The sequence below is a fragment of the Papilio machaon genome, chromosome 24 (assembly GCF_912999745.1).
Source record: "Papilio machaon chromosome 24, ilPapMach1.1, whole genome shotgun sequence".
Lineage (NCBI taxonomy): Eukaryota > Metazoa > Arthropoda > Insecta > Lepidoptera > Papilionidae > Papilio > Papilio machaon.
Genome location: NC_060009.1, coordinates 4,806,426 through 4,866,975, shown reverse-complemented (window position 1 = coordinate 4,866,975; position 60,550 = coordinate 4,806,426). Strand labels below are relative to the sequence as shown.

The following is a 60,550-nucleotide window of genomic DNA, read 5'->3' as shown; positions in this document are numbered from 1 at the left end:
TTAAATTTCAACACGTTAAAAATAAAATTGAGTTGGACAAGAATATGGTAACATTATTGTTACCAAATTTTTATTTTTAAAGGACATTCGTTCCAACATTTAACTCTGTGATTTTTACACCATTGAAAATATTATATTCTTTAAATACACATACACAAGTTCAATGGCTTACATAGGAATAACCTACGTATGCAACAATTAAAAATGTCAATTTAACGTTTTAACGAACAATTTTGGTCGTTTCTAAATGTAGTCAAAATTAATTAAACAATTATAAATGTAGAGAAATTGCATCCTAATATAATTATGATAACCTAATTCTAACAATGAGAGCTATAGATGGATATATATAACCTATGGATGGAGTGTTGAATACAAGTTTCACGTCTAATCGAGAGTCTGTTTTCGAACTGCCAATTTGTATTGCATATGACAACACTAAGGTAATTTACCACAGCAAAAGGTCTCAGGATGCCTTTTTATTTGCCTCACTTTTGTGCTCCGAATTAGCTATCTATAGGTTATAAATCTATGGTTATATTGTAATTTTAACTATGAATCCTAAACCTAATAGAATGTTAAAACGTAGTAAAAATACACAATGCAAAATATACGACATTCAATATTGTAAATATTAGAGGACCATTATAAAATATTAATTAAAAAAATATTGTAATCAAGTAATACGCATCAACATATTTGTAAAATGTTAAAAACTTTATCTTGTCGTGTCTGTTGTTAAATGGAAATTTAAATTTAATTGTGTTATTAAATCTGAATAATAGTTGTAATATCCTATTTGAAATGTAATAAAACATCGTACAGTGTCGTCGTAACTACGTAACAATAACCTAAAAAATCATGCATAGACAATTTAATTTTTTAATTATTCGGCCAGTTGTAACTCGTAACCCTAAGCGTAACTGCTATATAGCGCTGCTGAAAAATAACTCATTTAGTAACCGTTATAATTATAAGCTTGCGGCAACATTAAATCGTCTTTAAATAATTATTTATTCGCTTCAATTTGTGGAATATAAATTAATGTTAAACTATAAAATAATTTAAGAGAATTATTTTTATCAGTATTAAAAAGTTGTTATTTACAAAGTTAACGTTTATATGGTTTCGAGTGCCGTGACAATTGTATTGACATATATTATTGTCTCTGTTTTTTCAAAGAGAATGTAAGGGATGACTATATGTATTAATGTCAGTGCATGTTTTCCAGGGTTATGTTTTTAGTCGCAAGCTATCTTAGTCCTGTCACTGTAGGATTGAATTTGTCTTTAAAGTTACAAAGGCTAGATATTTTTAATCTTATGACATCTATCACTTGTTAATTATCTTTTACATTAACCTAGCCTTAGTGTAAACTGTGCTACCAATGTTTATGATCTCAAAGCTATTAGATGTTTGTAGAACAATATCTGATTATATTATTGTTCCAAATACACTTTGAACGTTAATTGACAATTGAAACTACATAAATGCTAAAGTGGACTTACGTCTGTAAACTTAAATTCTGTTTTTACTGTCTCAAATCTCTTCAACGTGTCACTTACAAAATGACTATCTATTGTGCTGGAATAACTTCAGTCGTAGTGTACTACATATTTTTTTATAAATAATTGTTTATATACTGCGACAAGCTTTTCTGACCAGGTGAGAAACGCTGCTGTCACGGCTAGTGCTGTAAGAAATTATGTGAAAAATACATAGGCAAAGCAAGAGAAAATAACAATAAAACTACAGTACCAAAAAGATTTAGACATTGCCAGAAGGCGCCACTGAGCCATCACAATTTAATAAGACTCATCCCGGGTCAGATTATTTTGTCGCTCAACACAAGTCCTTCATCTATTAAAAATGTAGATTATAGACTTTTTTGTGACACTTTGAAAAACTATAACCAATTATAGCGTTTAGTCTATGGTTATGGAGTTAATTAACGTTTGAAATTCTCCAAGTTTTTCATCTGTAACCCCAATTAGTGTTAGATGTTCACTCTCATTGCCCGTGGGGCTGATTCCATGAAATAATTGTTAATTACTGTAAGTTATATTACAATGATGTTGAATAAAGATATAAAAAATTGTGAGCATTTTATTTACGTTAATAAAGCAGACATATTTTATATAAAAACAAATTTTAGAGTTTTACATCCATGAAATTATGCAACAAAATTTTAACAATGCGTTGCTTTTGATTTTTACGATTTGTGGTGCGTGTTTGTTTTATTACATGCCTGACCTAATGAGGTATGTAAAAATTTTAAATAACCCCACGATAATAACTATCAAAATAAAACAAATATTTTAAATTGAATATTTATTACATACAATTATAAATGCCTTGCCATCATGTAATTCTGACCAAACATTTATCAGATTTTAACCTCAAAATTTGAGTCCATTTATTATACCATTCCGTATATCTTTAATAATTAATACATGAAATACCATTATCATATAAATTACTACATATTCGAAACAGATAAAATTAAAATTAATAGACAATATATTGGCACAGTCCTTTACGAAGTATCTTACTTATGGGTTGCCAGTGACGAAAAACTTTTAAAATAAAATAATCTTAATCTTGTCATTCTTTTCTAAATAAACAGAGAGAAAGATATATTTGTACAGGTGTTATAAAATTGAATACGCACGGATAATCATACAATTGAGAAACTATTTTAGTTGAAGATTTTTACAAAACATACGCAAAATAAATTATAAGTAGTGCTTATGGTTGAGCCGAGTAGCCTAGCCATTGTGAATTAAACATTGTGAAAAAATCACATTGGATCGATTGATTCTATGCATTCGATCGGCCTAATGGGATCTTTTATAAAATAGACTTAAAATACAATCTCATAGCAATATTTACCAAAATAGATTTATGTTAATTATGTAATTTTCACAAAAATTATGAATGTAGTATGTAAAGTAAAACTTCAATTAGAAAATAACAATAATTAAGATTATTAAATCAAAGATTAATTGTGCTGTTTATTCGTTTCTTAATATAAAGTAAACTTTTTAAATGTATATAATAAAATGTTTATTTATTAATCAGTGTAATTAATTAAGTTACATTAAACTGATTACTTAAATTATTTTTTTTAGTAGCTGGCAATTTTGGATGGATATAAATCTTTTGCCGCTTTTTCTGGTAAAATTGAATCATGACAATCCGAAAACTTGCTTGAAAGATTTTTAAAAAACTTGATGATATTTCTTCTTTTTCTTTCCAATTATTTAATTTGTCATTTTATTATCGTATATATAAGTAACTGGCCAATTAAATGACAATTTTTTTTAATTCCTTTTTCGCTTATTACTTTTTGATGGCAAGATCGGCGTTGGCACTACCATGCCGTGGAGATCGCGGTAGATCTTGATGCGAGCCCATACTCCGGTTTCATAATCCAATTGGATATGTTTTTCGACGACTAGATCCTTAGTTTTCCCTCCATCCATTTTTATTTCCTCCACGCTCTCTGATAGTTTTACTTTTATAACGGAGCCACGTTCGGGATACGGATTGGCTGAAAAATTACATTTTTATGTTTAACAACAACGTCGAGAACATAATGAAGTTGAAGAAATTAACAAAGAAAGCGGACTCTACCACATTACAAGCACTGATCTCTAAATGGACAGGTCTTTGCTTAGAAATGACAGCATTTGCTTCGCTTTAAATGCGCCTGTTGATGTTACTGACTGTTTTACTATTATTTGTTCGAATCCTTACCACTGCTGCCAACTGTGTAAAAATGGCGATAATCAAATACGCACAAAATACAACAGCTTAACCAATCCATGTATAGAGGTCAGTGAATATACGTTAGCAGATATTAGAAATGGTTTATTAAAGTCGCAATTCATTAGATTAGGCAAATTAATAATGGGAATTATTACTCATAAATTAAATTAAAGGTATTCGAATTGATAACTAGCTGGCGCTAAAAATAATTGAAAAAAAAATTACTTCTGCATCCGCGCATGAAGTTCCTAAGAATAATCCTGTCCCTGTGATTCTTAGGCAGAATTCGACTCTCGTTTGGCTGAAAAAGAACATATAATTTAATATTTAACATATTTTTAAATTATTTATTTAAAATATTGATAGTAATTCTCGCTGTTAGTTTAGGTATCGGAGTGGTATTTACGTTAGAAAATTACAATTGCTTGCAATTCAAAACATGATTTTATTTGAGGAAAAGGCATACGTATCCGTCTTTATTGGCAAGAGCTGATTAAACACAAACGACGTGCCGATGTTCCGCGATCAGTCGTTGTCCCACTCTATGTGGGGCGCATCAAATTTACGTCATCCAGATCAATCTATCATTCCCATCTTCATCATTAACTTACTTACCACATCATAATAATGATCAACAAGTGGTTCAGGTTTCACACTTTGCAACTTGGGCATGATGTACTCTTCTCCGAGCGGTGCTGTCGTCAGCTCGCCGGTTGTCTCGTCAATACGTCTTCCAGACATCACGGCCTCTATATCCTTCATCAGTTGCTGATCGATTAAATGCTCTATATCATCCTCATCAAGGTTCAAACTCGACTGTGGGTCTTCCATCTGAAATTAGACATTCATAAATGTAAAACAAATGAACTGAGACAACGTAATAGGAAGTAGGCTTTCATTATGGAACAGATATAAGCATTTCGTTGGTTGGTAGGGTATAAATAGTCCTTTTAAAGTCACTTACCCTTCCTATATCCTAGCACTGCTGGTATTTCTGCACTCACTGAATTTCTCAAAGTCAACTCTTTGTCCGACCTGTTGGAAAAATATTAATTATTATTGACTTAAATTGAATCAAATAAAATTTAAATATTATGTGGTTTACAAATCGTAATATTAAAAGTTTAAACGTTTAAGCAATGCATAAATAAATAAATAAAGATATAACATGCGTATACAAAATAAAGGGTTAAATTAAAATTATTCACGGAATTTTTGATTATTAAAAATAATTAATGTTGTATAAAAAAATTCAATCATAACATTGAAACAAAAACAACGCGATAATTAAAAAAAAACACTAACAAATAACATTCTAACACGACACAAGTGTAATCGGAAAAAAACAAAGCAACAGGAGAAACAAGGGATGGGGCGTAGCTATGTTTAAAAATAAATCTTAAAAACTTTTTCACAGCACTGTACTATTCTATTCCATCACATAACTCAAAGAAATCAATAAATAGCACTATAAGTAATTCAATAGAAAATTAAAATATTAAAGGGAATATAAAAAAGGACATTTTTAAAGGTATCACAACACCAAACAATATCTTAACGAACACGACCACACTCAACGGGGGCTAGAAGACAAATAACTTACCCAAAATTCAAACCGTGACAAGAATCATACTCAATCGATTCAGCTCGTCCCGGTTAAATACGCATGCGTAGCCTGGAGTTCTAGATTAGGCGAGCGCCATTTTGTTTACCTGCAAATTCCCACAAAATAACCTAAAAACTTTTTATTTTTAAGATTAAGAAAAATATTCATTTTCATAATATCAATTATTTAGTACACTTATTATTTGATAGTGTCATTTATTATAATAGTTTATTACCCTTTGAATTCGATGATAAAGAAACAAAGGCCTTTGTTTCAGAAGGGACGCTATAATATGTATAGGTCTACATGTCGACCTGCGCAATCTAGACTTGTATTATCGATTATTTTAAAAGTCCAGCTCACCTCTTGCATTCCCCTGACCTAATAATTTGTATGTTGCCATTAAAATAATTGTGATTTTTTAAGTCAAATCACGTAACCCATAGTTAGTTATTGTAATTTACTGAAAATAGCAACACTGCAGGTTTATTTTAGCTAAATTATGATATTTGAATTTTATACACTAACAACATGTTGGCAACAAAAAGCCGAAAGAGTGGAGAAGATAAAACCTCATGCTAAATTTATTTAATGATATAGGTGTGTGTATAATGACCTGGTCCTTTCTGACTCTTTGTCTTTTTCCTTTATCTGTCTGTTACTCTGTTTTTCATTTAACAAAACATGGGCAACGACTTGTTGAAATACCACGAGCTCAAAATTTTTAGTTTAGTTTAGTTTTAGTTTTTATAAGGAAAGGCAGGAGAAAGAGGTTTCCTTTTTCCTGTCATCTTCTCAGTCTATAAGTAGACAACACTGCACCTCAATACTCACACACCTATAGAAGGTGTTCATTTAACATCAAGTGAACCATTTACTCTATTTGCTACCTTCCATGATCTATAAACAGTATATTAGAGGAAGTAGGAACAGTGATGGAAAAATTGAAAAGCAGAAGGTTGGTACGGTATCAGCATTATATGAGGATAGAAAGATCGCATGGCAGAGGGCCAACTGTATATATGATTTTGGAGGGGTACACCGGTAGAGGTAGCCCTTTTTTCATTGGGAAATGCTTTATGTATTCTCTGCACTCTGCACCCACTGAGCATACCCACTGAATTTCACTGTTCCTCCAACCCACGGTGGCGAGGCCACGGGTACGGTTATGCTTTCATCTGCGACTCTACCTCGGTAGAGGTAGTCCTAGGAAGACAATGGATTATGTGAGAGGTGACAGGATTAATAACAGGAGTGATAATCGTAAGATTTCTCTTGAGAAAGCGAACCTCTTCTACTGAGCTGAATGCGATAAAGGTAGGAAGATGATATCAGCTAAACATAATGTTCCCATACCATCGTCACCCATGTTTACTTGTGTATATAGAATGGGAAATAAAATAAAATATCTTGTTCATTTGTGGATAACATAGTTCATTTTAATAGCCATTTTAGCTATCACAACAATTGAAAATGTCAGGCCAAAAAGTTATACAAAGCAAATAGATATTGACTCGACACAATTATCCTTTTGTATAATAAAAAGAAACTAGTAATTCATTAAAACTTGAACATCTTTTACACAAGGAGAGTTTCGTACGTTTGAGAAGAATAAAACTCGTATGCGAGAATTTTCCAGGAATTTCTCGCCCGTGGTTGTTTAGTTAATCGTATCGTGCAGACAATAGTCATGTACGATTTTCCATGATTTCTCTCTTGAACGAGTTTTCACTGGGCGATAATCGAATATGAAACTCTTCACGCGTTAACGCTGTTTCGACAAATCGCTCCGAAGCGTTTCATGCAAGACTCGCAATTCTAAATTTAAATTTTCGACCATTGTCTTTATGCCATTGAAAATCGTACGACCTGTGTACATACGCACTCTCGTAAGAGTTTATTGGGAGATTATTGCTTTCAAGATACGAAATTTATACTGTTTGATTAAAATGATGCGAGAAATTATAACCTAGGCGAGAAATTACCTAGTTCTTTTTCGAAACTTCCCTTGTGTAAATGAGATTTTACTCGTAAAAGTTAAAACAAACAATGTTTGAACAATTAAGTATGTTGACCACCACTTACTTTTACATAAAGCACTTATCAACAACTTCACTCATCAATCATTCTTCATTATCAACTTAATTCATCATCATCACACACATCAGTTCACTATGCGTCCCCACTGAGGGTCTCGGAGCCTACCAAGTTAGGGGTGACAAGTCGGATAAATGTACATATGTAAAATCGAGAATCAAAAAAACACATTGGTACATGGCGGGATTCGAACCCAGTACCTGTGGATTGCAAGTCAAGTGCTTAACCCCTGAGCCACAACTTAATTCCACAACTTAAAATTATTACAACTACAAATTACAGCTATCCAAAACAAATCTTTTTCCTTGAGTTTTTTAAAATAACATGGTAAATAAATTTGTTAAGAATATTACAATTGACGGTTAAATTAATTAATTATGAGGTTATATCATATTTTTCTGAAAAATAACAGCCGATTATAATTTTTTCAACCGTCTTTAGACATCAGTATAACTATTTAACAGTATCCGTATTACGCTTACGAAAAAATCCTTAAGCGCATTACACATTGAGCCCGCCGGGCCGCCGACAAAGCCCGGCGACACAACCCGGCTGCCTGTATGAAAATAATCATGTCGGCAACATGCGCCCGCGCGTGTTACCCGCCGATATGTTGGCGGCTCGGGTACGCCTGCGCTCAATTGCCCGGCACGCTCGACCTTTATATACCTTTATCGACACGCGGCAATCACTAACTGCTTCAATTTCTCATGTCAAGCCGCCGACATGCCGCCGACCAAATTTTCCGACTTCTAATAAGTGAAGCCGCCGACAAAAAGTTGCCGACGTATGGCAGCCCGGCGGGCTAAATGTGTATTGCGCCTTAAGTCAATGGGACTTGATCTTTAAGTCAATGGGCTGCCGATGTTACTTCGTTGCACTTCTTCTGAATGTGTATAATTCTTCATATCCACGTAGATTTTGATGAAAATTCAATTCGAGGAATTTCGACATCTTTAGATAAATGATGAGAAATTGTTGGGTTGAATTTTTGAACTGGCAGGATTTATGATGTCATAGGCTTGATAAACACCTATTTTTATATTTCTTTGTGACTTCAGTAGCTTGGATTCAGATTTCGATAACATTTTTTTGGTTTATCCAAATTTTATGGCGCATTTTTTACTGGTGTAAAGTGAACATGTGAAATTCTTCCAGGTTCGATGCAAATTCGGCCATAATCTTCGGGTTTAATTTGAAATATAGACGTCAGTTCAACTTATGTTTAAAAATATCTCATAAAAGCCAAAACAGTTGGAGAGTCTGATTAGATAAGAATGCCCTATATAGTTCCAAGAAGTATAACTGTTTTGTCATAGGCTGCATTATTGATAGGGTGTGTGCCTTAAACTGCAGGCATTAGAGTTCGACAATCAGAGTCTATTTTGATTGGCAGTCGATTTACTGTATCCTCTTTTATCAACAGTGGTTTCAGGCAACTGGATCATAGCATTACGGTATATAGGACGAGAGAGTGGGTTTTTGCAAGTGCAACTATTTATTCTTGGCCAAATCTCATCATTATAATCACGTAGTATCTAGTAGAAACCGTCTGTCCTTCTATTTCTGACTTCTATACACGGACATCTCAAATTTTATAATCTTCATGCAGTAATCCGCCTCACGATTGTCACATGATCATCACCCTGTCCTTGTCCCACTTACTTAGGGTTGACGCACCGGGTTTCCGTCCTCTGTTCTCCTTCCATTGTTTCTGTCTACCGTCATCTCAGTTGTCTCTTCCTTCTTTATCATGTCATCTTTCACGTAATCCACCCATCTTTTTCTAGGTCTATCTCCCACCCTTAGGGGTTGTACCCCTCCACACTCATACTTAAAGTTTTCCTGATCACATGAGATTCTTCCAAAAAAGTCAGTAAGTATCTCTGTAACCAAAATATATGGTCAAATTCTGACTTATTCAATAATATATTATATAGAAAAAATAAAATGTATTTATACTAACCCGTTTACGTGTAATCACGCGCTAAAATCAGGGTTTCTGTCTTCTGACCTTCATCCGCTTCCATATCTTCTTTAACGCCCGAGCTGGTCTCTTGCTTTCCATCTAAAATTAATAGAATGTTTCAAAGAATATATAAGTAATAAAGCGAATAACTAAACAAGTGATAGGCAAAGATTATTAACTTCTTTGGCATAAGCGTAAGCTCACGAGAATCAATAATGAAAACTAAAAACAACTTTAGTCCTAAAACTCACCGTGATCTCATCTAAGGCATGGCAAGAATTTCGCCAGGCGTCGAGTTCATGAACTATCCAAGCCAACGTTCTTGTTTGCACCACCTGTTGTTGAAATAAAATGTTAGAGTCAAATAATTATGTTAGAGCTTTGTCAATGTTGTTAATTAAATTATTTCGGTGTTATTGCTGTTGAAAACTTTTAAAAGGCTTTAAAGCTGGCGGTTTATTTTGTTATTTCACGTAATTTTCCTACGATACTATTGAAATGAACTTTGCTTGTGGATTTAAATGTAATATATACATAAATACATAAATACGTATATTATATAAGCATAAAATAAATAACCTTCGGGTAAAATAATCACTAAAAACAAAATTAAATGAATATGTAGTGTTTTGAGAGTAAACACTACTTATATTTTGGTGTTTGAGTCCGAGTACCAAAGATTCAATCACCAAATAAGATCAAAAAACAACGCGATTAATTTGAGGGTAGACGAAAAACCACAGATTTGTCTGTGCGCGATACAAAAGGTATAAAATGGAGAAATGGATGAAGGAATAGGAAGAAAAGGGAAAGGAGGTGTGGCCAAATAGCCAACGGGCCATTAAAAAGTGGCCTATTCAAAATGTTGGTGCTGATTCTCCCCGTTAATTGTCAAGATTCTTTGTAACGTAGATAACGTCGAGTCACGATTTTTTGTTTCGAAATTCCAAGTCAAATTTGTTTTTTTAAACCCCCAATTTCTTTCTTTTTCTTTCAAGACTGACTGTCGTATGATTTTCGTCGATGGATTTCGACTGCAAACAAATATTGGCATTCCTTACATTCTTTTTGAAAAAAACAGAAACAACAATATGTATCAATGTTAATGTCACTGCAGTTCAAATCCACAGTAACACATAGAAAAGAACATGTTCGCCATCTCAGTTTTTTACAAAGAGAATGAACGGGATGGCAATATCGTTGCAATACTGTGATCGACTGTCTTTCGATTCTTGTTCTTATACACATATTATTTTCTTCTATATTCTTATTCTTTCATATCTTCTTTTACACCCAAACTGGTGTTCATCTGCAAGAAAAAAATAGTTCTTTCAAGAAAACGCCAATATCATAGAGAGGTTGGCAGATATCACAGACTTCTGAACCACCTCTCTCATACTAGGTTATTGGAACTAGTACATTGGAACAACTTTGAGTGACTTTATGAATTTATTTAAAATAAATCATACTCTAGAACAAAATCTTACCGTTTTCACTTTTTAGGCACGGCAAGAATTTCGCCAGGCGTCGAGTTCATGAATTATCCAAGTCAACGTTCTTGTTTGCACCACCTGTTGTTGAAATAAAATGTTAGAGTCAAATAATTATTTTAGAGCTTTGTCAATGTTGTTAGTAAAATTATTTCGGTGTTATTGCTGTTGAAAACTTTGAAAAGGCTTTAAAACTGGCGGTTTATTTTGTTAATTTGACGTAAATTTCCTACAATACTATTCAAATATACTTTGTTTGTGTATTTAAATATAATATATACATAAATACATATATAAGCATAAAATAAATAACCTTCGTGAAAAATATTCACGTAAAACAAAATTAAATGAACGAAATGAAAAATGTAGTGTTTTGAGAGTAAACACTACTTTATATTTTGGTGTTTGAGTCCGAGTACCAAAGATTCAATCACCAAATAAGATCAAAAAACAACGCGATTAATTTGAGGGTAGACGAAAAACCACAGATTTGTCTGTGCGCGATACAAAAGGTATAAAATGGAGAAATGTATGAAGGAATAGGAAGAAAAGGGAAAGGAGGTGTGGCCAAATAGCCAACGGGCCATTAAAAAGTGGCCTATTCAAAATGTTGGTGCTGATTCTCCCCGTTAATTGTCAGGGTTCTTTGTAGCGTAGATAACGTCGAATCGCGATTTTTGAATCAAAATAACAAGTCAAATGTATTTTTTAAACTCAATTTCTTTTTTTTTAAACTGTTGTATGATTTTCGTCGATAGATTTCGACTGCAGACAAATATTGACATTCCTTACATTCTTTTTAAAAAAAACAGAAACAACAATATGTATCAATGTTAATGTCACTGCAGTTCAAATCCACAGTAACACATAGAAAAGAACATTTTTGCCATTTCAGTTTTTTACAAAAAGAATGTACGGGACGGCAATATCGTTGCAATACAGTGATCGACTGTCTATCGATTCTTGTTTCATATCTTCTTTTACACCCGAGCTGGTGTTCATCTGCAAGAAAAAATTAGTTCTTTCAAGAAAACGCCAATATCATAGAGAGGTTGGCAGATTATAACAGACTTCTGAACCACCTCTCTCATACTTGGTTATTGGAACTAGTACATTGGAACAACTTTGAGTGACTTCATGAATTTATTTAAAAATAGCTTTTACCCGCGACTCCGTCCGCGCGGAATAAAAATAGAAAACGGGGTAAAAATTATCCTATGTCCGTTTCCTGTTTCTAAGCTACCTGCCCACCAATTTTCAGTCAAATAGATTCAGCCGTTCTTGAGTTATAAATAGTATAACTAACACGACTTTCTTTTATATATATATATAGATAAATCATACTCTAGAACAAAATCTTACCGTTTTCACTTCTTAGGTACGGCAAGAATTTCGCCAGGCGTCGAGTTCATGAACTATCCAAGCCAACGATCTTGTTTGCACCACCTGTTGTTGAAATAAAATATTAGAGTCAAATAATTATTTTAGAGCTTTGTCAATGTTTTTAGTAAAATTATTTCGGTGTTATTGCTGTTGAAAACTTTTAAAAGGCATTAAAGCTGGCGGTTTTTTTTGTTATTTCACGTAATTTTCCTACGATACTATTGAAATGAACTTTGCTTGTAGATTTAAATGTAATATATACATAAATACATAAATACATATATAAGCATAAAATAAATAACCTTCGTGAAAAATATTTACGTAAAACAAAATTAAATGAATATGTAGTGTTTTGAGAGTAAACACTACTTTATATTTTGGTGTTTGAGTCCGAGTACCAAAGATTCAATCACCAAATAAGATCAAAAAACAACGCGATTAATTTGAAAGTAGACGAAAAACCACAGACTGTTAAAAAATAATTAAACAATTTGTCTGTGCGCGATACAAAAGGTATAAACGGAGAAACGGACGAAGGAATAGGAAGAAAAGGGAAAGGAGGTGTGGCCAAATAGCCAACGGGCCATTAAAAAGTGGCCTATTCAAAATGTTGGTGCCGATTCTCCCTGTTAATTGTCAAGATTCTTTGTAACGTAGATAACGTCGAGTCACGATTTTTGTTTCGAAATTCCAAGTCAAATTTGTTTTTTTAAACCCCAATTTCTTTCTTTTTTTGCAAGACTGACTGCCGTATGATTTTCGTCTATGGATTTCGACTGCAGACAAATATTGGCATTCCTTACATTCTTTTTGAAAAAAACAGAAACGACAATATGTATCAATGTTAATGTCACTGCAGTTCAAATCCACAGTAACACATAGAAAAGAACATTTTTGCCATTTCAGTTTTTTACAAAAAGAATGTACGGGACGGCAATATCGTTGCAATACAGTGATCGACTGTCTATCGATTCTTGTTTCATATCTTCTTTTACACCCGAGCTGGTGTTCATCTGCAAGAAAAAATTAGTTCTTTCAAGAAAACGCCAATATCATAGAGAGGTTGGCAGATTATAACAGACTTCTGAACCACCTCTCTCATACTTGGTTATTGGAACTAGTACATTGGAACAACTTTGAGTGACTTCATGAATTTATTTAAAAATAGCTTTTACCCGCGACTCCGTCCGCGCGGAATAAAAATAGAAAACGGGGTAAAAATTATCCTATGTCCGTTTCCTGTTTCTAAGCTACCTGCCCACCAATTTTCAGTCAAATAGATTCAGCCGTTCTTGAGTTATAAATAGTATAACTAACACGACTTTCTTTTATATATATATAGATAAATCATACTCTAGAACAAAATCTTACCGTTTTCACTTCTTAGGTACGGCAAGAATTTCGCCAGGCGTCGAGTTCATGAACTATCCAAGCCAACGTTCTTGTTTGCACCACCTGTTGTTGAAATAAAATATTAGAGTCAAATAATTATTTTAGAGCTTTGTCAATGTTTTTAGTAAAATTATTTCGGTGTTATTGCTGTTGAAAACTTTTAAAAGGCATTAAAGCTGGCGGTTTTTTTTGTTATTTCACGTAATTTTCCTACGATACTATTGAAATGAACTTTGCTTGTAGATTTAAATGTAATATATACATAAATACATAAATACATATATAAGCATAAAATAAATAACCTTCGTGAAAAATATTTACGTAAAACAAAATTAAATGAATATGTAGTGTTTTGAGAGTAAACACTACTTTATATTTTGGTGTTTGAGTCCGAGTACCAAAGATTCAATCACCAAATAAGATCAAAAAACAACGCGATTAATTTGAAAGTAGACGAAAAACCACAGACTGTTAAAAAATAATTAAACAATTTGTCTGTGCGCGATACAACAGGTATAAACGGAGAAACGGACGAAGGAATAGGAAGAAAAGGGAAAGGAGGTGTGGCCAAATAGCCAACGGGCCATTAAAAAGTGGCCTATTCAAAATGTTGGTGCCGATTCTCCCTGTTAATTGTCAAGATTCTTTGTAACGTAGATAACGTCGAGTCACGATTTTTGTTTCGAAATTCCAAGTCAAATTTGTTTTTTTAAACCCTAATTTCTTTCTTTTTTTTGCAAGACTGACTGCCGTATGATTTTCGTCTATGGATTTCGACTGCAGACAAATATTGGCATTCCTTACATTCTTTTTGAAAAAAACAGAAACAACAATATGTATCAATATTAATGTCACTGCAGTTCAAATCCACAGTAACACATAGAAAAGAACATTTTTGCCATTTCAGTTTTTTACAAAAAGAATGTACGGGACGGCAATATCGTTGCAATACAGTGATCGACTGTCTATCGATTCTTGTTTCATATCTTCTTTTACACCCGAGCTGGTGTTCATCTGCAAGAGAAAATTAGTTCTTTCAAGAAAACGCCAATATCATAGAGAGGTTGGCAGATTATAACAGACTTCTGAACCACCTCTCTCATACTTGGTTATTGGAACCAGTACATTGGAACAACTTTGAGTGACTTTATGAATTTATTTAAAATAAATCAACTCTAGAACAAAATCTTACCGTTTTCAGTTCTTAGGCACTGCAATTATTTCGCCAGGCGTCGAGTTCATGAACTATCCAAGCAAACGTTCTTGTTTGCACCACCTGTTGTTGAAACAAAATATTAGAGTCAAGGAATTATTTTAGAGCTTTGCAATGTTGTTAATAAAATTATTTCGGTGTTATTGCTGTTGAAAACTTTAAAAAGGCTTTAAAACTGGCGGTTTATTTTGTTATTTCACGTAATTTTCCTACGATACTATTCAAATAAACTTTGTTTGTGTATTTAAATATAATATATACATAAATACATAAATACATATATAAGCATAAAATAAATAACCTTCGTGAAAAATATTTACGTAAAACAAAACTAAATGAATATGTAGTGTTTTGAGAGTAAACACTACTTTATATTTTGGTGTTTGAGTCCGAGTACCAAAGATTCAATCACCAAATAAGATCAAAAACACCGCGATTAATTTGAGGGTAGACGAAAAACCACAGATTGTTTAAAATAACTAAACAATTTGTCTGTGCACGATACAAAAGGTATAAAATGGAGAAATGGATGAAGGAATAGGAAGAAAAGGGAAAGGAGGTGTGGCCAAATAGCCAACGGGCCATTAAAAAGTGGCCTATTCAAAATGTTGGTGCTGATTCTCCCCGTTAATTGTCAAGATTCTTTGTAACGTAGATAACGTCGAGTCACGATTTTTTGTTTCGAAATTCCAAGTCAAATTTGTTTTTTTAAACCCCCAATTTCTTTCTTTTTCTTTCAAGACTGACTGTCGTATGATTTTCGTCGATGGATTTCGACTGCAGACAAATATTGGCATTCCTTACATTCTTTTTGAAAAAAACAGAAACAACAATATGTATCAATGTTAATGTCACTGCAGTTCAAATCCACAGTAACACATAGAAAAGAACATGTTTGCCATCTCAGTTTTTTACAAAGAGAATGAACGGGATGGCAATATCGTTGCAATACTGTGATTGACTGTCTTTCGATTCTTGTTCTTATATTCTTATTCTTTAATATCTTCTTTTACACCCGAGCTGGTGTTCATCTGCAAGAAAAAATTAGTTCTTTCAAGAAAACGCCAATATCATAGAGAGGTTGGCAGATTATAACAGACTTCTGAACCACCTTTCTCATACTTGGTTATTGGAACTAGTACATTGGAACAACTTTGAGTGACTTCATGAATTTATTTAAAAATAGCTTTTACCCGCGACTCCTTCCGCGCGGAATAAAAAATAGAAAACGGGGTAAAAATTATCCTATGTCCGTTTCCTGTTTCTAAGCTACCTGCCCACCAATTTTCAGTCAAATAGATTCAGCCGTTCTTGAGTTATAAATAGTATAACTAACACGACTTTCTTTTATACATATAGATAAATCATACTCTAGAACAAAATCTTACCGTTTTCACTTCTTAGGTACGGCAAGAATTTCGCCAGGCGTCGAATTCATGAACTATCCAAGCCAATGTTCTTGTTTGCTCCACCTGTTGTTGAAATAAAATATTAGAGTCAAATAATTATTTTAGAGCTTTGTCAATGTTGTTAGTAAAATTATTTCGGTGTTATTGCTGTTGAAAACTTTTTAAAAGCTTTAAAACTGGCGGTTTATTTTGTTATTTCACGTAATTTTCCTACGATACTATTGAAATGAACTTTGCTTGTGGATTTAAATGTAGTATATACATAAATACATAAATACGTATATTATATAATCATAAAATAAATAACCTTCGGGAAAAATAATCACTAAAAACAAAATTAAATGAATATGTAGTGTTTTGAGAGTAAACACTACTTTATATTTTGGTGTTTGAGTCCGAGTACCAAAGATTCAATCACCAAAAAAGATCAAAAAACAACGCGATTAATTTGAGGGTAGACGAAAAACCACAGATTTGTCTGTGCGCGATACAAAAGGTATAAAATGGAGAAATGGATGAAGGAATAGGAAGAAAAGGGAAATTAGGTGTGGCCAAATAGCCAACGGGCCATTAAAAAGTGGCCTATTCAAAATGTTGGTGCTGATTCTCCCCGTTAATTGTCAGGGTTCTTTGTAGCGTAGATAACGTCGAATCGCGATTTTTGTATCAAAATAACAAGTCATATGTATTTTTTAAACTCTCAATTTCTTTTTTTCAAGACTGACTGTCGTATGATTTTCTTCGATGTATTTCGACTGCAGACAAATATTGGCATTCCTTACATTCTTTTTGAAAAAAACAGAAACGACAATATGTATCAATGTTAATGTCACTGCAGTTCAAATCCACAGTAACACATAGAAAAGAACATGTTCGCCATCTCAGTTTTTTACAAAGAGAACGAACGGGATGGCAATATCGTTGCAATACAGTGATCGACTGTCTATCGATTCTTGTTCTTATATTCTTATTCTTTTCTTTTATATTCTTGTTCTTTCATATCTTCTTTTACACCCGAGTTGGTTCATCTGCAAGAAAAAATTAGTTCTTTCAAGAAAACGCCAATATCACAGAGAGGTTGGCAGATATTCGCATTACAGACTTCTGAACCACCTCTCTCATACTTGGTTATTGGAACTAGTACATTGGAACAACTTTGAGTGACTTTATGAATTTATTTAAAATAAATCATACTCTAGAACAGTTATTCTCAACCTTTTTTTTGTTGCGGCACATATTTAACGATTTCAAAATTTGGCGGCACACAAAGAAAAAGATAAAAATTATTTACTTACTACAACACACTGCATAAATAGTTTATCAACTTTATAAAATTAATTGTATCTATATGACATTTCTAGACGCTATTTTTTTTTTCAACAATTTTTCTGCCATTCTACTTTTATGCGAAGAAATACAGATACAGTGTGCGCCTCAGCAAGTCAGCACATAAGCTCGGGATTCCCCGTAAGATGTGTACACAGCGCACGTATTCAATCACAGTAGCATTTAGTAGTGCGATAAAAACAAAAAAAAACCGTGTAAAACAAGTACCGTGTAAATCATTGGATATGTGTACTGCAAAGTTAAAAAGTTTACAAATTTATAAATTGACACTACATGCAAATAAATTAATATTAAACCGAATCACATACATTTGCCAATTTTAACGAAAGAAAAGGTGCAGTAACTAAGGGTGGCCCATAAGTCTTTTGATATGAAAAAAAAATTATTAAAATAAAACTAATTACATTATGAATTAAATTTGTATTTACAAAAATGCTTAAAAAACGGGAATTATTTTTTGAAAATAACATCTTCTAAATGTAATCCGTTGCGATCACGGCACTCTTGCAAACGACGTCTAAAATTGTGGATGACTGCGCGGCACGTCACTGCTGAAATGCTTGTCATTTCTCTGCGGATGTTTTCTTTTAGGGCCTCAATTGACCGCGGGTTTATATCGTATACTTTAGCCTTAAGGTAGCCCCACAAAAAAAATCCATCGGGGTCAGATCTGGACTACGTGGAAGCCAGGAAATGTCTCCTCTCTTAGAGATCACTTTGCCAGAAAAAAGTTGACGGATAACGGGCATAGCAGTGTTAGAGGTGTGAGAAGTGGCCCCATCCTGTTGAAACCACGTCCTGGCATTAAAGCCTGAAAAGTTTTGCAATTCTGGTATGAAAAACTCTTCGATCATAGCCACATATCACTCCGACGTAACAGTAACTGCGCGCCCTCTGCCATCCTCAAAGAAGTAAGGCCCTAGGATACCATGGGCTGACATAGCGGCCCAAACAGTCACTTTCGGACTATGTGAGGGCTTCTGATGCTTAAGTTTTGGATTGATGGGGCTCCAATAGCGGCAATTTTGTTTACTTACATGCCCGTTAAGATGGAAATGAACCTCGTCAGAGAACATTATGTTATTGAAGGAAGTAAACCGATTCAACATTTCATTCGCATAATTTTGTCTTTGAATACCGTCAGTTTCCTTTAATTCTTGAACCAATTGAATTTTGTAAGGGTGCATATGTAAATCTTTCTTCAAAATCCGTTGTAACGATGTCCTGGATACGTTTAATGCTCTGGCGCGCTTACGAGTTGACTGTGTCGGATTTTCGCGAATAGACTGTGTCACTGTGTCTATGTTTTGTTCCGTACGTGACGTCCTTGGGCGACCCAACCGCGGTTTATCTAACGTCGAACCGGTCTCCTCGAACTTAGCAACCCAGTTCTTAATCGTTTGAAGAGTTGGAGTGTCGACAAAGTTGTGTAAACCTTTGTGTTCTCGAAATTTACGCCGCGCAACGGTTGCCGAATTGTCGTTTTTATAAAACTCGCGCAAAAAAAAACGCACGGTCCGCTCCGGTAAAACGCTCCATCGCGACTAAATTCCCAGAAACCGAAGTTACTCCCCCCGCTTCCCCTGCACTGCTCACGCGCGACCTGTTCGTTTTATTCAAATTTTACTTTTCAAAGGACTTATGGGCTGTGCTATGGCTGTACTATGCAACACCTTGTGAATCCCAACTATCACTAAAACAACACGTTTTGTACGCAGAAGTGGGAAGTGTGCGCCGACTTGAGACATATTTCTATTGCTATGCACGCCGCTTCATCATAATTTGGCACTAAGAAAAACCGCGATGCAAAGCAAATAATCAAATAATTTATTTTTTTGTGGATTTAAACATATATTCATGTTAAAAATATTTTTCTTTTTAAAAGATATTATTTAATAATATTAACATATATTTGCAAAATTTGGCGGCACACTTATGAAATTTGACGGCACACAAAAGTGCCGCGGCACAGTGGTTGAGAATCACTGCTCTAGAACAAAATCTTACCGTTTTCACTTCTTAGGCACTGCAATTATTTCGCCAGGCGTCGAATTCATGAACTATCCAAGCCAACATTCTTGTTTGCACCACCTGTTGTTGAAATAAAATATTAGAGTCAAAGAATTATTTTAGAGCTTTGTCAATGTTGTTAATAAAATTATTTCGGTGTTATTGTTGTTGTTGAAAACTTTAAAACAGCTTTAAAATTGGCGGTTTATTTTGTTAATTTCACGTTAATCTCCTACAATATACTATTAAAATAAACTTTTTTTGTCGATTTAAATATTATATATAAATAAATACATAAATACATATATATTATATAAGCATAAAATAAATAACCTTCATGCAAAACATTTACGTGCAAGAAAATTAAATTAGTACGTAGTGTTTTGAGAGTAAACACTACTTTATATTTTGGTGTTTGAGTCCGAGTACCAAAGATTCAATCACCAAATTAGATCAAAAAACACCGCGATTAATTTGAAGGTAGAAAAAAAAACTAGTAGATTGTATCATAGACACAAAAGGTCCACATCAGCTGATACACAATGTTTAATGTGATTAGACCATAGTCAACCACGCTGGCCCAGTGCGGATTGGTTGACTTCACACATATCATTGAATTTCTTCTCAGATATGTGCAGGTTGCATCACGATGTTTTCCTTCACCGTAAGAACGTCGGATAAATGTACATATGCAATTCGAAATTCGAATAACACATTGGTACATGGCGGGAATCGAAGCCGGACTTGTATATTACAAGTCCGGTTTAAATACTACGCCACCGACGCTCTAGAAACAAAAGATACAAATAAAAAGGATAAAGAAAGGAGGGGCGGGTACAGAGCCAAACGTCAGCTATAAAGTGGTCTTTTCAAAGATTTTGTCGTATTACGATTCAAGTTTAGAACAACGTAAAATTCTTTTATGTATGCCAGAAAGGCCAACGAGTAGACTTCTATTGTAATTGGAGTTTTCAATTGGTTATTGTTTTATTTGTATTTCTTTTGTCTTTTGGTATCTCATTCGGTTGATTGACCAGATTTTATTTTAATTTCTAATGATTTCCGGTTCAAAATTTTTCAATTTATTATTCTTGAATGCTTGTAATTTCAATCTCTAGTTTGTCTTTTCAAGTCATTTCCATTCCGATTGTTTTTCTACTAACTTCGATCTCAGATTATTATCACTGTGAACAAGATTTATATTCAAATGTTGACGTATTTTATAATATATAAAAAAATATAAAATATAAAATGCTCTACTAACCGATTAACGAGTTATCGTGTTCAATTAATTCTCAGTCTCCTTGTATTCATCCACTTCAATTTAGCGCGGGCATTCTAAACAATGTTTTTTTTACTGTGAATTTCAACTGTCTTAACACAAGTATAAGAACATTTTTTATTATCTATGAAATATTGTTGTTATACAAGTGTCAAGACAGTGGAGACTCACCGTTGGTGATCGCCCAAGCTGATCTCTTTCTAGCCATCTGAAAGATGAAATAATCATCAAGATAATGTACAAACAAGCAAGCCAACATTTTACAATATAATATAAAATGGGAAACATAAATTCTTATAATATGGAGAACAAAACAAAACTTATTAAGCCTTTACTAACCCTAGTATATATAATAATATGGATCTTTGTAGTCTGAATTAAATAAACATTATTATTATTATTATTAAAAGCAGTGGGAAACAAAAGCAAGTTTGATTTAAAGCTACGCATGGAAGAAATAATAAAAAAAAAATTTACAAACTTACATTTTTCGCTTCTTATGCACAGCAAAAAATTCGCCAAGCGTTGCCATAATATGGGTTATACCACCCTATTGCACCACCTGTTGTTGAAATTGAATATTAGAGTCAAAGAATTATTTTATAGCTATTTAAGTATTTTTTTATTAATAAAATTAAATCGGTGTTATTGCTTTTGTCGTTAACTGTATTAAAAGAGCTTTCAAACTGAAACATTATATTACGTATAGAATATATATAAAATATATTTATGTTAAAAATAAATAAATACATACATATAAGCACAGAACAAATAGGACACGTACACCAAATACACTGCATGCAAAATATTGTTGTCAAAAAAATGTAATTTCCAAATACAAAATTCAAAGTTAAATTGAATATTAAAAAATCTGTAAGTCGAAATGCCACATTAAATAGATTTGAAGAAAAAACATTTTTTGTACGCGCTACATCAAAGTTACGAACAGATCAATACACAAGGGAAAGGTAGAAAAGGGAATGGGTGTGGCCGAAGGGGAAGGGGGGTGGCCACGCCCAAAAAGCGCGTATCACGAGCCTTCGCTTTCCAAATAGCCACTAAACCATTAAATCACACGATAATTCACTGAATAATACAAAAAGAAACAACGCGAACTCATCTAATCAAGAAAATCTGAAAATTTATTACAAAATTCACATCGCGAATTAATTTTGCAAAGAACACGACCACTTTCCGCGAAGGCTCGAGAACGATTGAAGAGCAGGGCGCTGGCTGGGACTTGGTAAATCTAGATGGGAAGACTCGATCAATCGAGCTCGTTTGATTTGATTACGCATGCGTTGTCGACGTGGCAGCGGCCATTTTGTAAGTTTCTAGAAAAAACCCCTTCCACAAATACAAAATAAAAGGAAAATAAATGTAATACTTTATTTGTTTAATAAGTAATATAGGTAACATAAGTAATTCTGTCGAGATAAATAAGTATATTAATAGAAAATAGTTTAAATATTGATATTTTAGTTCTGAAATTAAATGAGTCTATGCTTTTCCGTTGATTCAAATTTGTTGCATTATTGAAAGTTATTTTACAATTTTTAACAAATTATGATTTTTCGTTTCCTATGAAAATCGAACAAAGGCCTTTGTTTCAAAAACCGACGCTACGACATATATATGTACACATTATATTTAGGTCTACAGGTTGACCTGCGCATCTAGACTCCCATTATCGATTTAGGAGACGACGGGATACAGCTCTCCCCGCTTCTTTGCACCCCCCTGACCCAATATCGTTTATATATTCTGAAAAAAGTAAATTTTAGCGGTGTCTTTTAGGATAAGAAAGAAACAAAAATACGTTAAAAATGTATGTTTATAAAACAACTGTTTTTACAGCATCAATCAATAACGTAAACTCTAAATCGTAAAAATCATGTATATATCGTTCTAAAGTTCCAAGAAATTATTTCAAATACGATTAGTAATATACATATTAATTAACAAACTTGAACAATATACGTTCCACAACGAAAAACATCGATTTTGGAACGTATATTGTTCCAAAATCGATGTTTTTCGTTGTGCATACTATTCGTTATAACTGGTTATAACTCAGTTATACACATTTCATTTCGTTGCACAATAGTTTAATTATAACCAGTAACATTTTCATTAAAATATCTTCTTATTTATAAATTACATTTTAAAATAACAACAATAAGAAAAAAAAATCAATTATATCCAGGTAAAAAGTAGTAATTGATTTAATGTTTCATACTTTGCATTTCTTGTAAAACTCTTGCCATTGAAAAAATCAAAGAATGTGTCAGTTGTCAGCTATCAAAATGACAACTGTTAAAGTAAAGAGCAGTGTCAAACTGTCACATTAAAATTTTATCAGACCAATATTGTTGCGGTTATTCGTATATTACGAGAAAGTTCTCTGATATTACTAAACACAGCCTTTCGGAGTAGGAAGAATACTTAATAGAGTTTCAAAATGTCCTTTTTCATCAAACAATCATTGCGTAAGGTAAGCACATTTTATCTGTTTTTCGTAGAAGCATAATTTAAGACGTATTTGAATTTATTATATTTGTTTTTCTTTAAGGTTCTGGCACCTGGACTTTCTGTATTAAAGAAAACCAATTTCTCTACAAGTAAGTAGATTACATAATCAGGCATACACTCACTATCATTAAACTAATTCGATTTATAACAAAAAATGACATTGTCATTTTATAGATTTAGATATCAACTGTTGACTATGCCCTATTCACCCCTGATTTAAGGTAGGCTTCGAGCCCCATAGGAACATATATTGGGCTGATGATGAATAAATTAGACTACAGTTTGAAAATCACTGAAGGTCACTGATAACAACTATCGAATTGAAATTTGAAATTCTAACAAGATTGAAAAATAACCTGGTTTTATGTACTAACTACAAAAAATTTACATTAGATTGATTTGTGGGATTACTGAACAAATATAGCATAGTCTCAAATACAACGAAGTAACAAATACAATCATAAAAAAAACATGTCTAATGAGAAGAAACAAATTATTATGTACATAATTCAAATCAAGGCTGTAAAGTAAAAAAACTGTAATAGGTCTTATTGTTAGTTAGTCTTTATATTCTACAAATAGAGTATATATCAATTTGTTGATTTTTACATAAAAATCCTAAAGTACAATTTGTTAAGGACTCTCTCTCTTTCTGCCTAGCTCGTATCCCACATGATAGTGGGGTCGGCTTTTCCAATCAGTTTCCTCCACCTCGCCCTGTCCTCGACATCTTCATCTGAGACTTGGCACTCACTTATGTCTTTTAGCACTACATCTTTCCATCTAGTTTTGGGTCTGCCTCTGGATCTGCATCCGGGAAGGGAAAGATGTAGTGCTAAATTACCGACATAGTCTGCCGGCCTCCTCATTATATGACCATACCATCACAGCCTACTCTCCTACATCTTATCAGCGATATCAATTTGTTAAGGACTTATAATAAAAATGTAATTATTTCAGCCAGTGCCGTTTTTGCACCGAAAATCCAAAAACCAGCACCTGACTTTAGGGGAACAGCAGTTGTGAATGGAGAATTTAAAGAAGTAAAGCTTGCAGATTACGCTGGAAAATATGTGGTTCTGTTATTTTACCCTCTAGATTTGTAAGTTATTAATATTTTACACCTTATTCTGAAGCAGTACGACTTAGGATACATCAAGAAAAGAGCATATCTTTTTCTAAAAGATCAGCAGTGTATATGCACTACGTCTGAAGTTGCTGATGTCCATGGATTTTTAACACATTAGTGTTAAAATCCATCCGTCTATTAAAGTCCACTATCCTTTGTCAAATGAAATAAATCAATTTTTATCATTGCTGTTTTCAGTAAAGACATAGATTTATTAGTTAAGATGGTTAGATTGAATGTTATAAATATAAATATTAAATTTTTCAGCACATTTGTCTGTCCAACTGAGTTGATTGCGTTCAGTGAAAGAAGCAAAGAATTTGATAATATACAATGCCAAGTTATTGGAGTTTCAACAGATTCCGAGTTCAGTCACTTGGCATGGACAAATACACCAAGGAAGGTAATTAATTCTTTAAATATTTGATTACATAGTGATAGAGTCCGCAGCAGTATTGGCAGGTGTATGGTCCTTTCTATATTTTAGTCTTTATAATAAAAGGATAGGAAGAGAAATTGAATGTGGTGGGGAGAGGAGGTATAAGAAGGGTAAATATCCCTTTTCTGTATGTCCCCTCCTCTGATCATTTATGAATGTATAGTTTGCATTTTAATTTTGTGAAATATGTTTTGAAAATAACATGTGAATTCTGTGATTTAGATTTCATTTGACCTTCTGTAAATAAACATGTTTAATAATAATTTTTGTGATTAAGCATTTTTTTATGTTTTTTAGGATGGCGGATTAGGAAAATTAGAAATTCCCCTGTTAGCTGATTACAAGAAGAAAGTTTCTCAAGACTATGAAGTGTTATTAGACGAAGGATTTGCTTTGCGAGGTAAGAGATTATTATAATTTTGTACCAAAATATTTTAACTTTGTCTTAATTTAATTTAGTTTTAGATTGTTAGATAGTTGATTAAAAGAATAATTATTTAATACTCTTTGATAAAATGCCTAAGATACAAATGAGTTTGTTAAAGACATTAATTCCTTAAATATGACAACATCCGGTATCACCAAAAAAGTAAAGGTTAATACCATTTTTTGCAATTTCAAGTACTTGTTGTGTACTTCTGGTAATAACTTTGGGGAGTATTAAAAAATTCCAAGAATACTATATATATAGTTGAGTATTTTTCAAAGTGTACTAGCTTTCGCCCATGTCTGCATGGAATTAAAAAAAACATAATAAGTGGCCTATGTGTTCTTCCTGACTATGTTGAGCTGTTCCGGAGATATCTTCAAACCATCCATCCATCCATCTAAACTTGATCATATTAGTAAAATGTATTAAATTGCTTTAATTTCTATAGGTTTGTTCCTTATTGATGGGAATGGAATTCTAAGACATATGTCAGTCAATGACCTACCAGTGGGCAGGTCTGTTGATGAAACACTCAGATTGGTGAAGGCTTTCCAATTTGCTGACAAACATGGAGAAGGTAAATTTAATAAAATTACTTCAATAATCAAAGAATATATGGCTTTTTATCTATATATACAAAAGAAAGTTGTGTTAGTTACACTATTTATAACTCAAGAACGGCTGAATCGATTTGACTGAAAATTGGTGGGCAGGTAGCTTAGAACCAGGAAACGGACATAGGATAGTTTTTACCCCGTTTTCTATTTTTTATTCCGCGCGGACGAAGTCGCGGGTAAAAGCTAGTTTATTATAAATTATGTAAACTGAGAAATGTCAAATTTCATACACGGCGGCCATTGCGTTTTTTCATTCGTTTTTTTTTTTTCAAAATTTAAATTTAAAGTATAGTGATGTATGTTTAAATGAATAACTGTTTATTGCTAGTTATAATAACTTATTTTTATAACGATTATTTTTAACAGTTATGTTATTATTTTTGAAAAACATTAACTGTTTTTAACCGTTATGACGTTTTTTAACTGGTTATTAAAAAATAACTAATTTCTTTTTAATTTAATGTTTACAGTATGCCCAGCAAATTGGAATCCAGAGACAAATGCTGCTACCATAAAACCCAGCCCCACAGAGAGTAAAGAATACTTCAAAAAAGCTAATTAATACTGTTTTTTAATTTACGTTATTTGTATATGGGTGTAAGAATAAATAAATAGATATGGTGAATGTAATTAATTAAATGAATGTAAAATTCTCGAAATAATTTAATTAATAGGAATAAATGAAGTTTAAAAGAAATGTGCATTTTTATTTTCTTATCGAATAGATTTTATAAAAATAAAAAAAAAAACAGTCGAATTGATAACCTCCTTCTTTTTTAAATCGGCTAAGAAGTAAAGTACGACACCAGGGACTCCCAGAGTGGTTAAAGCATTGCTAATTCTCACTCTGTCTTCTTCTATTGACCTAAGTCAGAATGAAAAATAATAATTGACCTTAAAAGTAGGTAATTTGGCCGTGGGGGTTTAGGTACAGTTCATTTTGGAACAGGGGGTCACTTGTCCAAAATAGTTTTGGGATCCCTGTACTATACGAACCTGGGTAAGCAAGTAGTGTTAGTCTTAGTCCGGTCACGACGGGCAATTTGCATAAGCTAAAAACTCTGGTTAAAGTGAAACCCTTATAAACGAGAAAAATATCGCGGTCTTTTTTTGGGCTCTCGCTTATCCAGGTTTGATCAATTACTGTTCTAGTCGATATTTTACAACGTCGAACAATAATATATATATATAGCTTTTGATGGCATTTAAAACTAAAGTAATATATAGAAAATTGTCTATATGTGTACCAAATTTCATCAAGATCCGTTAAGCCGTTTTGCAGCCAAAAGCTAAAAAAACATCCACATATCTATCTAAAATTTGCCATTTATAATATCAGCCGATACGAAATTGTCTTATATGAAACTACGCAGTAATTTTAGCTGTAGCGATATGTGATATAATACCTAGTATGTATATGCAATAAAAATCAATACATCCCAGACTCCAGCCGCCATATTGGAAAACATAGATAAATCTAGTATATAGCACGGATCGTATTGATTTTGATGTACGATGGGTGTGGTCGCAACACGAAACGGCACATTTAAAGACTTCGTTTACCTTATTTAAAACATTTTGTTAATAAAAAAAAAAACAAAAAAGGACTATGTACTCTATGACACTCAGTGGAAGATTAGGAATACAATCTTTTAGGCTCTGGGGGTCAAAAATAATTGACATAAATACAAACTCACATACACTATTGATAATATTTCAATGATGATGTTCAACAGTAGGCAGACAAAGGCTGATGATGATACAAAATATATGCGCGCGAAAAACATTAAGAACTTTAAATCTTCAATGGTAGATATAGATTACGAAGAACCTGATCAAAAGCTATTTTTTTTTTTAATTTTTATATCATGAGGTGACAAACGAGTAAGTAGCCACCTGAATACACCGAAATCAAAGAGGGACCGTTACCTATCACTAGGTCTACCCCGATCGCAATTACATTCAGATGCGTCACCTATCTTAAATCGACAGAAGAGGGGACGTACAGAAAGAGGATTTATCCCCTTCTTATGCGTTCTCTTCTCAGTTTTCTTATATCATAAGGTGGCAAACGAGCAAGTGACCACCTGATTCGTTGAAATAATGAAGCGACCACTGCTCAGACTTCCGCAATTGCAGTTGCGTTACCTACCTTTAATTAACCGAGGAGGGGACGCACAGAAAGAGAATATTTTCCCTTCCTATGCGTCCCCTCATCCGACAAATCCCCATACCATTCTCATCCTCTCCTTCTTAAAAAAAGGGTGGGAAGGGAAAGTGGACTAAAATTAGGCCTCTGGCACCACAATCATCAGACGAAACGTGAAATTCGGTGGTGGTCGTGGTATTTCACCGGGCGTGCAACCGATGTTGTTGTTGCTGGCGTCTACCACTGTTAAAAAAAATCCAAATGCGTCAAAACCACTTCCCCTTCTTTCCTTATTAGTAAAGGAGACTAAACTATTTTATAGTTTTATAGAATAGTTTTATTTTATGTACAGAACATAAACTTGTAAATTTGTTCAATGTTAACTACGTCGAATACTTTCCAAGCTTCGCTAAAATGGCATTATAATTTCTACTAGCTGTCGCCCGCAACTCCGTCCGCGCGGAATTAAAAAATCTTAGTTAATAGCCTATGTGTTCTACATCTGCGCAAAATTCATTGAGGATCCATTGAGCCGTTTCGAAGATACCTTCAAACAAACATCCATCCATCTAAACATTCGCATTTATAATATTAGTAAGATTAGGTTTAGATTCAATGAAATAAATTTTTGTTTATAACATTTATTTATTTAAAACAGTAAATGTTAAGTCAATGTATTAGATACAGTTTTTCATTAAACAGTGACAACGTAATCAATGTTTTTTATATTTATATTTTTTATTATCTATACACATTTATAACAGATTAGCTATACATAACAGCTATAGCAATAGCAGCTTTTATAACCATAAAAATAGCACATAACATAAAAGCAGGTTATTTATGAGTAAAATGCAATTTTTCTAACACTGTTTTGCGAAACTTGATTAAATTTTAATTTACTATTTTCACAACATCAAATAGTAATCTACTACATATTTAGATATTGGAATTGAATTGAACATTATCTTAATTAGAAAATAATACAAATATTGAATGTAAATGCATCTGATGTAATTTGTACATGCCACTAACTGGCATACATATTGAAAATATTTGTGTGAATTTACTAATTCTTTGATTTTATGTATATGCTATTGGTGTATCTTAATAAATAAATAAAACATTTAAATACAATTTAAATATGTATATAACAACTATTACATTGAATTTTTTATAATATTTTCACTAAAGTTCCAAGCTTTATGTAATTTTCTGAAAGTATGCTACATAACATTTTAATTACATAAATAGACACAAAAACATTAACACTTATAAATATGTATTTTAATGTAATAAGAATGTTTGAAACATGTTTTTTTTCAATCTAACATTGCAATGGATGGGTTATACATAGGAGAATAAGCCTTGTATTAAACTTTTTTACACTGTATTCAGTATCCACATTTATTCCGGAAACATCCACTCAAAGTCTTGACTAACGGATCGAAATCCAATTCCTGTAAATTCATTTCAGCCTTTCCAAACATTCCAGGGTCAATTGGTAAGACTTTACAAGCCTTGGCCACTTAGACCCTGGAAACTATTATATCAGGAGGGGTCATCATCAGAATCAAGTGATTCACTTGATGAATCACTGGAAGAACTGTCGCTACTGGAATCAGATGAAGAACTATCACCTATGTTAGTGACATCAATGTATGGTGGCTTCTTTAAACCTGGTACCAGTGCGATAGAAGCCAGCTGGCATGCCAATTCATTTTGCAAAACATCGGCCTCTTCCCTCTCTACTAATTTTGCAGCAGCTTCTAATTCATCAAGCTCTAATCCGAGATCTTTTTTCTCTATATCAATATTGGCTATGTTATTACACAGCTCATCCAACTCCTCCTGTCTACACTTCTGCAGGAAAATCAAGTAGTCTTTTACATATAGTTGGTTTAATATGTACCGAGCATCATTCGATGAGTTGAACATGTTATAGATTTCTATAATGCATTTTATGACAAACTTTTTGCCTTTTCTGAATAACGATATCATGTCATCATGGATATTTCTGCATAGATCAAAATTTCTGAATATCGGATAGACTAGAGCTCTTCGGTAACATGCAATCAAAACCTCCTTAGTTTCTTTAAATACACAGAACCAGCTGAAGGTTGCAGATAGCTTGTTGATAGTCCAACTGGATTCTACCGATGCATCGTTTTGGGTTGTACGCTTGTCATAACAGAAGGCATACAAGATATCAACAAGACCGAGCATCACTTGCGTGTATTCACTCTTACTCAACAGGTAACTCTTATTTGGCAAATCTTTTAATAGTGAAATTTCATCATCTGTGAACTCAATACTTTCATTGTTGAAATCCTCTTTATTCCAGAACACTACGCAATTGATATATGGTGCCAGAAGTTCCTCGTCGAAGAAATCAGCTAAGTAATGATCATTGGAAAATTTACGATTTTCATGTTTTATACGGAGATCATTCCGATCCGCGATTGCTACACGATCGGGCTCTTTCAATTCGAAGATGTGTGGAAATTCGGACGCGACATCCCCAAACTCCACACAGACCTTGTTACCAAAGCCGTAAGCATAATTAGTAGTATCATCATCACTCTCTGTGTCTTTATCACTCTGATTGCAAGCCGCACCCTCCTCTTCACCAGTGATACCACTTTCTTCCAACATTTCCACCAAATTAGGATTCATATCTGGTATTTCTCGCGGAGCTAGTAAGCTTGTGATCATATCAAGATTTTCAAAGTGCTCACCAGGATTTACTTTATCAAAGGTAAGGTTAAAGTCGCCTGAATCACAAATGTAGGAGCCTTTAGCATGATCATTCTCAACAATCTTTCCCGGAAGGCGTAGCCGAAGGAAGTAAGGACTTGACACGAACAAGAAATTTTCCCCGTCCACATCGATTTCTGTTTCGCCGATATTCGTGTAGGGCGCATGCACATTGATGTATACGTGATTTTCATCTTGTGACAACTTGAACTTTGGCGTCAGCATTTTATAAATATCATTACTATACTGTAGCACAACGACTTAATATGTTACAATAGTTTTTCACTCATAAATGAAGAAAAACTTGAAGTTTTCATTGGTTTTCGATAGAAAAATAAAACCATGCGAGTATGTTTATATGTTATACACTAGAACAGATTATATAATGAAAACAAAATACGACAGATACAGAGTCGATCAATAACAGTGACTAGTGATTGCCCATAGCTGTTAAAACAGCGTTAACGCTTTTCTCGTTAATTCGATTCAAATTCAAAGTTATCGAATAAAGTTGCATGCATGACATAGGAATGGCATAACTTTCTTCAAAATGCTTTTTCTTTTTAGAGTTTTATTTTTAAATTCCCCCACGCTAAGTTAAATTCTAACTTTAAATGTCCTTGGAACTTAAATAGACGGGCTCATGTTGACAAATGTTGTTTTGTGCGTCTACCCACGCACTAGATTGCTTCGCCTACGTTAATTTTGACTGAATAAGTGTACCTGTGTAGGCAGTAAGTGTACTAAATTTTTGGTCCCTTTTTTAAATTTTGAACCAATTAAATTCGAAAATAAATTTAAATAATTAATGTTCAGTGATAGAGATTTAACGTATTATAGTTTTGGATGCACAGCATATTGCCCTGCTCACCTATCATCTAACTGTCAAAATAAAGTTATTGCGAATTGCGAATAATAGACACATTTGTTGATTGTTTATAAATTCTTTCCTAGTTGCTGTGTTTTAATATTAGTTTAATAATACTGTATCCGAGTAAAGGTCATGCCTGTTGGAAGAAAGCGGTGGAACCTTCATGGTAAGTGTAAATATTCCCGATTCCTTAAAAACTACTGGCTGTAGGAACTAAAAAATACTTCTTATTTATAGAAGTTTATTATTCACATTTTTAATCACAAACATTTGTTATGTTCTTTGACAAATTAAAAGAAAAATTAACTCACGTAGTTAAAAAAGAACCTAGATATTCTTGTTGGCCTTGTCATATTTAAGAAGGTTTGTATTATATATTTAAATTCTGCAATCGCCTTTTAAAGTATCTTAAATTTTATTTCGCTCTATCTCAAAGTACAACAAATCGTAGTTATTACTATTATGTATTATTTAATTATTCTAGATTATGCTTGTATTTTCTTGAGTAATGTTATTAATTTTATTAATAAAAAAAAAAACATTAAAGAGGTTAAATTTAAATTGAAATTATCTTTACTAGCCCTCTCTATATTAAAAAAAAAAATAACTTAATTATAGACAAATTAAAAATCTTAGTAGCCATTGACTTATTTCATTTTACTATTTTTTTACACAAGAAGAAAGAAGAAGAATTGGCTATTAATACTCATCATTTTGAAATAATGCAAAATAGAATTGAGACATTAGTGGTTTTGCATTTTACTAAAGAAAAATTATATTTATAAAAGTAAATAAGCTAAAAACTATTTTTTAAGTTAGTTTTTATCTATGATTGTCTACTTTTGAGAAATCTTAATTCCAGATGGCCCACAAGGCTCATTGAGGCGGTTAAGGAATCAGCTAGCGGAGGATGGATGTGCCGAATCGCAAGTAGTCTTGGCCAAGCAACTTTTAGAAGAAAAATGTGGTAATCATTTTACAATATTTTCAATATTTATAGCCTAACCAAGAATATAAAAATCCTGACCTGAGGGTGTATAAATCAGCTTCTTTATTATAACAGTGGTAGATGTCAGCAACAACAACATCTATTGTACGAATTGGCCGGCTCGCCCGGTGAAATACCACAACCACACAGAAGACAGGCGAGAAGTGGAAGCAATTCCGCATTTCGTCTTATGAATGTGGAGTCGGAGGCCTCATTTTAGTCCTCTTTCCCTTCCCACCCTTTTCTTATAAGGAAAGGATGGGAAGGGGAGTTGGATTTGATGGAAGAGGAGATGCATAGGAAGGTTAAATATTCTCTTTTTAGGTGTCTCCTCCTTTGTCGATTGAGGGTAGGCAATGCATCTGCAATTGCGAATGTCTATGGGCAGCGGTCGTTTCGCCATTTCGGCAAATTCATGTGGCCGCTTGTTCGTTTGCCACCTTATAATATTATATATATAAAAAGAAAATTGTCATATCCACTAAGTGATTAGTTCCACATTTCTCTATGATATGGTGAGGTTTTTTACATTTCTGTTTATTCTATATACATGATAAATAGCTGTCGCCAGCTACTCCCTCTACGAGTATTAAAAAAAAACTTAATAAGTAGCCTACCTGTTCTTCCTGACTATGTTCTACATTTGTGCCAAATTTTATCAAGATCCATTGAGCCGTTCTGAAGATACCTTCAAACAAACATCCATCTAAACATTCGCATTTATAATATTAGTAAGATAATAATTTCTAATTGACAGAACTGGAGGCTGACAAAATTTCAAACTTCAAACAGGCGCTGGAATGGCTTATCTGTGCGACGGAACAAGCGCACCCTGAAGCTAGGAGAATGTTAAGACGGTAAGATTTAAACCCTTTTTTCACCAAGCGATAAGACGCGCGCCGCGAATTTTTCAATGTGTACATTTCCACAGAGGCGATCGCAACTACCTGTAATTATTTTTTAATTACCAGAATTTAATACTCAAAAGTTAATAACAAATTAAAATTAAAAAAAAATCCTGTAAAATAAAAAAAAAATATAAAAATCTGAATGTGTATGGATGGATGTTTGTTACTACGTATTTCCAAAACGACTCAACGGATCTCGATGAAATTTGACATAGATGTAGAACATTTGTTTGTCTTATTGTTGGTTTCTGAGACCAAAAACACAGTATAAAACATACCGAAATCCCATCAGTCATTATCTTTGACATAACAGAAATAACAGTAGAGTTTTAAACTGGAATTTTGGTCTCGGAAACTCACAATAAATGCAACGATTTTGTATGACTCATTAAAATGTTTCTATCTGTTATTAAAAGATAAAATAAAGAAAATAACTCGATACAGTTGATATAATAAATTATACATTTCTTGTGAATCATGTAATTTATATGAATGTTGCAAAGGTATTTTTTTCATTTTATAGGAAATCCAAATAAGAAAAAGTACAGTCGTGAAGGTTTAGCGTTTTCCTTTTAATCCTACTTTAATATTATTAATGCGAAAGTGTACATGGATGGATGGATGAAATTTGGCATAGATGTAGAACATTATCTGGAAGAATAGATAGGTTAATTAGTTTTAAGTTCGCGTTGACGGAATTGAGGGCGACAGCTTGTAATATTATAAATACGAAAGTTGGGATGTTTGTTACAAGGTATCTCCAGAACGGTTCAACAGATCTCGATGAAATTTGGCATAGATGTAGAACATAGTCTGGATAAAGACATAGGCTATAAATTGAGTTTTTTTTTTAATTACGCGTAGGCGTAGTGGAAGGTGATAGCTAGTAAAATATTAAAATTTAATACTGAACTATGCTGTTAAATTCAAGATTCTGAGAATTTATAATTGGTACATTGTACAGGGTTTCGTCAGAAAACATTTCTCTGGTCTAATCAAATTGGTCAATCCTGCGATATTCGATTTTAAATGGGAATCAAATTTAATTCTTCGGCTATACTTTATGAAACTTCTTAGTGGCCACGTCAGTAAAGCCATTAAATAATTAAAAAAAATATAACGTCATTTTGGATGAGGTATTTTTAACGTGCAAAATTCCGTAAGAGTACAAAAATTTAACAGACGACGTGAAATATTTCGAGTACCGAATGATATGAGGTAATGCGTATTGTTGAACGATTGTCATTCCGTTTGTACGTAAACATTAAACATTGCGTTCCGATGCATTATTACCATCAAGGGCTCAGTGTGGCAAAGATACATTTAACATCTCATATCCATAGTCGGGGCATAACGAAACAAATCATACGCTCAAAAAACTAATTTGGTAGAGTTTCGGTTCTCTAGTTTGACGCTTGACAGATATCGTTACTGATTATAAGCGATTATGCTAAAAATATTTGAAGGAAAGTGCTCGTAATGTCCAATCTATAAGCAGTGATTGTAATCTCTTTGGTGTGGAAAGGTTTTGTTGGTGTGCACGTTTACACTTGTTGTTAAACATGCCGATGTACGATATACCTGAATTCGAAGATTGGAAAATAAAGTGGGATAGAGTGAGACTCGAATTGCATAGACTTATGTAAGTTATTTATGAAATCTTACTAATATTATAAATGCGAATGTTCAGATGGATGGATAGATGGATGGATGTTTGAAGGTATCTTCGAAACGGATAAACCGATATTGATGAAATTTGCACCATAAGTAGTCTGGAAGAACACATAGGTTACTTATTAAGTTTTTTTTAAATCCCGCGCGGACGGAGTCGCGGCTGATAGCTAGTGTTATTTTAAAAATTACATTGTGTTTGCTAGACTACAGTCGAACCTGAATAAGCGAGATTCATTGTCCGATCCCGACGGACTACCTCCATAAGCGAGGAATTCTGGCTTGAGGGAAAGCTCTATGAGCGAGAAAAATATCGCGGTCGCCTAGATTTTTGTTTATACAAGTTCTACTGTACATAAGTGTAAATGTTTAACAATTAAAACGGATGTATCAGTTTCCACGGGACGTATGAGAGTCTATGTATGGATGCAGAAGTGAAAGAGGTGTGCCAGAAGTGTTTAAAGGCAATCCGTAATTTTTCTTCCGATTTACGATAGTAATGTTTCTGGAGTTGTGGAATAGATCAAATCTAGAAATACGTTTCATAGATAGAATGCTAAAATATGTATTAAAAAATATTTTAAAAAAATAATAGAAAAGAACTCACTGCTGTAATTTATCATAAGCAAGCTGTGCAAAAAAGAGTAACGGACCAAGAATTTATTGATTTCGTTTTTTTTTTACAAAATAAAAAACAATGCCAAGACATTGAATCGAAATTGTCATGAGTGACAATACGAGTAAATAATGATGCTCTTTCTATAACGTAGTGACACCTTATGACTTGTCATGGCCTTGGCCACTTTTTTCTCAGGTCACATAAACTAACATAAATCTCGGAATGTTGCATCTTTCATGACGAAGCGGTCTAATCATAACTAGTCATGATTTATGGTTTAAGAAATCTTTATTTTCCTTAATTAGAATCGAAATTACAATTCACTCACTTAAGGCTACAAGAATTGTTTTATTTATTTTTGTTTGCAGGTGTATACTATGTTTGTTATATATTTTTTCCCCAGGTGTTGTTTTCCAATATGCTATGTTAAATCAGATGTACGTGCTTGTTTCTTAACGTGGTATAATCTCATGACTAGTCATGATTTGCAGGTGTATACGCAGTGGGGTGATAGACGAGGACAGTGCAGCGATAGTTCGCGCCAAGTCATGCCTCGCCGCCAGTCGGCAGGAGATCGTAGCGCGGAAAGCGGCAAGGGATCTGTTTGCTAGGTGAGTTTGTTAAGTAAAATTAGACATTTAAAATAAATAGTTTCTGTGTGTTGAAAAAAAACAATTGAAAAAGTATTAAAATAGTAACTTTGTATCTAGGTTTTTGATATGATATGATATGACGATATGTTTTATACAAAGATTTTGGTCTCGGAAACCCACGGTAAGCAAATTGTAAAAAAAATATCGGTGAACTGCATATTGAATGAATTTATTAAAATCGGCACAAAGTGTAGGTAGATGTAAATTTCTTTTGATATGCGTAAACAATTAACAAAAGAAGATGTTCACGTCTTGAATGATTTGATTGTTTATTTGTATCGAATAGGCTCAGAAACTACTGAAGCGAGTTGAAAAATTCTTTCAATGTTGCAAAGCTACATTATGTCCTAATTTTAGTCCTCTTCCCCTTCACAATCATTTCTTATTAGAAAAGATTGGGAAGGTGAAGTGGATTTGGCGGAGGAGGGGACGCATAGGAAGGAGAAATATCCTCTTTCTGTGTACCCCCTTCTCCGTTGATTAAAGGTAGGCAACGCATCTGCATTTGCGGATGTCTATGGGGGACGGTCGCCTCGCTATTTCGGCGAATTCAGGTGACCGTTTGCTCGTTTGTCACCTTTTCATATAAAAAAATCTCCGGTTGACATAGGTTATATTTATTACTAGATTTTTTTAATTCCACGCAGACAAAGTCACAGGCAATTACTATAATATAGTAAACTGGTGCGTCGGTGGCTCAGGGGTTAAGCATTTGACTTGCAATCTACAGGTCCTGGGTTCGATTCCCGCCATGTACCAATGTGTTTTTCGATTTACATATATACATCTGACGTTCTTACGATGAAGGAAACATCGTGATGCTGCACATATCTGAGAAGAAATTCAATGATATGTGTGAAGTCAACCCGCACTGAGCTGTGGTTGACTATGGCTTAGTCACCTCTAACTTGGGGTAGGCTCCGAGCCCCTCAGTGGGGACGTATAGTGAGCTGATGAAGATGCTGATGATAGTAAACTTATTTATCTTCAATGTTCTAATTATTACATGATAGATGTTATTAATTTGCAGTTTATCAAATGGGGAGCAGTACATAACGACGGCACAGCTGGAGCGCCGCATCCGGGAGATCTGTACCACCACGTTAAAGAAGGATGAAGAAGATAGTGATACTGCTGATGAAGACACACAAGGTATATTACCATCTCACTTCTTCTCTTTGCAATGAAAGACATAGCAATAGTCTAATACATATTTTACACTTAAAATTCATTTAAATGGAAACCATTAATTTGAACAAGAGTATAAGAAAGTTAGTTAAAGATATGTTTCTTTTATATTAAACTCTACCTTCACAGATAACAAACTATTATAGATTATCATCATTAAATCATTATTCCTTAAGGTCCGTTCACACAGAATTGCGTATTCTATAAGGTTGGATCCGAGCACTGTTTAAACCTGATCCTCTCAGAGTCGGACGGATCCGCTCGCCAAGTTCGAATGAGCACACAAACGGATCCGATTGATTGCGCGGATGGTCATTAGGCAACCACGTCGGCTCTTTTTATTATTTTCCCCAAACAGATTACGCTTGCTTTTAATAAAAAGACGGGAGAAATAAAATTAAACCTTATTTCAATAGATTAAAGCACAATATTCTCTATATATAAAAAAGAAAGTTATTTTTGTTACACTATAACTCAAGAACGGTTTAACCTATTTGGCTGAAAATTAGTGGACAGGTTGCTTAAAACCAGAAGACGGACATAGGATAATTTTTATCACGTTTCTTCCCGCACGAACGGAGTCGCAGGCAAAATCTAGTTTGCGATGAAAATCGCCCCGGTCTGTGTGAACGGATCCTTATCCTATTGTTACGTGCTAGGGTTTGAAGGAGTTCGTAACACTATTTTACGTGGAGTTCATCAGTTTTTCATTCTCCAGATCAATTTGTTCTTCATTTTGGTCTTCACTACTTTTTTAATCAACTTTCTCAGATGAAGCGTGTGCTTTGGATGGAGAACAGGCTTTAGAACCTTCAATATTTGAAGCTGGAGATCAGATACATGTCAATGGTACTATAAGAACTGCACAATCTGATGAAGGTAACATTTCCACTGCATAAAAACTTGTTTTAAAACATGTCTTTTGATATTTTAATTGGGTTAAAAAGTGTTTTTTTAAAGACCTTTTATAATTTACCTTTTTTTCAGATTATCACGAGGAAGTTGATCATAGATATATTCGTAACTTGACAGTTGACAATTTAGTGTCAGCTGCTGTAGATTACTGTCAAGGAGAGTTACCTCTAGTCAGTTACGAATTGACACTAACTGACCCTAACATTAAGGCCTTAGACCATATCCCATTGTTTCAGCAAGCGTTTTTACATCCAATAGTTTTCATACAAGTTATGTATCTTAAATTACTTTTTTACTTCGGTACTTTCTCATTTAGGCTCTCAAATATAGAATTATCATTCCTTTTGGTAGCTTATTTATCAACTAATACTGAAAATGTATACCATTTGGTTACATTAATATTATATTATGTTAGTTTCGTATCTATGGTCATTAGTACATTTAAAATGTTACTCGCTAAAAGACAGTTTATCGATTTCAGAAAGTGGTCCGGTTTATTTTTAAGATATAGCGACGGTAATTTACAAACTGACGAATCTGAAAATTTATTTGTTAGAAATAATTTGTATCCGTTTGTACAATTTTTTATCTCATTACTTGTTAATCTTTTCCTATATCCGTTTATTTCGACACAATGGGTTCCGTTTTCGGAATTCTGCGTCCTCTCTTTCTGTCTCATGTTTCTCACTCTCTTCTCATTCGGTACGAATGGTAATCTCTATCCGGATGTATTAGCTTTAGTTTCTTTCGGAATTAATGTTTTAGCTAAATATCCTTACGAAAAAGATACAGTTGTACATCAAGGTTGGAGATTTCTGGATTTACATATATCCAATTATCCATCTTATATATTAGGGAATAGTATTGAATTTTGCTTGAATTCAAGAGTGTTTTTTTCTTTATTAATTCCTATTATTCTATTATCAATGGCTAAAAGGAGTGATTGGCAAGGTTTCTTTAAATATACCCTCCCACATTGTGTTACGTTAAGTTGGTTACAAATGTTCATAACATGTTCTCATGGATGTACAACATATGGTCTAATAAGAGGTACTTTGGCTTTGGTCTGTTCGTTCCTATTTCTACCTTTGTTAGGAGTTATTACTGTCACTTTGCCTATATTCGCATTTCTACAATATATAACTCTATCCAGATTGTTCTATACTGTATCTATATTGGTAGGTTTTGGTATAATTTTATTGGTAACTTGCGTATTAGCGAAGTCTGAAGCTACTAAGAAATTTGTGACACCATTACAGGTATGTACTTTTTTGATTATATTTTATTTATTATATATCAATATTTTTATTTATTTATCAAGGTGACAAACGAGCGAACGGCCACCTGGATTCGCCGCAATAGCGAGGCGACCGTTGCCCATAGACATCCGCAAATGCAGATGCATTCCCTACCTTTAGTCAACGGAGAAGGGGACGCACAGAAAGAGGATATTTCTCCTTTATATGCGTCCCCTCTTCCACCAAATCCACTTCCCCTTCTTATCCTTTCCTATTAAGAAAGGATGGGAAGGGAAATAGGACTAAATCTAGTCCTCCGGTACCACACTCATCAGACTGTACGTTGAATTACTTCTACTTCACGCCTGTCTTCTGTAAGGTCGTGGTATATTAAAGTAAATTTAATTAAACATTATTTAATATTTCTATTTACCTCATTTGAGTAACGAGCGTAGTTATTATTTAATTAATACTTTTATACACATTATTTTTTTTTTCCCCGCCTTTATGAATAATGAAGTTGTCATTCCAATCGTATTGTACCTTAATAGTGTGGTATTCAGTTGGGTTTTTTAGATTTTTTCTTTGTACTTGTTTTAGCTGACCATTGGACTGTTCACACTTCTATATCTAAGTAATCAGATAATAGGTGATATACAGGATGATGGATTTCCATCCGGACTTATAGAATTAATAGGTGAAGATAAATCAAGTATAAAAAATCTATTAAAAAATGAATTTATAACAGATTATGAAGATAATAATTACCAGATTACATGGGATGATTATTACAGTCAATGTAATACGCCATCTTGGATAGAAACCAATATGGCCGACGCTCAAATCAGATGTTCTATTTTGAATGGCGCTCACGTTAATTGGGAGGGATATATTAGTGAAGTTAAATTGATAAATGTAAAAAATCAATTTAATGATTTTGCTGCTTGGTTGCCGAGTTTTTTACAAGAATATTTCAAATGTTATTACGGTGAAGAGTATAGTAATTTCTGTCAGGATACAAATAGAGCGGACTCTGTTGGCGGATGTGAGTTTGTGAAGAGTGTTGCCAGACAGAGCGGCAAAATTTGCCATTTGAATAATTTGAATGAGTAAGTATTTTTTTTATCTTTATACAGGATGTTCGGGAAAGACGTGTACAATGAAGTACTATAGATTAATGTTTAGGCGCTTGAAGCCTTCATAGTTTATTAATTACTACACATTTATTCAATTATCTTAAAAAGTCTAAACTATAATTTTTTTTAGAACATACTTTTGGTGTTAAGTCAACAGGGGGCTTGAAAAAACAAATATAGTCCATCATATTTTTTCAACCGCCTATACATTAGTTCCTTTTTTTTTGTATATAGAAAATTGTTTTTAAAAAAAATTTGTTCTCAGTTGAAATCTTAATTTGGCAAACGGTTTTATCACAAAACAATATTTTCTAAATAAAATGCAAGCTTTAAATTTCATACCAATGGTTAAATAATACTTTCGACCCCTTCATCGATTCAATCAAAGTACCAATAGTACAACGGAGTACTTCAGATTCCGTTGTACACATTTTTTCCGGACATCCTGTGTTACCATTTAAGGATTGAATATGAATTGTAAAATTAAATATTTTATTTATAGGTACAGTCATGAAATAAAATTAATAATGGAGGCTAGTGGTGGTTTATTAAAACGACATGCGGACATTTCAATTAAATTTGATCATTATTTTAGTAATTATACTCGTTTATTACGAGCGGATGATAAAATACGTTTTAAAGGGATTTTAATGAATGATCATAATTTGTATACAATCGGTTCAAAAGATATTAAAATTCAAGGTTACGAAATAAATTGTATCGAATGTAAAAATACTAGAGAAGCCATAACTGCTCCAAGACCAACTGTATCCAAATTGAATAAATTCATTAAAACTATATTAAATGATTGTATAGTTTCAACTAAATATATATTAAATTTCCTTTTAAATCCCGTTATAGTTTTCAAATGAGATTTTGTGTTGCCATATTTAAATTAAGTATGACATTTCGTATATTTTCGCGTTCGTGTAATTTCCAAAAAAATTTTTTTTTAATTAGTTTTTTTTTGCTTTCCAAATATGTTTTACAATGATTTGTTAGTTTTGTGGCATTTTATTTGAGTTTAATTTCATGTCATTGCGATGTTTTTTGTAAGAAAATTAAACTTGAAGAATCGCTGGCAGTGAATGTGTTTGAGCTAATTTGGATTAAATCATAACTAAGGAAAAATTCATTCTTTTCATTTAAATGTGTTTTGTTTATAAACAAAAATCTTTGTTATCCAAAATGGAAAATTAAGGTAAAAGAAAAATCAAATATGTATTTTTTGGTAATAAATGAAATTTATTGGTATTATATTGTATTTATCATATTTTTGAGTTTGTTCAAAAATTTTGTCGATTTTTTTTCCTAATAATATTGTATAAATGAAATTGATATTTTTCGAAATAACTAAAAAGGACAAACATAAAACAAATTCTTCATAATTATCAAACTCTTTGTAATAAGATTAAAAATGGCAACACTTATAAGTATTAATTTTTGCCAATGAAATGCTCGTCATCTCTGTCTAAAAACGGAGATAATAATGTGATTTTTGTGGCATTACGGCAGAAAACCAACAACCAAAAAATTTCCACCAAATTCATAAATAACGGGTGTTTTTAATACAGTGTTAATATGTTTAAAAAAAAACAATTATGGTGGTTAAAAACTGTATTGTTATAAAAAAATCAGATTTCAAATATTTTTGACATTTCGTTATAATTTTTTCCCTCCAATTTCCTCTCGCTGTCATACTCATTCCTTTTGTTATAATTTTGGCCTTAATATTTTACAATAACTATAGCACTCAAAATAGTTCAAGTGTTCTCACTTTTGGATATATGTTATATTTCTTGTAATTATTTGCCATATTTTTGATGATTTCTCAAACTATATTGAAGATAAAAAAAGTTATTTCAAATATTATACATTGACTTGACGATATTTTTTATCAAATTAATATCAGATTGTTACTGATTTTTAGATCTTAATTTAAGTTCTATTATTCTTGAGTGTTTTTTTCTATCATTTGACATATTTTTTTTTCATTTCATTTTTTTCATTGACAAAAAAGAGTTGTCTATGGACTGATTGTTTTAAAGATTGATTGTTGTTAAAATTTAAAGCAATAAACGTATTATTCGATTTTTAAATTGCTTTTTGTGTATAATTCGGTGAACTAGGAAAAAATTATGATGCAAATTTGCTATAGCCATTTATAGGATATATTTTTGTCGTAAAATGTTTACTAGAGCTTTAGAAAAACAGAGACATTCTAAAGTTCGGTTTTCTTTTTAATAACATTCAAGTCATATCATGTTTTAATTTTAAAAAAATGTGTCCTTAGTTAACTGTTGTTAGAATCTCATGTAAATATCCTAACAAAAAAAACGAAACTTTACTAAAGATCTATAACCGTAGAATTTTTCTGCTTTGATCAAAGGTAATGAAAGGAACAATGGTCTGTCCTCGGCGATATTTCCAAACAGCTACGACTTAGGGTCCTTTAAGAAGCGACTTCACCATCTCAAAGGTCGGCAACGCATCTGCTATTCCTCTGGTATTGCAGATGTCCATTAGCGTCGATGAACACCTTAGTGTTACCGCTGCTCGTTTGCCCCATCTCTTATAAAAAAAATGGACCCATGTCTTCATTCCTTTCATTACATTCAGTATATAACGGCCGTTGAGATCTTGATGAAATTTAGTACAGTTATGGAACATAGTCCGGAAGAACAGGATACTAAGTTATTATTTAATTCCACGCGTACAGAGTCCCGGGCGACAGCTAGTAAAGATTGAAATTGAAAGGGTCCAGTAATTTTATTTAAACGATGGTCAGTTTTTAAGATATTTTGACAACTTTATTAAGGTTTCGTGTTAACAGTAAAATGTCTTGTTTAAATGTAAAAATGTTATGTAAAATTAAAACTATATTTTGATTGATTCGAGTGTAATTATTTTTCCTTAAAAATTCATAATCCTCAGCAATAAATTCCCATTGAAAAGTTCGGAGTCTACCCTAAGTTAGGTATGACTAAGTCATATTCAACCACAGCCCAGTGCGGGCTGACTTTACAAATATCATTGAATTTCTTCTCAGATATGTGCAGCATCACGATGTTTTCCTTCATCGTAAGAATGTCGCATAAATGTACATATGTAAATCGAAAAACACATTGGTACATGGCGGGATTCGAACCCAAGACGTGCAGATTACAAGTGCTTAAACCCTGAGCCATCGACATTCTTTTAATTAAAAAATATGTATGACAAATACATCATCAGCTCACTATACGTCTCCATTGAGGGGAGTCTACCCTAAGTTAGGGGGTGACTAATCCATGACGTCATATGTTAAATTAAAACAACGAAATTATAAAAAATAAATATTTAATTCAAACACATTTACATGCACGATTTCATTAACACTTACATTATTAAATTACTTATAAAAATATAAATTTTGTAAACATATAAATTCTCAAAATTACCTCTTAAAAGTTATAATACCTATGAAATATAAATAATTTTGTCAATTTCATCCACATTCATACAATTGTCTATACATTGAACAGATGGTCACTTCAAAACTTTTTTTTTAAATATTTAACTACAATCTAAAAATATACAGATTTTTTCTTTAAAGCAGATAGAGGGATAAATAAATGGCACTGATTTCTGAATTTTTGTAGACGTGCAGCATTGTGAGGAATTGTACTTCATCCTTTCTCAGTATACTTCATACTTCCTCAGTATACTTCATACTTCCTCAGTATACTTCATACTTCCACAGTATAACTTCATATTTCCTTAGTATAACTTCATCCTTCTGCAGTATCTTCATCGTTTCTCGGTATTCTTCGTCATGTTTCAGTTATTATATTTCTGCAAAGTAGGGAATTTTCCAATTTCTTAAATATACTTCTTCATTCCTCAGTATACTTCATAATTCCTCAGTAAAGACTTCATCCTTTCTCAGTATACTTCATCATATTTCAGTTATTATATCATTGCAATGTTGGGAATTTTCTAATTTCTTAAATATACATCGTAATTCCTCAGTATACATCAGTTGTAGTATTCGTCTGGCACATGCATGGTGTCGAGCTGCTTGTATACATGTAACATGGCGGGTCTCTCGTGCCGGTCGTATCTCGTACAATGCAGACCTATGAACATTATCTCACGACACAGCGCCGGGTTCGAGTGCACTGTGCCTTGGATGTTGCGATCTTCTAGTGATGCTAAATAAATACATTTTTAATATAATAAAGTATATATAAATAGTGTGTAGAATAGAGAACCCCAAACTGTTTTTGACAAGTGACCGCCTTTAACAAAATGAACTGTTCAGACCCCCCAAGGCCAAATTACCTACTTTTAAGATCAACCCCCTTATTCATAATGGTCCGCTAACTTAAAACAGCTGCTACAGTGTTATTTTTCATTCTGACTTAGGTCAATACAAAACAGAGTGAGAATTAGCAATGCTTTAAGTTAGCAGACTATTATTAATAGGGGTCGATTTTTAGACCTCGTCGACCCCCAAAATCAGTTTTCATTTATGTAGACCCCTTGGAAACCTATATCGACCCCTTAGGAGGTCCATGGTGTAGAGGATACGAGATTTTTACAAATTGCTGAAATATCTAATCAAAAAACTTTGATTTGCTTTTAGACATATTTTGTAAGACTACTGCCTATTTAATTTTTATATATTTTTCTAGATATTACGGAGAAATCAAATGGTAGAAAAATTCAATTACAATTTATATCTGGTCCTTCGAGTCGGATCGTAATTAATCCACAAATTTAAGTTTATAAAGAGTTTATCAATGTATTTTATATAAATTTATATATATTATTTAAATTTTTTTTTGTATATATAAATTTATGTTATCACATACATTGAAACAATATAAGCTTTAATTAGTAGCATAAAGCTTCTGCTATTGCAAAAAGACACTTATTACAATAGAATAAAGTACATACCTAAATCAAAAGCCGGTCTGTTCTGCAGCTGAATGACATAATCTCTCAATAACTGGACAGTTCTGGTCCTGTCCATGACAGGCAAAGCTGTGGCCAGCTCCAGCATCACCACGCCGTAACTGAACACGTCCACTGCTGGGGATAGATAGTGGGAGCGCAGATACTCGTCTGGTAAATAAGGTCGGGTACCGTGAACTCTAATAAAAAAACACGTGAAATTTAATAAAGTAGTCTATGTCCTATTTTTTATACTTTAAGGTGGCAAACGAGCAATGGCTGCATGAATTCGCCAAAATGGCGAAGTGACTGCTGCCTATAAACATATGGCAGTAATGCACAGTAAATGCAGATGCGTTGCCTACATTTAATCGACGAAGTACGAGATGCAGGGAAAGAGAATATTTCCCCTTCCAATGCATCCCTTCCTCCAACAAATAAACCTTCACTTCCCATCCTATCCTTAAAAGAAAAGGATGGGAAGGGAAAGTCTTACAATTTCTTTGAGTAATAGTTTGAGAAAATAAGAAACAAGTCTGACCCTCGGTTTCTGAGACCTAAATCCCTTTTTAAAACATATTCTTATCTCTGTTTTGTCAAAGATAATGATCTCAAAGATATTAGTCTCAAAAACCCACGTTTAGTCATTTGGAAAAAAGACCACAGTTAAACTTGAATAATAATAAAATATGGTAAATAGTAATATAGTAACTATAGAAACCTCTTTAAGCGAGAGTCATTGTTCGATCCAGACGAACAACCTCCATAAAGCGAGAAACTCAAGAGAAAAACTTTTATAAGCGAGAAAAAAATATTGCGGTCACTTGAACTCTCGCTTCTCCAGACTCGATGAAATTCTAGGTTTTAACATACATTCAATAATACCTGGACACTTTCATATGTGTTCTATCTTCACCGTAAGGCCCCTTCCTCGCGAGCCCGAAGTCCCCGATCTTGGGCATGATGCACTGGTCCAGCAAGATGTTACCAGGTTTGATATCTCCATGGATGAGAGGAGTACCTTCCATCGTGTGGAGATATTGTAGACCTCTGGAAAGAAGAAATTATGAAGACCAGTTGACCCTGGGATTTTGATAATCAATGCAAGAAATAGAATTGTAGGAAATTATTAGATTAGTATTTTAATTAATTAAGAAACGGCTTAACTCATGTTTGATCGTCCGGTGACGGCACCGACTAGTTTCGGACCCATCGGGGTAGTATTTAAAAAAAAAAAAAACTATTAAATTGTTTAAACTTTTGCGAGACATTAAATAATAAATTAACGAAGAAAGGCTTTATTCATGTGTGATCGTCCGGTGACGGCACCGACTAGTTTTGGACCCTTCCGGGGTCTATAGAGAGTATTTATTTTTAGAACTTCGCGGTTGCGTCGCGTCTCGTACATCAGTCTCGCTCAGTGCGAAGATGAATCCCCGACGGCTCCTGAAGATGGACTCCCGATGAGTCCGAAACTAGTCGGTGCCGTCATCGGACGATCATACGTCAGTTAAACCGTTCTTAATTAATTTAAAAATACTATTTCAAGAACAATATATTTGAACTGCTTTCAACGAAAACTAATTTGCAAGCTCGCGCTTGTTCCGGATTATCTCCGAAAATAGTGGATCATTTTTAACAGGAATTTTACTGGATATTTTACAGGCTCATATTTGCGGAAGTAACTTAGGCTATTTTTTTTAATTTACGTTGACAAATTCGCAGGTACCTGGCAACACCGTGCGCGATCTTGTAACGCTGCGGCCATGTGAGAGGCGGGTGGCCTGTCCGACAACGCAGCCGCTTCTCTAGCGAGCCCCCCGACATGTACTGGTACACGAGACACGCCTCCGGACCTTACAGTACATCACATACTTCTGTACTCATAACAGAGGAGGGGACACACAGAAAGAGGACTGCCTCTTGATATGCGTTTTCTCTTCTGTAAAATTACTGCCGTTTCTCTTTCATTTGTAAGAAAAGAGTGGGAAGGGGAAAATGGCCAAGATTTGTTCTCCGGGTTGTACTTCAACTTCACGGCTGTCAAAACTAAACATAAAAACATACGCGCGCTAAACATTAACCTCCAGAGTTATTTGGGTAATCAAGAACTCTCATAGTATTTCGTTTGATAAATGAAGAAGGATGAGTAGGGGACTTGGCGTTTGAGGGAAAAGATGAGGTACGTTGAAATAAAAAAAGAGAAGAGGTGCTCTGCTCATTAAAGTGAACAATTTGTTACCTTTCAGAGACTTCGCTATTTTAGCGAAATCACCACACAGAAGATGGCATGAAGTGAAAGCAATTCCGCATTTAGTCTGATGAGTGTGGTGCTAGAGGTGTAATTTTAGTCCTCTTTCCCACCCTTTTCTTATAAGGAAACAATGAGAAGGGGAAGTGAATTTTATGGATGATGATATATCCTCTTTCTGTGCGTCCCCTCCTCTGTCGATTAAAGGTAGGCAATGAATCTGCAATTGCGGATGTATATAGGCAGAGACCGCTTCGATATTTAGGCGGATTCAAGCGACGTATAAATAACTATAAAAAAAACTTACCACCAAGACTGTACCCGTACAGCGGCAGTATATTATCATGCCGGTACTGATTGAGACACATCTCTCCTATCAGCTCTCTATTATTGCTGGAATCGCTGTTCAAAAGACGTTTAACAGCCACCGCTGATTGCTTCCAAACACCTAAATACATAAAATACATCTAATAAACCATTCATTTTAACAGTGGTAGATCCCGCAACAACAATATTTGGGTGCACGGTGAAATACCACGACCACACAGAAGACAGACGTAAAATGGAAGTAATTCCGCGTACAGTCTGATGAGTGTGGTGCCGGAGGTCTAAATTTAGTCCTCTTTCCCTTCCCACCCCTTTTCTTATTAGGAAAGGATGGGAAGGAGAAGTGGATTTGGCGGAAGAGGGGACGCATAGTAAGGAGAAATATACTTTCTCTGTACGTCCCCTACTCCGTTGATTAATGCATTTGCGGATGTCTATGGGCAACGGTCGCCTCGCTATTTCGGCGAATCCAGGTGGCCGTTTGCTCGTTTACCACCTTTTGATATAAAAAAAAACAAATTCTTTTATTAATAAAACGTCAATTCATATTAATTGAGTGATAATTTAACCGAGTTTTTAACTTCTGAAGCATATAATCTTCTCCCTGTCTTTGAAACCTGTCTTCAAGAATGTTTTTGTACAAGTATATTGACAATTAAAATGTCACTAATTCACACAACTTTACATAGAACACAAATAAGCAAGTTTACGAAAAACGAATTTATTGTTCGTATTAATTTTACGAACGATACGAGCATGACAGATCCTGTCTTTTAAAAAATCCAAAGTAAGAGTTAAGTTAGTCAAACTTACCTTTATAAACCTGTCCGAATCCACCTTTGCCTAATAGATTACTCTCGCTCCAGTTGTCAGTGGCGGCCTTCAGTTCTTCGTAATGCACCATCGGGATAGCTGATATCTTCTTTATCAACTCATCATTCAAACTAGACGGCTTCGAATCGTTACGACTTGAATTATTCTAAAAAGACATAGACGTATCTATATATATATATATATATATATATATATATATATATATATATATATATATATATATAAAAGAAAGTCGTGTTAGTTACACTATTTATAACTCAAGAACGGCTAAATCGATTTGACTGAAAATTGGTGGGCAGGTAGCTTAGAACCAGGAAAAGGACATAGGATAATTTTTACCCCGTTTTCTATTTTTTTATTCCGCGCGGACAGAGTCGCGGGTAAAAGCTAGTCTATATATATAAAAGAAAGTCGTGTTAGTTACACTATTTATAACTCAAGAACGGCTGAATCGATTTGACTGAAAATTGGTGGGCAGGTAGCTTAGAACCAGGAAACGGACATAGGATAATTTTTACCCCGTTTTCTATTTTTTTATTCCGCGCGGACGGAGTCGCGGGAAAAAGCTAGTTTATAATAAAAACAAATACGCCCGAACTACTTTTTGAAGCCCGTTTGAAATGTCGCGACCGCAAGTCACATATGAAGAAGCACTTAATCTTAAAAACAATACAATATATTTATTAACAACTACACATCGCCTGCGATTCCGTCCGCGCGGAATTAATTAAAAAAACTTAACAAGTAGCCTATATGTTCTTCCAAACTATGTTCTACATCTATGTCAAATTTCATCAAGATCTGTTGAGACGTTTTGGAGATAACTTCAAGCAAACATCCATCGATCTAAACATTCGTATATATAATATTAGTAAGATATAGGTTGCTGGAATATTGCTAGTTTCGTCGCTTTTATTGGTTTTAACTGTGTATACAAGCAATTGAACAATATCAATATTACCAATAAATTCAAAATAATTTTACACACACAACCAACTACGTAAATAAAGGGAATGACGAATCCATTGAGGACGACACATTTGAAATAACACATGGATGACAAATAAACCACAGAAGATGTTTCTTATAATCTACATGTCATCGACCATCGCGAACTTTGTACCTAGGCATATTGTAAAATGACAGGAAAACAAATCATTCAACATCACGCACACTTTGCGTAATTATTTTACGCAAAGTGTAATTTTCAATCTTTTACCATACTCCTCTGAAACTACTTGACAGATTTTTATGAAATTTTATATATACATACCTAGTCAGGTCATAAATTCTGTCACATGTTTAATATAAAATCCGTCACGGAAGTCATTTTGAATAACTAAATAGAATCTATGTATTGTTAAGTTCATTTTGGTATATAAATGGTCACATAATGAATAAACTTGTTTCAATTATTTTATATTAAACATGTGACAGAATTTATGACCTGACTAGGTATATTCAGGAGGTCTGAGAATCGGCTATCTATATTTCATAACCCTATTAAGTTTTTTTTTTAACTGTGCGCGTACAGAATCGCGGGACAGCTAGTGTATATAAAAAATAACATCTTATAATTACTTTTTTTGACATCAAACTTACAAAACAAATGAAATTCACAATTTAGTATCAATTTTTATTCTTAGTAAGATTGTAAACTGACCATCTACCACATTACGTTAACACAGTGTTTCCCAAAGTGGGCGATAACGCCCCCTTGGGGACGTTTGAAACCTAGGAGGGGGCGATAAGGGGCCCAAAAAATGGGGAGCATTGAAATTAATTAAAGTAATGAAATTGTGGTTTTTAAGTTTTAGGGCTGAATAAAAATTAGGGGGCTCTGAAATATAATTGATTTTCAAAGGGGGCGGTGAAAGAAAATAAGTTTGACAATCACTGATTTAACATAACTTACCGAACTCGACTGTAGACTGGAATCATCATTACTGAGTGCTTCAACTGACCTTATGTTCGGTAACATATTACTTATACCCTAAAAAAGTAACAATTGGTGAATTCCATCCTTCTTTCTCATTGAAAGAATAGAGACAACTATATGTTTTTGGGTACGACTGTAAATAAAAAAGGTTCTCTTACATTTTGCATAAGCATTACAGGTATTGGTATGGAACTATTACTGCTCTCCATTTTTGCTGGCCGTTTAACATTATCTGAAAAAAAAAACATAAGCTAAATCTTACTAATATTATAAACTAGCTTTTACCCGCGACTCCGTCCGCGCGTAATAAAAAATAGAAAACGGGGTAAAAATTATCCTCTGTCCGTTTCCTGGTTCTAAGCTACCAATTTTCAGTCAAACCAATTCAGCCGTTCTTGAGTTATAAATAGTGTAACTAACACGACTTTCTTTTATATATATAAGATATGAATGTTTAGATGGATGGATGTTTGTTTGAAGGTATCTCCGCAACACCTTAACGGATCTTGATGAAATTTGGCACAGATGTAGAACATAGTCTGGAAGAACACATAGGCAATTTTTTTTAATTATGCACGGACGGAGTCGCAGGCTAGTAAAAACATAAACTTAGTGAACAAACGTCACTATAGAAGGTGTTCATCTCTTATCTTGAAAACTTGAAATATGATAAAGTAAAATCGTATAATGAAAGCTTATGTCATGATTCTAGAGAAAGTTACGAGTATTTACATAAAAATTTCAAAAGCCAATTTAAGCGTAAAAGAGACGCATCACTTTTGTTTACGTATGGATATTGTTTTAAATTAAAACAGTTACATTTTCATTAACAAAACGTGTATCAACTTAAAAAAAAGTACATGAATCCAAGATAAAAATATTTGGGTTCAATTCAATTTTATCGCTAACTACGAGTATAAACGTCTGTTACGACATATGTTTTCTAGTTAAATAAAACTTTTACTACTAATTGTTACCATTTTCCTTGTTATTGACCTCAATACAATGATGCATACTGTCGACGTATCTCAAGTTAATTTAAATATAGCACAATATTAGTAATGATAATAATCTTAATAATATTATAAATGCGAATGTTTACATGGATAGATGGATGGATGTTTGTTTGAAATTATCTCCGAAACGACTCAACGGATCTTGAATCAATTTTGCAAAGATGTAGTTTAATTCCGCGCGGATAGTGTCGTGGGCGACAGCTAGTAGTAAAATAAATTAGCCAAAACTATTAAATAAAAATACAAGAAAAAAAATAGGAATTTATAATTAAGTGAAGCATTATTTTTCCGATCTTCCGATTCGATTTTTGTTAGACAAGGAGTTTCATTCAGCCAAAGAGGTGTAATACTGGCCACAAAGACCTTTGCCTTTTTGATTTAGAAAAAGATGTGAAAAGAAAGTACTGATGTTTTCAATTTACATATGGTCCTTCGAGCATGAAGATTTTTGGCTGTTGTGAGGATATTTCTAAGGAGCATAAAGCTGTCTACACACCTTCATTTTTAACAGAACAGTGTTTATAAAGCGAAAATTCACGATAGCAAAATTGTCTTCCTCATAACAGGAAGCAAATAATGGGAAATGTTCATAAAACTATTTCATATTCACATACTACAAAGTAAAGATGAATAAAGTGTTCAAAGTTATTCGAAAGACAACCAAAATAACAATTTCATATTCATTTTCCTGTTGCATTTGGAAATAACTTCGTAACCGCCAATAAAGTTTCGGTGCAAATGAGTCATGTGTATGCTTGCAGAATTTATGTAGGAAAATTTGAATGTGTAGCTTTTTAATTATTTTTTTTTTGTTTCACTGCATTAACAGAGCGTCGGTGGCTCAGGGGTTAAGCACATGACTTGCAATCTGCAGGTCCTGGGTTCGAATCCCGCCATGTACCAATGTGTTTTTCGATTTTCGATTTACATATGTACATTTATCCGACGTTCTTATGGTGAAGGAAAACATTGTGATGCTGCACATATCTGAGAAGAAATTCAATGATATGTGTGAAGTCAACACGCACTTGGCTGTGGTTGACTATGGCCTAGTCACCCCTAACTTGGGGTAGGCTCCGAGCCCCTCGGTGGGGACGTATAGTGAGCTGATGATGATGATGATTAACAGGATATCTTACTTATATTATAAATGAGAATGTTTAGATGGATGGCTGAATGTTTGTTTGAAATCTCTGGAACGGCTTAACGGATCTCATTGATATTTGGCTTTGATGTTTTTTATATAATTCCACGCGGATAGAGTTGCGGGCGACAGATTGTTACTAATAAAGTTTTATATGTAATCTTTATATATATATTTCGAAGCCCCCAACGAATAATCCCGTAAAGCATTCTTACCGGGTTTTTGCTTTTCCGTCGAATTCGGCATCTAAAGGTCCTATTGCACGTTGTGATTTTTTTTTATATTTTTCTTATTATTACGGAGATAAAAAGTAATTATTGAAACAGATTTTTTTTTATTTCTGGTATTATAATTTTTCCTTCATAGCACAGAATACGCCCGGAATATATGAATGAAAATTAAATACAATGAAGCTATAAAAATTAGCTTAGTTTTCGTATCTAAAATATTCTTGTACAATAATTATTATTAAAGAAATATGTTTTTTTTGCTTCTCCTGAAAAATTTTATTTTTCCTATTACTGGGTTATTTGGTGGGGGTCGATATGTTTATATGCATTGATATATAACATAATTGAGAGCACAAAAAGGCCTCTGAAGGCCTTGTGTTGGGGTAACTAAGTGTTGTAATTTACATTTAAAAATGAAACTTACAAAGTCAATTCTTGATTAGACATCAAACTTATATGCAACACTCCATCTACATGTCTATAATTTTATGATTAAGTTAAACTTAAGTCCAGATAAGTGACATTAATTAACATAACTGAAATTGACTGAACATTTATTAATCAAATAATTTCATTAACTAGGATCAAGATTGAGAAATAAGATAATTTTCAATTCTTTTAAACTCAAAAACAATCTTGTAAATTAAAAAAGAAAGAAAAATTATTTAAACACATTTTTAATCTTATTTGCTGTGGTTGAAAGTTTAAATATTGTTTAAACTAGTTAAGTATTAACTTAAAATAGTTTAATTTTGAAGATTAACAATCTACAAATTCACTGCCCTTCAAGTAAAACATCTAAAACGCTAATAACCATAGCACTCTTTCAATACAATATATTACTTAAATCAAAACCAGATGGTGACAAAATGAGTGACAAAACTTTTATTCAAATACTAACTGTCGCCCGCGACCTCGTCTGCAAATAATTTAGAAAAAATCTATGCCAAATTTCATTGAGACTCATTAAGCTATTTTGGAGATAAATAAGTAGTAATGAACATCCATCCATTCAAACTTACCATCATCAGCATTCTTAGATTTAATACTTCTAGTTATATCATGTTTGCTCAATAGTCTGTGAAACCTGCTATCAACAACTGGTACCAAACATCTTAGTGCTGGTACATGCTTCATCCGGTACAGAAGTATAAAGAGTTCCTCTACTCTATGATTCAGTTGGCCCCATTTTATAAACAGCTGTGCCGTTGGTGATGATAATTTATGCTTCGCTTCTCGTTCTATTTCCTAAAATATAGTTAAAATAGTAGTATAACTGAATGGATTCTATCTATCCAATCCATATCTGTAGAAATCCAAATTTATCCAATCCATCTTTTAAAACATTTGGCAAATAAAAATGTTCATTCAAGCTCGCATTCCACGACATTGTGTTGAGTTATTCTAAAAGCCAAGAGCAATAGATCCATTTCCACATTAATGTGTGAAAAAAAGTTATGAGATTATATGTGGATGGCTACAAAGGTAGAGGAAGATCGAAGGTGATTGTATTAAACAGGATATGCATAAGAATCGAGTGAATTCAGATATTACAGCTGATGGACATGTTTGGAAGAGCACATACTGTACTGAATTCCACATAGAAAATGCCAGAATAATCATGATGAGATATGAAGAGAAAGTTATGTTTCAATGGACTAGGCATATAGCAACGTATGCTTTAAAAGTAGCGATTTGTAGACGATGTGATACTGGCCAGATGATTATAAATCAATTAATATCAATCAGAAGAATATTTTTACTACTGTTTTATTTGTAAAAGTAACATGAATATAACGCTTACGTTATAATAATGAGATTTAGGAAAAACCCAATGGATCTCTTTAGCGGAAGGGAAAAACCAAAAAATTTTACGTCGAAAACAAAATTGTTATACTCACATTAACATCAAAAGGTGAATATCTCATGTGAACACCAGCTAATTCCTTCCATTCTTCATCATTGTCAAGTAATCTACACAACTCTTTGTTCACTTCAAATGGTAGCTCGTAAATATACATTTTTTGAAGTCATTTATAAACTTCTGGTAAAATTAATCCGGATAAAAACACGTCGTTTCTTCTAGCATTAAAGATTCGACTGACAATTTATTTGTCAGTTCTTGTCAGTGATAAACTGACAAATGACAATCAACCAAAGAACAAACGACGGATATTCGACATAGAGTAAGAAATGTAAAAAATTAAAATGTATAACTTTTTATATTAAGAATACGTTTATTTATTTATTTTAGAGAGATTTGATGTACAAAATATATTCCGAAAGGTGCTAACTTCTAATATCTATAAGCTGCAGTGTTTGTAAGGTAATGGAGTTTACATTCTCTCAATCTTAATTTTAATTTTATTTAAATTTATTAAAACGTCTACTGAACGCTTGTTCAGTCAGATAACTAATGAAAGAAAAAAAGCAGTTTTAAATATTTACATTAACTTAAGTTACTTTACAAAATATCAAAAACTTATATCTTCTAACACGAGAGTAAACAATCCAAATTCAATGTTTTCGTTGATAATAAGTTTCGATACCATAATGCCGAGCTTCTGGCTGTTCGCTTTCTTCTATGGTCTTCGTAGTCCACTTGGAATAAACCAAATTTAATACTGAAAAAGTTTTACATGGATTACAATTATCTGTAATGATTATGAGATCTTGTAATATCTAAAGATGGCATTTCATCGCAATTAATAAATTGCTATTCAAAATTTAAAGGCGCCTTGACAAGTTACCAAGAAACATCACACCTTTTAGTTTTATCTTATCCAATGAAGTTCGTTAACTGAAATAATTTTCTGGTTTCAGTTTAAATTTACCTTAGTCTTGAGTCCCATTCAAAATTATCCATTAGACTCCAAACCGTATATGACACTACTTTACATTGGTCTATTTTTATTCCATCCAGCACTGAATTGATATATTTCTTGAAACATGTTATTCTGTCGTGATCTTTGATACCTACGAATGTACCGTAACCATTTTCTGTTATCATGATAGGTGGATTGTTGTTTTTTTTTTATAAGGGCAAATGAGCAGCGAGAACACCAAGGTGTTCATCGACGCCCATATGCAATACCAGAGGAATCGCAGTTGCGTTGCCGGCCTTTGAGATGGTGTTACGCTCGCTTCGAGAAGGACCGACACGGACGACAATATTCTACTATAGCTGTTCTGCCAGGAACATCGTTTTTAAACAAAATATACACGTAATATTGTTTCCTTGATACGTAGCGGGACTTTATTCTACCTCGTATTAATGTTGTCACGCCGTTTCCTCTAAGGTCCAGCAGAATCATGTTCACCACTACTGATCTCAATTCTGTACCCGCCATGAATACGTACATGTTCACCATAATAGGCACGAGCCTGACGAATCTGATACGTTTCCAAAGCAAATAAAATAAGTTCAGAATAATTAATAATAATAATAATAATAGTAGGAAAGTATAAAAGCTGCAGCTGTTTGGAAGTTTTACATCATATGCAGTAGAGCCCGATGAAAATATTCTTGTCTTGATAACTTAAAATCTCTCTTTAAGTGACCATTAACAGCCTCTACTACTCTAAATAGTATATTTAATTACGAGTGCGGAAAGCCTGTCATTGCAAAGAGTTCCGACTAATGTCTACCCGATCCGAGGCGCAGCTGAAGGTGAGGGTTGACAGCCGGAACAAGTCAGTTCATGAAAAAGCACGACTATGTAATAGTCCAAATCCCGAACTCTCTAATTTTAATCTCAATAGCTCTAAATTAATTTCATAAAACGACACTCACTTGTTTTATTAACACGAATTCGCACGTGTGGAATAAAATAAAATAATAATAAAAATATAGCCTCCGTTATTCAGTGGTAGCTTTCTAATAGCAAAACAACTTTTGATGTAGGTCCTGTAGTTTTTGAGTTTATTCGTTATATATTAAAATACAACTCATTTATTAATTAGTAGCCTATTTGTTTTTGCAGACTGTGTTCTACATCTATACCAAATATTAGCGAGATCCGTACAGCTGTTCAATCTTAGCATTTATAATATTAATAAGAGTAAGAAGTATAAACATAATATAGAAAGCATGTTAAAATCTAAGTTAAACAACTTACATTAAGTACAAGTTGTAAGTTAACACAATTAGAATACAAACGGATTGTGTGGCGAGTGTAACTTGCGGTGGCTGCGACCACGTAACGCTAGCTCTGTGCCCCAGATTGTTATTAAAATAGTACATTATAGTATTTAACAAACTACTTATCTATACAATGTTTAATTGCATTTAGGGTTCAACTATTTTCATAACCAACCTTTTTCATAATAAATAAACTCGTGCTTTATCACGATTGACGCCGGCAACTTATATTATAAATGCTTTTTTTCTGTTAAAAAAAAATAGTATCTGAGTTTATTTGGCGATGAGAATTCATACTCAGGGTCAGCGTTAGGATAGGGCGTGGTTCGGCGTCCGCCCAGGGCGCGAAAAATAGAGGCGCCAAATATTCACGAATTACACAATCTCTCACGTAACGTAACCCTGTTAAACTCCCGCTCATACCATGGTAATTTTCTTTCGGAATGCTGGAAATTCGTAATCTCTGACAACCTCTCTGAGATAAGTGTAAGTGTGAATGTTAATTTATTTACAGTTAGTTTTTATCTATATATATAAAAGAAAGTCGTGTTAGTTACACTATTTATAACTCAAGAACGGCTGAATTGATTTGACTGAAAATTGATGGGCAGGTAGCTTAGAACCAGGAAACGGACATAGGATAATTTTTACCCCGTTTCCTATTTTTTATTCCACGCGGACGGAGTCGCGGGTAAAAGCTAGTTAGTTATAAATAAATAAATACTAAAAATGTACATTTCTTATGTACAAAAATTTTAGTGTTGAAAAGGAAAAATAATCTCTAAAATGGCGTATCATGTCAAAATAAGGTCGTGCTCTGAGCAAACTAACCAATCTGTTTGTACAGTTGTAGTACGAGACTTGCATGTATGTATAATTGATTATTTGTATCTTAGTGAGTAATCGAGGTTTTTGTATAACAGTACTTGAACGTTCTTATTAATATTTCAGATATTTAAATAAATTTGAAACACTTTTAAAAAGAAATGTTAGGATTCTTCCTTTTTTATCTTACTTATAAATATGAATGTTTAGATGGATGGATGGAAGTTTTTTTGAATGCATCTCCAGAACGGCTCGACGGATCTTGATGAAATTTGGCACAGATGTGAAACAGTCTGGAAGAACATAGGCTACTAATTAAGATTTTTTTTAATTCCGCGCGGGTGAAGTCGCGTGCTACAGCTAGTCTTATAAATGTAATCATCAATCGAAATTAGATAAAATTATGCTTTGACAACGGTAATTCTAATTTCATTTCACCAAATAAGTGTTGCTAATGTTCTCTTAAAGGTCGTTATTTCGACCGTTCTATGATGACGTAAAGAGTTTCGGTCATTTTAAATTAAATATTATATTTATAAATATGATCTTGTTATTCGTTAAACTTCTCTTAAATTATATTTATGATATACATTTCCTTATATTTACATGACCTAGATTTAAAGGCGAGCGCAACAATGCATACAATTGGAAAGATTTTGTAATAAATTAAGTGAAATTAATGAAAATTGTATAAAGTAATGTTCGTTACATTACAACAGTTACACTTACGCAGGAATTAGAACAAATATAGAAAACACTTGAACACACACGAAACCACACGATCACAGGGGTGTATTCGGCAGAAAAAAATATACTAAGAACATATAATATTTTAACTAAGTTATAATTTTGTTCAAATAGAAAAATAACATATGTCATATATTATAAAAACATAATTTTCGTTTAAGTTACATTGTTTGTTTTATAATATTTTGTACGCCAAAATAACTTTAAGAGAAGAGAGGCTAAACTGTTTAGTGTATATTATTCTATGAAATTATTATATTGTAGTTGCTTAGCGGTTCAATAAGTAAAACTAAATATAATATTTTTGTGCCCATTGGTTTATGTATGTAAAATAAAACGTCATCTGCGACATCTGTTAAGATAAACATATCCAAAATTTAAAGGACACTTCATTTCTTCACCATTTTAAATCACACCTCACAAATTCCTTTTCCAACATCTTATTTCTTACTAATATTATAAATGCTTGGATGTATGGATGTAAAGATGGATGAGCAGAACAGTTCAGCAGATCTAGATAACATTTGACATGGATGTAGAACATAATTTAGAAGAACACATAGGCTCCTAATTTTTTTTAATCCGTACGAACGGAGTTGCGGGCGACAGCTATTAGTTTTTAATATTAAAATTACTTTTTGTTTCTATGCAATCCGGCCCTGTGCTCGAAGGCTGTGTTCCAAAGACCTACATGGTTTGCCGCAGGCTCTGTCCAAGTCAGTCTATCTTTGACAACCTTCTGTATCAGATATATCCACACATTCTTGAAATGGCCATGTGGTATCGGAATATTTGTATAAATATATTGTAATTTCAATCATCATAGACAGCAATATTTGTACGTTAGCAGTGGAGACCCACGTTTACATAAAATGGTAGTGTTTCAATAAAATTAATTCATGGTAAGATTTTACTATAATTCATTACGCAAATAGCTTTTACCCGTCAC

At 33.3% G+C, this 60,550-nt stretch overlaps 5 protein-coding genes and 3 long non-coding RNA genes across 14 annotated transcripts; 2 read left to right on the top strand and 6 right to left on the bottom strand.

The window, feature by feature from the left end:
• Nucleotides 1-3,272: 3,272 nt before the first annotated feature.
• On the bottom strand, nt 3,273-5,709 carry LOC106717367. Of its 5 annotated transcripts, XM_014511227.2 has the most exons (6): nt 5,613-5,709; nt 5,375-5,483; nt 4,736-4,806; nt 4,387-4,602; nt 3,997-4,072; nt 3,273-3,553 (listed from the first exon to the last, which is right to left on the bottom strand). In XM_014511227.2, the coding sequence occupies exons 4-6, from the start codon at nt 4,600-4,602 to the stop codon at nt 3,324-3,326; spliced, it is 522 nt and encodes a 173-aa protein (XP_014366713.2). In that variant the 5' UTR covers nt 4,736-4,806; nt 5,375-5,483; nt 5,613-5,709; the 3' UTR covers nt 3,273-3,323. The 5 variants fall into 5 exon arrangements, with proteins under 5 accessions (XP_014366713.2, XP_045539998.1, XP_014366714.2 ...); XM_045684042.1 differs by lacking the exons at nt 5,375-5,483; nt 5,613-5,709 and adding an exon at nt 5,315-5,358; XM_014511228.2 differs by lacking the exons at nt 5,375-5,483; nt 5,613-5,709 and adding an exon at nt 5,335-5,358.
• Nucleotides 5,710-8,530: 2,821 nt separating this feature from the next.
• LOC106717375 lies at nt 8,531-9,846 on the bottom strand. The gene is made up of 3 exons (XR_001357330.2): nt 9,695-9,846; nt 9,441-9,542; nt 8,531-9,360 (listed from the first exon to the last, which is right to left on the bottom strand). It is a non-coding gene; the product is annotated as an uncharacterized LOC106717375 (long non-coding RNA).
• Nucleotides 9,847-15,666: 5,820 nt separating this feature from the next.
• Nucleotides 15,667-16,436, bottom strand: LOC123722375. The gene is made up of 2 exons (XR_006756477.1): nt 16,310-16,436; nt 15,667-15,952 (listed from the first exon to the last, which is right to left on the bottom strand). It is a non-coding gene; the product is annotated as an uncharacterized LOC123722375 (long non-coding RNA).
• A 3,929-nt stretch (nt 16,437-20,365) lies between these two features.
• LOC106717376 lies at nt 20,366-22,175 on the bottom strand. Of its 2 annotated transcripts, none has more exons than XR_001357332.2 (5): nt 22,119-22,175; nt 21,455-21,531; nt 21,141-21,177; nt 20,952-21,025; nt 20,366-20,871 (listed from the first exon to the last, which is right to left on the bottom strand). It is a non-coding gene; the product is annotated as an uncharacterized LOC106717376 (long non-coding RNA). The 2 variants fall into 2 exon arrangements; XR_001357331.2 differs by having other exon boundaries at nt 21,754-22,169.
• A 1,107-nt stretch (nt 22,176-23,282) lies between these two features.
• LOC106717374 (peroxiredoxin-2) lies at nt 23,283-26,732 on the top strand. Its single transcript, XM_045683942.1, has 7 exons — nt 23,283-23,463; nt 23,542-23,590; nt 24,462-24,603; nt 24,898-25,033; nt 25,367-25,469; nt 25,948-26,076; nt 26,587-26,732. Exons 1-7 carry the CDS (start codon nt 23,431-23,433, stop codon nt 26,676-26,678), a joined length of 684 nt encoding a protein of 227 aa, XP_045539898.1. The 5' UTR covers nt 23,283-23,430; the 3' UTR covers nt 26,679-26,732.
• Nucleotides 26,733-29,567: 2,835 nt separating this feature from the next.
• On the bottom strand, nt 29,568-31,394 carry LOC106717360 (protein SHQ1 homolog). The gene has a single exon (XM_014511217.2). It carries the CDS (start codon nt 31,245-31,247, stop codon nt 29,817-29,819), a length of 1,431 nt encoding a protein of 476 aa, XP_014366703.2. The 5' UTR covers nt 31,248-31,394; the 3' UTR covers nt 29,568-29,816.
• Nucleotides 31,395-31,658: 264 nt separating this feature from the next.
• LOC106717359 (wolframin) lies at nt 31,659-42,081 on the top strand. 2 transcript variants are annotated; one of them, XM_014511215.2, is made up of 10 exons: nt 31,659-31,756; nt 32,023-32,059; nt 32,756-32,860; nt 33,639-33,738; nt 36,571-36,690; nt 37,763-37,884; nt 38,692-38,799; nt 38,908-40,094; nt 40,674-41,182; nt 41,712-42,081. In XM_014511215.2, the coding sequence occupies exons 2-10, from the start codon at nt 32,026-32,028 to the stop codon at nt 42,079-42,081; spliced, it is 2,655 nt and encodes an 884-aa protein (XP_014366701.2). In that variant the 5' UTR covers nt 31,659-31,756; nt 32,023-32,025. The 2 variants fall into 2 exon arrangements, with proteins under 2 accessions (XP_014366701.2, XP_014366702.2); XM_014511216.2 differs by lacking the exon at nt 31,659-31,756 and having other exon boundaries at nt 31,826-32,059; nt 32,759-32,860.
• A 2,641-nt stretch (nt 42,082-44,722) lies between these two features.
• LOC106717349 (serine/threonine-protein kinase pelle) lies at nt 44,723-55,976 on the bottom strand. The gene is made up of 10 exons (XM_045683980.1): nt 55,790-55,976; nt 54,911-55,136; nt 51,657-51,730; nt 51,475-51,552; nt 49,539-49,704; nt 48,706-48,846; nt 47,877-48,003; nt 47,033-47,197; nt 46,151-46,347; nt 44,723-45,402 (listed from the first exon to the last, which is right to left on the bottom strand). The coding sequence occupies exons 1-10, from the start codon at nt 55,907-55,909 to the stop codon at nt 45,227-45,229; spliced, it is 1,470 nt and encodes a 489-aa protein (XP_045539936.1). The 5' UTR covers nt 55,910-55,976; the 3' UTR covers nt 44,723-45,226.
• Between the last annotated feature and the right edge of the window lie 4,574 nt (nt 55,977-60,550).

Bases quoted from the DNA above. Each gene is read 5' to 3' on its own strand.
- LOC106717359 (XM_014511215.2), top strand. From the start codon at position 32,026: ATGCCTGTTGGAAGAAAGCGGTGGAACCTTCATG. The intron at 33,739-36,570 runs GTAAGATTTAAA...CATGATTTGCAG, and splicing joins GCTAGGAGAATGTTAAGACG to GTGTATACGCAGTGGGGTGA. The intron at 37,885-38,691 runs GTATATTACCAT...CAACTTTCTCAG, and splicing joins TGCTGATGAAGACACACAAG to ATGAAGCGTGTGCTTTGGAT.
- LOC106717360 (XM_014511217.2), bottom strand. From the start codon at position 31,247: ATGCTGACGCCAAAGTTCAAGTTGTCACAAGATGAAAATCACGTATAC.
- LOC106717367 (XM_014511227.2), bottom strand. From the start codon at position 4,602: ATGGAAGACCCACAGTCGAGTTTGAACCTTGATGAGGATGATATAGAG. The intron at 4,073-4,386 runs GTAAGTAAGTTA...GTTCTTTTTCAG, and splicing joins TTGATCATTATTATGATGTG to CCAAACGAGAGTCGAATTCT. The intron at 3,554-3,996 runs GTAATTTTTTTT...GTAATTTTTCAG, and splicing joins CTTCATGCGCGGATGCAGAA to CCAATCCGTATCCCGAACGT.
- LOC106717349 (XM_045683980.1), bottom strand. From the start codon at position 55,909: ATGTATATTTACGAGCTACCATTTGAAGTGAACAAAGAGTTGTGTAGA. The intron at 55,137-55,789 runs GTGAGTATAACA...ACTATATTTTAG, and splicing joins ATTCACCTTTTGATGTTAAT to GAAATAGAACGAGAAGCGAA. The intron at 46,348-47,032 runs GTATTATTGAAT...TTTTTTTATTAG, and splicing joins ACACATATGAAAGTGTCCAG to AGTTCACGGTACCCGACCTT.
- LOC106717374 (XM_045683942.1), top strand. From the start codon at position 23,431: ATGTCCTTTTTCATCAAACAATCATTGCGTAAG. The intron at 23,464-23,541 runs GTAAGCACATTT...TTTTTCTTTAAG, and splicing joins TCAAACAATCATTGCGTAAG to GTTCTGGCACCTGGACTTTC. The intron at 25,470-25,947 runs GTAAGAGATTAT...TAATTTCTATAG, and splicing joins CGAAGGATTTGCTTTGCGAG to GTTTGTTCCTTATTGATGGG.